This window comes from Carassius carassius, chromosome 6 (assembly GCF_963082965.1).
Source record: "Carassius carassius chromosome 6, fCarCar2.1, whole genome shotgun sequence".
NCBI classification, from domain to species: Eukaryota; Metazoa; Chordata; class Actinopteri; order Cypriniformes; family Cyprinidae; genus Carassius; species Carassius carassius.
In genome coordinates, this window is record NC_081760.1 from 25,198,931 (window position 1) to 25,256,706 (window position 57,776).

Below are 57,776 nucleotides of genomic sequence, written 5' to 3' on the forward strand. Positions count from 1 at the left end.
GGTGCGGATCCGGATCCGGCTTGTTCCGGCACAAATTAAGCCTCGAGTTGCACACGAAGAAACCAGTGATGCCTCTTAAAGCAAACAGTGCATTCACCAAGTGAACATACGTGCTGAAAGTTTCAGGGCCTGAGATTCTGAACATAACATTCACATAGTAGTTGAGAATCATTATGATTGATAAGAAGTTTTTCAGTCGTCACAGTGGGCTCTGGTTGGGATCTATGAGACTGTGAGCAAGGAAATAAAATCATCTGTTCCAGAAGTGATTTCAATAAGATTCCAGCGATAAGATTGATTAGAGGCTATAAACTGGAGTTTGTGATGATTTTGAGATCTGTCTTGAACATGAGCCGCACACTGGCTATTAAACTGTAACAGTACATATTAAAATTATAAATCTTTTTGAATTAGAAGTCCAAATTCTACTATCAAATTAAAGTTAAGGTGCTGAATCAACACTTAAATTTTTTATGGATCACTAATATTATTTTGTAATATTTGAACATCACCAGTATATCAAATTATATGATAAAATATCAAAGGCATTTTAAAGGATGTTTGAATCCAAACTGTTTTGGTTACCATTGACTTCCATTCTGTTCCACATTTCACAAAATATCTTTTGAGGTCCAACAGGATTGGAACAACATGAGGGTGAGTAAATGATTACCAAATTGTCATTGTTTGGGTGAACTATCACTTCATTTACTTATTGTTTTAGTGGGCAGGATGTAAAATTATAAATGGGTTGCACTGGACAATAAAAAAATAACATTGAGGCATTGCTCACATTATTCTCATTCTTGACTTATGTTGACATAAAGGAATTCCCATTAATTTTCTTTTTCAGAGCTTTAGGGTTTGTTTGAGTTGTGGAAATTGTTTCTTTACGATGTCAACCATCGGATAAGAGACATTCAAACTTTTTGGCGTAGGTCCAAGTGATCTTTGAAACTTAACTTTCTGCTTTGATGATAGTTTTATCTTTTCTCCTTTGTAGTATTACTTTTCTTGGACCTTAGAGACATCAACAAATAGAAATTGGTCAAATAATTTATAGTGAGTGAACAGAAACCACTAAACATACGCCAATGTAAACAATAGAAATGTAGTCTAACTGCTTTGAGGGAGGCAGATTAATGATTAATCTACATATTTTATTCTGAACACACATTATTATAGTTTTGTCATTCTGTAGAAATTGAACACAGAAAAAAAAATGTCCGAGAGAAGTTGCATTAAAAATTATAAAGTTGATTTTATTAGGTTTCATTTCAATCAGTAGGCAAAAAACATTTTGTCAAGAGGACAACCAATTTAGAAATATAATTTGAGAATCTACAAAATAAGTTTAAGTAAAAAAAAAAAAAAAAAAAAAAGGCACACAGCCAAAATCCAGAGCAATTTGATAAAAATTTTTCCCCAAAAAAAGGAGGAAAAAAACCAAAAAGAATAGAGCAACAAAATAAATCTAAATAATATTTACACTAAAATGTCATAGTATTTACATTAAGGCATTTCAATTACACAAAACTTGTCAAATTCCACTTCACAAAGCCAATGCAATAAATACATCGATTTTACAAGAAAGAACCAGTTGATGCAATAACCCTCTCTTAAACGCAGCCGAATTAATGTGGTAATAGTGAAAAAACGGTAACCTGCTGAATTTTTTTGTTTTTTGTCTATCTTTTTATGAACAATAAGTTTAAGCATGTGCTGCTGATAAAAACAAATATGAAAAGGCACTTTAAGATGAGATGCGTTCAAAAGAACAGTCACTGTGGTCTCGTACATTCATATGAGCTTATGCATCAATGACAGTAGGAAAACAAATGTTCAGCCAGCGTGCTTCGGTGTGTATAAAGGGGACAGTATAAATCACACAGCTGTCTAAAGCCCTTTTCCAACTTCTCATTGCTTTTCTATACTATTGTTTAATAATTCAAGAAATAATCGCTGTTCAGTAGCAGCACATTATCATCCAAAGCTATAAATACTTCAGCAACTAAAAAGAGGGAATCGCAGTATAGGCTGTGTACCTGAAACCCCAGTAAGAGCAGGAACTATTCCAGTGATATATATTAAGATATTCATCTTTTCCAGTCTAATAATAAAAATGGGAGTTAGTTAGTCTTAGTGCTCTGCAGATGTACAAGAATGAATCCTGTGTATTTAACAGTTCATTTCATTATGTTTAAAAAACATTTCTTCTTCCAATTAGACGATGAGAGGTGAGTCTCATGTACAAAACAGCTTATAGAGAATGTCAAAATGAGATGAGGGTCCTAACGGAAATTTGATCTATACATTCTGAAGAAAGAGGAAAAGGGTACCGAACAACAAGAAACGGGATTTCGTGGTAATATCTAAAGTTTACAGTCTACAGCTTGATGCTCTCGACAGGTCAGAGAAAGATGATTACCCTAAACATTATAAGGTTCGTCGCGGTGTAGAGAAAGAAACAAGTCGTTCTGTCATCACTTCAAGTGCATAATAATAACAAGGATATGTGTCTTTGTGTCTAATTCTGATGTCTCTTCATGTGCAGGGCGAGATGATCAGAGCGAGAGAAGCTGCGGCTGCACACAGCGCACTGGAAGGGTTTGGCTCCCGTGTGCTTCCTGAAGTGACGCGTCAGCTCATCGGAACGAGCAAACCGCCAGTCGCAGCCCTCCCACGTGCACCTATACGGCTTCTCACCTGAACACAGACACAATGGACACCACATTTGGTTAGACACACGAACACAACACGGAAGAAACTATTGTTCACGGACAAAAAAACAGTTTCTGTTCACGAATACATTAGCATTGCCAAATGAGTAATCTGTTTGGGTAGGTTTCTCTGTCATCACTGTAGTAACCATAACAAACATATACATTAACTTCACTCAACTCAATCTCTAAGATTAAAGTATTTCAGTATTTTGGTATGTTTGTGGAGACCGACAAGACTAAACTTATAGTCGGCCATAAATAGCAGCACAGTGTTTGGTTTTCTAGAACTCGGATTTAGAGCATTTATTTTTTAAATGATATGTTATTTTTTCCTCCCAAAAGCAAGTTGGTGTGACTGCCATATCAACACATGCATTAAAATCACAATGTTCCCTGTAGGTAAAACTCAAAACTAGGAATTAAGAAGGATATTGAAAAAAAAAAAAACAGGCAAATCTTATATTTAGACTACTCTAGAATGGTAGAAAGACTTAGCATCATTTAATCATTTACTTACCAATCATTTTATCATTTACAAAAGAAGATATTTTGAAGAATGTGGGTAACCAAACAGTTGCCGGTAGCCATTAACTTCCATAGTATTGTTTTTTCTCCCTATAATATGGAACTCCAGCAATTGGCTACCAGCAGCTGTTTGGTTACCAACAATCAACTCATACAGGTTTGGAGCGACTTGAGGGTGAGTAAATGAGAATAAAATGTTTCATTTTTGGGTGAACTATCCCTTCAAGGGATGACAGAATGTTCATTTTTAGGGAAGTGTCATTTAACGCAAAAACGTTTTTTGGCATTGTAAACAATACGTGCTTTGATTAATTCAATTATTTGAAATATCAGTACAAACAAACCCGAAAACATTATCCCAATGTTATCATTTATCTTAGCAATAGGGCTATAGCTGAAAAACTATAAGGAGTAATACTGCAAGTTAAGCTGTTTCAACTGTAGTTTATGCAGTAGGTGTGGTGCTCAAAAACAATTAACTAGCTCAACGTCAGAACAGTTGCCTGTCTTGAGCTTTAACGTTCGTGAGGTGAGCCCTGAACGGGAGTCCTGTAATGACTTGTTTGGATAGCTCATCCCATGTGTTGTCTGCTCGAGGCCTCGCTCTTCTCCCCAAGGACTGGTTGGATTGGGTTTTATCTTCATAGGTTATCTGGACATGGTTTGGTTTCTCTTATTCAAATAAAATAGAGGTGACGTTTATTAATCATACCTGTTCAGGCTAACGTGATAGTGGTTGGAGATGGTTTATAATATTATATTGCAAAATAAGAGATTATACTATTCAAAAATGTATTTTATTGAATTTTTTTGAAAGGAATTAAAAATTGTATTCAGCAAGAACGCATTACATTAAAAAGGCCCAAACTTAAGTCTGTGGTCCAAAACTTTCAACATGTATAATAATTTATAATAGTCTTTACTCAAAATGTGGAGGAAACAGTTAACAGGTGTAAAAAAAAAAAAGAAAAGCATTACTTTTAAGCAATTTTGTGTATCTTGGGTACAAAAAAATGTTGGCATCATTAAACTGACCCACCCTATGCTCTAGGAGGAAAAAAATCCTTCTTATGAACTCTTTACAAACTAAATATCATTATGAATTTGAAACTAGCACCTGAGCAGTGTAAATCTCACCTAACAGGTAGTTTATTCAAAAACAGCAACACTGTCGAAAGACTAAATCATGCCGTGTCAAGTCTTCCAGAAAAGAGTGGGTGTTGTTCTCTTATCATAATAGTGCTGTACAACCAGTATGAGCCTGTAATTAGACTCAGGAATTGGTGACATGAAATATAAATCTATATCTTGAAAATGAAAATGGCCTGATAAGTACAGTACTTCATCGGTTGATTCAGTTCACAAACCAAAGGCCACATTCTGGAATGAATTAATATTCCCTCCTCTGGGTCAAATGAGGTCCGCTCTTCTGTTTACTTCCATCAAGATACTAAACTAAAATCTCCAAATATATTTTTATATGAGAGAGTTCAACACTGAACAATATTTTTCTACTGATAATTTAAAATGTTGCCAAGAGGTCATTTTAATACTGGATATTATAAATTGATATTGAAAAAAGGAAGTAGAAAAGGCTGTTCCTGCTGATGTATTTGGACCTGGTTTTGGTGCAATCTCACAGTAGGAAGCGATGTAGGCTAGGTTTCAGGCAGCATGCAAGAATGAACGCATGTGCATGCCAACAACGCACTTCTGCCCAGCAACATGACCATAAAGTGCCAAAAGAGGAGACCAGCTTTATCCAGCATAAATAAAACCATTTTTAATTGGAGAACTCTTACCAGTGTGTGTCCTCAAGTGAGCTTTCAGGTGGGACGACTTGGTGTAAACTTTCTTACAACCTAAAATAAGAGGACAGCTTTTGTTATTTACAACAGTAAGCATTTGTGTGTTCAGAAATTTTGAAAGCTGTTGAAAATGTATAGAATAATTACAAATTATTGAATATTTAAAGTAGAAATGTAAAGTACCAAAAATGCAAATATTATATTATATGCATAAACTATATGACAAGAGAGTATTTTAGTCCTTTTGGATATTGTTAAACAGGGCTATTGAAAATTTGTGTGTTTTAATTTTTTGAGAGGTAAACAATGTTGGGAGGCTATTGATAAAATATATAAATTATGAAAACAATTATAAAATATACATTGTAAGTAATATAAAAATCAACGCAGTTCCTATGTTTGATGCATAAACAACATGACAAGAGTGTTTAATCTTTTAAGAGAAAAAAAAAACTTTGGAGGCTACTGTTAAAATTTTTAAAGGCCACTGTTATTAAAAACAGTTATTAAATAAACAGCATGACAAAAGTGTTTTAATTTTTTTTAGAAGATAAAAATGTTTGGAGGGATCTGATTACTATATATATATATATATATATATATATATATATATATATATATATATATATATATATATATATATATATATATATATATATATTTAAATGATAAATTACAAGTATTAAAAACAATGCAATTGGTATGCTTGAAACATGACAGTATGAGTGTTTCATCATTTGAGAGATAAAAAATATGCCGAGAGGTTACGGATAAAAACATATTAAAATAATCAATTTGAAATAGTCATTTGAAAGATAAAGAAAAGCTGGAAGGTTTTTGATAAAAATATGAATTATTAAAATAAAAATAAAATTATTACATGTTTCAGTTATAAATATGAAAACAAAACAAAACAATGCCATTGTAATGTTTGATGCATTAACAGTAGGACAAGAGAGCGATTTATTCTTTTTAGTCACCAACACAAAATCGGTTGGTTCACTCGTTGCCACATTCACAAATAAGAGCATCCTGTTATTTGGTTTCAGCAAGCTTTCTTTTCCAATTAGGAATTTAAAGCCCATCTCATGTCGTTATCTATAAAACCTCACTCAGTGAAGTAAAGCAGTGATGGGTTCTTAATTGCAAAGCTCGTCGCTTCAGACATGGAGCTTCTTAGCGTAAATGCACTATTAATGGCACTGTGAGGCTTGTCTGTTTTATAATTTGCCCAGTCAATTTGATGCAACAGGATTCAATAACAATCAGCCTGACGTCAACTCTTTGGCATTCATCTTGAGCGCTGGTTAAAAGGCTTTGGCCGTCTCTGAATTATTTAACAGTGAATTAAAGCGTTTGAGGAGGAAAGTGCAGTCGAAAGCAACATAGTGCTTCAGAAAACAGCAGCATTGTGTAAATTTGGCTATAGATCTGTTTTTATATTTGATTACAGTTCAATTGTAAAAAAAAAAAAAAACAGTTTGTACCTGCAAAATCACAGTGGTGTATCCGTCTTTTCTCAAGGTCTGGGTTTGTTCGTCTGTTGTAACGAACAGGCATGGACCCAGTGGTCGCGAGGGCTCGTGTCGAGGTGGGTGTTGGGTGACTGGGAGCATGGACAGCCATTTTGGAGGCGATAGTGGCGGCGTAAGATGGTGGTGGTGTCAGATTGTGAAGCAGTTCCTTCTGTCTGTCAGGACTGCCAGGTTCTGAAGTGGGAGGCGAGGGGGGAAGATAGGGCATTTTGAGCTGCAACTGAGCCTGACCCTGAGGATGCACAAAGTGACCCGGGCCGAGAGGGTAGCCGGTGGCGGGCATGCCACAGTATGGCTTGGAAGCAGTCTGTTGGGTCGCTAAGTGCAGGTCATGGAAAGTAGGCATCTGTGAGGGCACAGAGTGAATGTGAGGGTGGGAGTGTGAATCGGCTAAATGGGGGATGTCCAGCTCTGAGTTGAGGAGCTGGAAGAGCGGCCCATCCTGTGGGATGTCAAAGCCTTGCATCTCCTGCTTGACAAAGACCCCAGCGTTATCGTCCATGGGATTGATTTCAGAACCCGAAGTGGAATTCGAGTTAAAGATGCTGGTGAAATCGGGCAGCGTGGATGGAGCAGGGCCAGTCGAGTTCACCGGACACTCGGGATGAGAGAAAGGCGCTGCTACAGGTTCAGTTTTGACCTGGCTGGGGACTGAAGGCCGAGCTGGCCGGCACATTCCCGTTCTTAGATAAGCAATGTCGGGGAGGAAGACATTCATGTTGATGCTGAAGGGGGACCCGTGTTCATCCCTGAAAAACTGGTCCATTACAGAGATGTTCTCTCGTCTGGATTTCTTTGGGTCAGGGAGAGCCACAGGTTGTGGAGACAGATATTTATCCATCTCCTGTTTAGCCTAGAGAGCAAAAGAGAGAAGCATAAAATTGTAAATGCAGTTGTAAAGCCCATTAAAGGCAAACGAGATAAACAGATTTCATAATAATAACTGCTAGAATATTGCACACGCTGCTTTTGTCATAAAAGCTCCCAGGATCTCCTGAGACTGCTTGTGTTGGCCAAGCACAAACACAGTATACATAACATTTTTGAAAAGCTTGCAAGAATGCAAATATTCACTTACTGCTACAACAATGGCCAACACGCCTGCTTACTCAGCTAAGTTAACTTGGCTCGGAATAAAAATATATGGACGACTGAACACAGCAGATGCTTAAATCATCTTACAGCATAAATATAAACATATAACACACACACACACACACATACATACACACACATATATATATATATAAACAAATTATTCATTATATGAATAAGCATGGTGGAGCAGATAAAATTAAATCTATCATATAAATCTAACAATAAACCGATTTATAAGCCAGGCTGAGTAATTAGGAGATATTTATTTGGTTTTCTCTTCAATTAAGGACACTTTGGACTATAATAATGGTAATAAAACTCAGTTAACCTTGAATATAAGAATAATAATAATAATAATAATAAAAAGACAGAAATTTAAAGTTTTTAGTAATATATGGACAGGCAAGGACAGGTGAGTAAATGGCTGATATTTGCCAATTGTGAATTTTCAGTAAATGTTGCATACCATTTATGTTCTCATTTGCTGTCACTGAATGTATTATGTTTGCAGCGTATCAGCACTACTGTCTGAATGAAATCTTTTTCTTTCTTTTTTTTTTTTAAATTTTTTACTAAACAAAAACAAAACATTGGGGTAGATATTTTCCCTGCAAAGCTATAAAACCTAAAAATCAGAACTTTACGTTTTAACACCTGACCTGCGATCTTGTCTATATCGAGAACATGAATCGGTTGTGTTGCTTTATGGAGCAGTCAGAGGTAAAGCATTTATCAAGTCTTCTTCGATATGTCTCTGCTACATTCCGCCTTCGACTGTAAAACAGCGCTCATACCACGAGCTCAAAACAGACTTGCTGACAGGTGGAAAGCGTGCTGAGAGATTGCTCAGCCTTTCCAAATTTCCACCCAATTATCATAAAACCGTAATCAGCAGAAAATAGTAAATCAAGACTCATTCATTACTTCCTGAGAGTAACATCTATAGAGTCACTACTGGAATAAACATCAATGGAAATGAAAACACTCTCACACATACAGTACATGCATACATAAACACTCGAAATGGCAGAGCTCTTTTAGTGCTCTTTACGCGGCTGCTACACGTAGCTATTTCTGGATTTAGATCTTCCAGCTGTTCGCCGGACATGTACTATCTCTTTCACAAGTTTTCAGTTTGAGGCTCGGCGTTGCTGGGAAGTTTCAGCTCGGAGCTCGCGAGCAGCGCGCGTGGGTGCGGAGGGGGAGACAGTTGTTGACGGTAGCCAAGAAACCAACTGCAAGCAACAGACACGAGTCTGTGCGCTCCCCGACCCAGCCCCAGCACCAGCACCAGCCGCAGGCCAGACTCTCCATTGCGTTGAGCCACGGGGAAATCCCCAAAACATCACCAAACACTTTTGAAATGGACGAGTGATTCTTTATTTGAGGACGCTGTGGTCTACTTAAAATTTACAACAGTGAAGATGATTCATTATATTATGCTACGTGTGACGGTGCCTATGTGGTAATGTCATTTGTTTGTTTGTTTATTTATTGTAGCTTGGAGAACGGGATAAGCACTGAACCAGTGAACACAAGTTGCATAGATTAACTTTGAAGTTCTAATTAAAAGAAACGTAAAAAAAAAATTCAAATAATAACCTTCTTTGGTAATACCACCTTTAAAAAATATCAGATTATGATATAAAATTATTTAAATTATCATCTTTTATTTCTTATTTATTTTTTTAAACACTGTCCGACCTGGTGTAAATGATTAAGCATTTTATAAATAAATAAATAAATAGGTAAATACGGTTATGGAAATGAGCGATTATTTGTAATAAAACAAGCGGATTTTGTTTGTTATTAACAACACAATTTGCACACAGGATTAACTAACACACTGGAAAACGTTCTAACGACAACGAGCAAAGTAGAACTGTCCTGAATTGAAGACTTTTGTCCGTTTATTTCAAATGGAAAGATGATAATTGTGGATGGTGTTACAACATTGTCTATTTCTAAGAATCTGAAAATGTAACATTTCAGGGAAAACGACTAACAGTAATTTAGAAACACAATACAAGTTTGTTTTAACTATTCTTTGAATTAGATTTTGCTTTATTTCTAAAATTAAAAGTTGCTTAAATCGCACATGGGTTGCTTAACGCATCTGATGGGGCATGATGCTGATGGGACTGCAGGCGTGCACGCTGCCGCATCATCCACGACGGCCCACCTTTCACGCGAAGGGATGCATTTGATCTTTAATTCATGCAGTGATACAGTCCTATCATGCGCAAAAGGAAAAAAAGCAAAGCACCATTCAAAGAACTGATTAAACAATTACCTGAGAATAGTCGTGTGTTAAGCTCCTTTCCGTGTCGGGATTCTTGGCTTCAAAGGAAAACAGAGAGGAGTCCTCCTGAAAGCCGTCGGATAGTGAGGGTTTGAGGAGCGAGAGAAAGTCATCTTGTCCCGGTGCGAGCGCAGCGCTCATCGTAAGAAGCGTAGCGGCCATAAAGCCGTGAATGTGACGGAGAGAGGGTCCGCAGGATGTGTTTTGATAGACGTTGAGGAACGGGAGGTGAGTGTATGGTGCATGGAATGACAACTGTGCGTGTATGTGCGCGTGCTTTCAGTAGTAATGTCCCATTTCGCTTCACTCCGTTCCTGGAGCTCCGGGATATATGTATAATCGCTGAAAGGGCGGGGCCTGACAGAGTCTGAGAAAGTGATACGGCTATATCTTTACTACTGCTGTTACTGGAACCCGTCAAAACAGAGAGTTAAATCTGCCCACCCCTTTACGTATATTTAATTTAGCATTTAAATAATTTTAATAATTACAGCAGTGCAGTATAAAAAAAGTCACTATAAATTACTAAAAAACTATACTAGAAATTATTTTCGAATTCTATTCATTATTTTTATCGGTTAATTCAATGGGCATTTTATGATAAAACATTGTTTATTTTATATTAAACAGCAAAAGTATGTTAGTACAAAAAAATAGCTACAGCAGAGAAGTAAATAGTCAATAACAAGTCGTAAAACCGGATCTTTTTCAGGGTAGTCGGATACCCGAACAAAAGGCTCTTATGAGTCGGTTCTTTTAAGTGAACCAACAACATTCAGAGTGGTCAGGGTTGTCCGATTCCCAACTCTTATGAGCAGGTGCTTTTAATGAATCGTAGCCAATCATGAATCTCTTACTGGATCGGTTACTCCCTTACAGAACGCAAATATGTTATGCTGCAGTCTAACTTCATTAGGCTACTCATTATGACATTTGCTATAATCAGAGTAAGTGTGTGCACATTTCACATTTAGGACTAAACTTGTTTGATTGCCAAATTCTATTAAAAACATTTATGTTTTGAGATTTTGTTAATCTGAAATCTCATCTGAGATCTCATCATGTGGCAACAGACTGCCAAGAGCAGTCAATGCAATCAGATTTTTTCCCCTTCAAATATTTATTCCTCAAAAGCACTAAAACAAAAGGCTCTGGAGCTGTTAAAGAACCGGAGTCCTTAAATCCCTTAGGATTCTCATCCCTAATAATGAGGTTCAGCCACTACCAAGTTTTTAAAGATGTGTCTGTCAGGACATCCTACGTTTACTGTTTCCAAAGCTGTAGCCTACAATAAGGCTTATTTACAAACGGTAAATGATCCATATATAAAATAAACGTTCACCATAATTTCACATTTAAAAATAACACAATAAGGCAAACAAAAATATCCATCTCAAGCAGACTGAATCAATGAAATTAATCAATAAAACGCAGCTCACTGCTACCGCTGTTCTTGTTGGCCATTCGAGCCTGTTGCGCGTAACATTAAGATGACACAAATAAGCATGCTTCTCTATTTTTATCAACAGCTTGTCTCACATCTTATGAATCATTATCATCAAATTATAGATACAGATATTGAGCTATTTTTACAGGGGCGAATATTAAACATGCTTATTTTCAGATACTGTATAGCTACGTGTTGCTTACAACATAACCTTATACCTTACTTTAGAACCTTACTTTAAAAACAAAATGTTTGAAAGGTTTATTACCATTCAAATTTAAATTCATATTTTGAGGTTCACATTTTTCATTGCTACACATCAAACCAGTGTAACTAGTTATGTAATAGGTCTTTTAAAAAAACTTTCATCTTTGGTTGCATGCAATAGCATCCCAAAAGTATTAAACAAGTTGAACAAGTCTATTTAGTTTTCCGTTCGACTTTTCTGTACCATTCTGGAACTTCTTTATTGGTCTGTTAAAAGAAAAAGAAAAGAAAAAAAAACATTGTTAAATATCTTTGACCATTTCTTCGGACTTTGGTACGAGTAAAAAATTCTATAAAAGTTAATGTGAGTCTAGCCACAAGCAGCCCTAAGAAAGCAAAAAACATATATATAAAAAAATGAGCAGTTCAAAAAAATCTTTAAAACGTTTCCCTGTTTTATATGGAAGATAAATGACTGTTTGAAAGGTTCTGTCCAAGCAAAACTTACAAACACTGTGGGTTTGGGACCATAGTTGCACTGCTCCTTGTCTGTGCTCTTTAAAGCTTTGTGTATGAACTGCTGTACTGGCACCGTCAGTCTCAAGCTCACGAAGGGATACAGGTACAGACAGAGGCCCACCGTGCTGCTGTGAGCGCGCCGCATGCTAATCAGGACTTGCTTCATCACAGACAGTTCCTGCAGCAGAGTAAGAAGAAAATCAGTGGTAGTCTGAAAGTTAAAGAGCTTCATTCTATTGTTCGTTGGTTTCCCTTCACAATGTGTAAAAAAGAGACTGCCGCTTCTGTGGTGCTTTGACTGCAGTCTTGTTTTGCCAGCAGTGCTCTGCCCTTAGGAAGGGTAATTAAGACTTAAACTGCATACACAAACATCTCATGTGTCCTGATGCAGGATGTCAACATTCCATAACATCCATACTACCATGCCATTTCAAACTCCGTTATTATATATATATATATATATATATATATATATATATATATTAGTGCTGTCAATCGATTAAAAACTTTAACTAGATTAATCACACATTTTTTCTGTGATTAATCGCAATTAATCGCAATAAAAAAAATGTTTTTGTACGTTTTTAATATATTTTTTAATGTAATAATTTCACAGTTAAATTTAAATGCCATCTTTTTATGAATGAAGGCCAGTATTACTGATATTAATACAGCTACTGATTTTTTTTTTTTTTTTTTTTTTACATTTATTATTAGGCTTCAAAAATATAACAGTTTTTAATTTAAGTAAACTTAAAACAATGCTAACATAAACCCATAATAAATGTCATGTTTACTCCTGCCCTTCATGTCTTAACAGTTAGGAAATATACAGAAATTTAATAAAGTTATCAAAGTTATATGCAGTGTGCACTGCATAAACTATAAATTAAATAGTTAATCCTTATTAAAGCTACAAAAGTTATTTAGTCAAGAGCAGCGAGTCATTTTCTCTGTTCCCTTTGTTCTTTAACTTTACTGACAGGAAGCTTTATTGGCTGCTGTCCCTTTAAGAGCAGACAGACACGCGGATCTCACCGTTTATATACTGTCTATGGATCTCGCCTCATTCTCTCACAACTCTTTTTGTTCATTTTAGACTTTATATAAATCATTTAAGATCGCTCCTATGAGGATAATCGACAAAACTGGCACTTTGGGATGTTTATTTTTAGTTCAAGCGTTTAAGAGAACTGAATTCTGGCGCCCTGTCTATGCATTGTGTGTGTGTGTGTGTGTGTGTGTGTACGTGTGTATGTATCACATAAGGGCATTCACAGACAGCACATTCTCTTTTGTCTTGCCGTGCTTGAAATGTTTAAAAGCATTTAAATGAATAAGAGCGTGATCATATAATATAAAGCTAGCCAACGGATGGCAGAAAATACGGATGCTGCGTTAATTGCGTTAAATATTTTGACACGTTAAACCAGACAAAAATTAATCGCATGCGTTAACGCGTTAACGTTGACAGCACTAATATATATATATATATATATATAATTATTATTATTTGTATATAATATAAAAGCAAATAACAGAGTTTGAAATGGCATGTGTTTGCATGGATGTTTGCCATGAAACACAGAAGGAGAATTTTCAATTTCCACACAACTTTTTTATTATGCAACTTAGTGACAATATCTGTTCAGAAAAAAACAGCATAACAGAAGCCCAAGCTACTTATGCTCTATATTCCAAAGCCATATAAAATCAAATTCTAAAGCCATATAACAGATTAAAAATGTATTATAAACAAATGTACATTTAAATTTGAGTCCCCATTGACTGAAAATCTCCCCCTTCTCTAAAGTACTGAAATTCAACCTTGATTAGATAAAAAAAAAAACACATTCTATCCACCAAATGCCATGTACAGGACATTAAACTATGGCATTAACTATGGAATTTTAATAAAATATTAATCAATATTTTTATTAAATATTAAAATATTAATAACAATCAGCAATATGTGGCTGGATTAAAAAAAACTTAATGTTTTAACTTGTATGGTGTGAATAAATTAAAAATGTTTATAAAAAAGGACAGTGTGATATCAGATCAGTTGCTGTTCATACTTGTGTTCCACCATGCTGATAAAGATCACAGATGCCAAAAAGGTTTTCAAAAAGAAAAGCACTGTTGACAGATATAGAAGATCCTTTAAGAGCTACAGAATACTGCACAAAAAAAAACTGTACATACTTAGCCTGAGTAAAACCATTTAGGTCTTAAAATAAAACTAAGAAGGGGACCGACATTCCATTTTATGCAACGGGAACGTTGCTACAAAAATATACAGAAACCTGCTGAAAGGAACTTTGTTTTGACTCTTTGGTGTCAAAACAAAAACCTCAAAAAAAGTTGAATAGCCTTTTTTGTGTGTGAACAGTTAATATTCACATGCACGACAGCAATGTAAAATATCCCCTGCTAGCACATGACCTCCCAGATCAGCGGCGAATGTAGATCACCCCGATGCGTAAGAGTCATTCAATATTTCTATTTATCACTGCGCGACCATATGCGCTGGCATGCTAAAAAGCGCCAGTGAGGAGCAGCTGTCTGTGAGGATTGCATGCTTTCTGCCAACATGCCACTGGAAGTTGTGAAGTCGGCACAGTGTGTGCCAGCAGTATTTGGTTGAAAATAGCTCCAGATTGCACCGGCGCTTAATCAGTTACACCCTGCCCTTAATATCCCAAGAGTTCAGAATGTCAGAGGAGGTATAGTGTACCTATTAGATACAGGAAAACTTCATACATTTGATAGAAATGCAATTCTATTTCTAAATAAGTATATGAAACCAAAATTCATACCGTGTACTAACTTTTTCCATGTTTCATACATTGTCCTTCCAAACACTAAATTCAGAACCTATGGGTCAAGTGGATTTTGGAGTTACACATTGGTTCCCCTCAATGAGGCAATGTATTAGCTGTCTGTGAACAACCACAAGCAGCAAAGTTATTATGAATCTGATGATTTGAGCTTGGGAAACAGCTGACCTGAGAGACTGGATATTCTAGTTACTGTATCTCAGAATCTTCAAGGAAAGCTGTTGTCGCACCTGAGCGGATCTGAGAGCATCCTAAACATACACCGCTGGAGCACCCCTGGATCAATTACTAGTGCTGCAGATGACTAATTTGAGTTTTTTTCCCGATGAAGGTATGACTTGTTTAGAGAGTAAACTGCAGGTATGCAGTGTAATTTGCAAAGGCAGGCGGGGTGACTGAGTGACAATAAAAGAGGACACACCTAAACAAAACTCTGTGTCTGTGGGAACTACTCTCTTACTGTCATGAGTAAATACCTTTTATGGACAATGCATAATAACATTCTTCAGAAAAGCAGTTCTTAAGCGAGTAACTAAAGTTGTATTATTTAACTCATTAATAAAAAAATCTAAATAAGCATGAAACTACTTTAAAACGCAAGTGAACCCACGTCCACTTTCAAAAATATTAAAGTGGAACAAAACGTTTATTATAAAATACATAACATTTTACAAATTAAAATAAATCAAATGTAGAATTAATAAAAAAAAAAAGAAAGAAAATTTATGTGAAACTTTATAAAAATGTCTCATGGAAAATAGTTAAGAAATTCCTCAGACTAAAGGTCATTCCTCAGACTGACTCTGAATGAACAATTATCAGAAACATGTTATACTGTATTTACAACATGTTACACTATCATGGTTTTGAATGGTAATTGCGTGTGGCCCCATTATGCGAGTTACAAGAGGTTGTTAATCAAAAAACGATTTTTTATTTTTAATCCTAATTTAATATGAAGTTAGACAGTGGTTTCTATGATCTTTAGTTTGGTTTAACAACAGTCAGTCAGTCAGACAAAAATGAAAAATAAAAAAATAAAAACCTTGACTTCCTCCTGTTCCTCCATTTTTATGTGATATGGAAAAGTAAATTAATCAATATAGTATAACAGAAGAGACTTAACATATTATTGATGAATTACATTTTGGATTTGTTTATTTTTATTTTTAAAAGGGTCATATGACGTTATGTTGTTGTGTTTGGTGTAATGGTGGAAATGTTACGTTCCTCACCATACTGTGATGCCGTCTCCCGGCAAGACAAGACAAAACCAATAAAACCCATTACAAACGAGGCATTTGTTGCATCCAGTGGGGACTTAATTACTGACTTATACTGTCTTTTTACACCGCACTGCATCACGCCCGTAAACATAAAACCATGTCTGCATTTGTGATCAGAGAAACAACAAACAACAAGCAATACTATACACGGCTCAAAACTCGTCAATCATCAGTGGCAAATTCTTTAAATATATATATATATATATATATATATATATATATATATATATATATATATATATATATATATATATATATATATATATATATATATAAACTTACTTACAGGCTGTGAGTCAGAATCGCCAGACTTTCCTTGCAAAGTTGGAACTGTCCCACTTTATAGAAACAGCCTTTGAGCACAGATGCATTGTAGGCTACTCTGCAAGTTCAGGAAACAGTCCTCCATAAAATGTGCTTCACACATCTGAATATTTGGGTTGAACCGTTTAACCACTGATTTCTAGTTGTGTCCTCTTTTGGAAGGCAAAACAAAGTGGTCTTTTTAGGCAGCGTAATTAGGCCTTTTAAAACACAATCACTGTGACAAATATAGGGCATAATAACATGTATAATATCAAATATGGGCCCAGATGAACATCTGGAAACCAGCTGCAGCATCACAGTAACATGTACTGGGGATTTGTGATGTAAATAAAAACCGTGCATTTACTTTGAATGCTGTTTAGTAACTTCTACAATTAAAACTAGTTAGTCTGATTCGAAATACTGCTAGCGTGATCAAACATTTTAATAAATATCTCATCTTACATTTATACATTTATATACAGCACACTTGCACCCAGTGTAGGGGGAATATACTTTTAAAAGTAATGCATTATTGTGTAAAAAAATTTAACTGATTACGTTTGCATTACTTTTTGTCATCTGCCTTTGCCTCATTTTTCTCTCTTCAGCAAAAAAAAATTTAATAAATGAAAACACAAATGTTATTTTTATGTTAAGTAATTTTTGCTTATTAGTATGGTTGATCACTGGAGTTCAGCAGCAAATAAAGTGGTTAATTAAATGGAATTAAATACATAAAGGACACTTGTGTTATTTAACATGTTTGCATCATGTCCTGAGTTTGCGTTTGACTGTTTTTTCATCAGTTTGAGAAATACTGAATCTGTTTTTGTGCGAGTGAGATGAGTAAATACATGCTGACATGTAGTCTAGAACTACAGTAACATCAGGCTCCTGATTTCTCTCAACATGAGGACAGGAGAGCTAATACATGAGAAACAAAGTAACTGGCGTTACTTATTTGAAAAAGTAAATTTGATATTATCTTGTAAATTAAAAAGTAATACATTACTATACTTGTAACTTGAAAAAAGTCATCTGATTACGTAACACTCACCCACCACTGCCTGCACCACATTTAAAAAAAGAACCCACATATATATTTTTTCTCCCCATACCATGGTGAGTTTGTAATATTATTAATTTATGTTTGAAAAAAATGTATAGTGCTTTACACATGGTTAGATCCTCATAGCTGCTCATATACATAATTGTATTGACTGGAAAACTGGGAAACACTGTTGGCTGTTGTGTGACGGCAGTTTAACTTATTACACAAACTTGCATGTTTATCATGAGGTTGAATCCAGTTATTTATTAGGCAGTTCATTTATTGATGCTTTTCTTTCCATCTTGAATAACATGGCACTTCCAAAACATGCTTGTATCCAGTATAGCATTGTTCCCATAGCCGTGATTTAAAGCAATGTTTCTCTGGCATTTTCAAAGGCATGTAAAATATAACACAGTGGCTTGGCTTAGTTCACAGTCCAATCCATTTAAATTATATTAAGACTTAAAGTTCTGCATAATTAAGGGCCTGGCCACTAGAGTGACAGGTGGATTGCCGCTGCTGACACTGCCGTCGCACTAGGTGGGCGTGGCTTCAGCAAGTAGCTCCCGCCTTTTTGCCCATTTTTGATTGTCTGGGAGAGTCGCGCGGTGACGTGCTGCCAAGATGGCGACAGCCCGCTCTGCACACTTTAGGCTTCAAAAACACTTCAGGAGTCTACGGGGTGACGTCACGGACACTACGTCCATGTTTTTATACAGTCTATGGTTAAAACCAGTGGCATACATGTAAGCAACTTTAGGATAATGTATCTATGCTGCAAAAAAAAAAAATATTTAGACTACTAGAGTATGTTGTACAAGAAAACACTATTTCAGTCAGAGAAAATCCCAAATTTTCTTCAAGATACATGGGTTTAAAAGTCAGCTGCTCCTCGTGTGAAACCCAGCACTAAAGGTCACACATGACAAAAACTGCATTTCAACAGAGCAACTCTTTGTCAAACGTATGGCATGAGTAATGAGTGGTGACAAACATAGTGAGCTGAAGGTATTTCTCTTTTTGTGTACTAACATTTCTACAGAATTAACACTAAGCTGTGAACAAACTCACAGTCCGGAAGGCTTGACAGAGTTAAATAAATAAAACTTCAAATAAAACGAATGTGAAATCAACAAGCAATAAATTAATTGCATATGCTTCACTGACTGCACGGCACCTGTTTGCAATGAACAGGCAACATTCACTGAGACTAACCTCTTCATCACTTCAATATAAATTTAAAGTTCACTAATTATCCTTACTCAAGAAAAATCGTCCCATCCACAAGTAGCCTTCTAATAAAACCTGATAGATGCTGATATTTAGGAGAGATAGTTGTATTTTTCATATTAGTCCCAAGATGACCTCTAAAGAGACCAATACAGGAGAAAACCTGCTTGTACAGTTTGCATATACAGGTAAGGGATTACAACTGTCATTGACATGTGACAGAGCCAAGAACAAAACATCCAGCCATACATGCATGCACGCACATGCACTGCTAATATGAAGCTGTCAGGTGGGCCTAGAGCCTGACCTTTATTGGCAGGTGCATTACCTTTGCTCCTCAATGAGTTGGAATGTATTTACATTTTTTCAGATATTTCCTACTACCTTCACTTAGCCAGTACAAATGCATACCTTGGAACATGCATATTAGTAGTCAGAAACCGTTGCGACTATTGTTACAAAACAATGGCAATGATTCTATGACAACTCCACCTATATCCTTTCAAAATAAAAGCTTTGTAAAGATTTCAAACGGTGCTGTTGTATCAAAAACAGGATGCATCTATAAATCTGTGATAATCATTTACTTCCCCTTTACCTTACTTCCTCTTCTAATCGCGTGAGACGGTCTCTCAGCGTTTGGATCTGAGTGTCTCTTTGTCGTACGGTCTCAATCAGGTAGCTCTGCGGCTGCTGTGCCTGCTGAAGAAGCTGTTTGGCTGCCTCCAACTGAAAAAAAGAATAATAATTATTATAATAATAATAATCCACATAATTTCTTAACAGTATCTTAACGGTTATTGATTGATATTACATATAAATTGTAGGTCAATACTTGATATTTAATGTAATTGTAAAATGTTCCAGAGAGCTGCACGGGTCCGATTTTGTAAATCCGCACCCGCCCGTACCCGCAGTGCTTAAAACCGCATCCGAAACCCGTTTTTCGACAGCAGCACTAAATAAAATCCGCACCTGACCCTACCCGCTTAAAATAGAACCGACACCCGACCCGCACCCGAAATCAAATCAGTTAAGCCAATCACATTAAACACACTTTTTTCGCATTTTATTGCCAGGTCATACAGAAGTTATTTATGGAAAACTCTTTTTAAAAGATATTCGTTTTTTATACATTTTATCTTAATTTTGATCAATGTTTTATCAATCAATTGCCCGTATTTAATTAATAAGAAGCAAACAAGCAGACAATGTAATAACCTTAGTGTAATTTACAGAATTACTAAAAAATATTTTGCTACCTAAAAGTTAAATATTTTTTGTCACGCATGCATGCATGTCTATTTCCCTCTTATTAAATATAAAACGCATGTACCCGTCGGGTACCCGAACCCGTGCATGACTCTAAAATGTTCATTTACCAAAGTTTTATGTTTTAATGTAATACTTATCAAATCTAAAAATAGAAATATTATTTCATGCTTAAAAAAAACAATCCATGTTTTTAAATAGTTTTGTATAGTTTTATTTAGTTTACATAGTGTTTTTATTTACTTTTGAAATAATATGTTCATACTCATACAGTACATAAATACCATTCAGAAGTCAGTAAGACTGTTTTTAATATTTTTTTATAATTGGTTTCAAATGCTCTTTTGAACTTCATCACTAATAATAAAGCAAATAAATAAATAAAAACGTACTCGGTTACTAACGTAACCTCGGTTCTCTCTAGAAGAGGGAACGAGTACTGCGTCTTAGCTAAGACGCTACGGGAAAAGTCTCTTTTCACGAAATACTGAAGCAAAAAATTATCCTTAATTTTGAATTATTGTAAAGCGCATTTGCAGCAGCACACAGCCATAGGCGAGACGGCTCGCTCGCTCATTGGCTGCTCTGCGGCAACTGCACAAGCCTATCGAGCGCAGGCTGATGTAACAATGAGCACCCGAAACGGGTGTGGCCTAGCCCTATAAAGGGAGCTCGAAAAGGCTGACTCACCTGATTTATTTCATCGCCGAAGCGAACCAGAGTGAATCGTATGCAAGGCAGAGAACGCAGTACTCGTTCCCTCTTCTAGAGAGAACCGAGGTTACGTTAGTAACCGAGTACGTTCTCTTACGAGAGTTCTCTCGTACTGCGTCTTAGCTAAGACGCTACGGGAACCCCATGTAAAGCGCCGTGCGCGCAGGGATCACACACCAATAAACCTGGAAGCAACGCCCAGGATTTACAGTACACAGTCACCAGAGGGACTCACAGAGAGTCCAGGACAGGAGAGGGGGGGGGGCCCTCCGTGTCTAGCAGCGTCCGTAGACATGGCAATATGACATCACACAGTCACGGCAAGGCCTGACCAATGTGGTAATGCGGGTCTTACGCAATACTGCCCACATAACAGTCGGCAGCGCATAGCGCTTGCGATCTCAGAGTTCCAATCAGGACCCTGATTCAACTATACCGACAGCAGCTTTGCCTGCAGGGCGGGAACCTCCAGGTTATAGAACCTGATAAATGCAGACGGCGAGGCCCATCCTGCCGCCATACATATATCCTGTAAGGAGATCCCACTAGACCACGCCCACGACGAGGCGACGCCTCTTGTGGAGTGTGCTCTGACGCCCAGTGGGCACTGAAGGCCCCTGGAAGCGTAAGCTAACGCTGTGGCGTCAATTATCCATCTGGATAGGCTCTGTCTCGAAACAGCCATTCCCTTGGAACGTCCACTGAACGAGACAAACAACTGCTCAGTCTGTCTAAAGACAGCGGAGCGAGACACATAAGCTCTTAAAGCCCTTAACGGGGCAAAGAAGACTCGAGTCTCCATCCTCTCCTGACACCGACAGGGCAGACAGGGAAATAACCTGAGCCCGAAACGGCGTGTTGAGGGATTTCGGCACATAACCGTGCCTAGGTTTGAGTATGACCCTTGATTCATTAGGCCCAAACTCCAAGCACGTCGGGCTCACCGAGAGCGCGTGCAGGTCACCCACACACTTCACTGAAGCGAGAGCCAACAAGAACACTGTCTTGAATGACAGATGTTTGAGGCTAATCGTTCGGATAGGCTCGAAAGGGGAACCTTTCATGGCCTCCAAAAACCACCGAGAGGTCCCATACAGGGACTGACGGAGGTCTGGGAGGATTCAGCCTCCTAGCTCCTCTAAGGAAGCGGATGACCAAATCGTTCCTTCCTATTGACTGACCGAGCGTTGTCTCAGAAAACGCTGCGATAGCTAACTTTGAGCGTGGAGGGGGCTCTGCCCTTATCCAACAGCTCCTGTAGGAAGGAGAGAACCTCCGTCACCTCACAACTAAGGGGTGAACGTCCCCGAGCTGTGCACCAGCTGGAGAATACTGACCACTTTGAGGCATATAGCCGTCGAGTCGACAGAGCTCTAGCCTGAGTGATAGTATTTAGCACTCCCACTGAGAGATCAGCGGGTAACCGATGAGCGCCCAAACATGGAGGGACCACAACTCCGGTTGAGGGTGCCAAATCGAGCTAACTACATCAAATCTGGAAACCATGGTTGGTTCTTCCAAAGTGGTGCTACAAGCAGTACTGAGCATCTTGTTTCCCTCACCCGTTCCATCACCTGCGGAAGGAGGGAGACGGGGGGAAAAGCATAGAGCGGGCAGCGTGGCCACCCTTGTGACTGCGCGCTTTCGCTCTTGGAAAAGAACGCGGGGCAGTGAGCGTTTTCGTGGGACGCGAAGAGGTCCACTTCCGCTCTGCCAAATCTCAACTGGACTGTCTGTGGGTGTAGAGACCATTCGCCCGTGGGAATGTTGTTTCTGGACAGTCTGTCTGGACCCAGATTCTGTAGCTCAGGCACATGAACTGCTCTCAGCGAGCGCAAGTTGCGCTGAGCCCAAACCAGGAGGCGTTCCGCCAACCTGTACAGGTTTCGGGACCTGAGACCGCCCTGGCGATTTATGTAGGACACCACAGACATGTTGTCCGAACGGACTAAGACGTGGTGGCCCTAGATTCGGGGACAAAAGCGCGTCAGCGCGTTCTCTACTGCCAGTATTTCCAGACAGTTGATATGTTGGAGCTTTTCCCGTTCTGCCCACAGGCCAAAGAACGGTCGGCCCTCGAGCAGCGCTCCCCATCCCGAAGAGGAGGCGTCCGTCAACACCATTTTCACTTTCGAGGAAGTCCCCAGGCTTACACCTGATCGGTACCAGTCGTTCGCTGTCCAGGGTTTCAAGGCTGTAACACAGCTCTGATTGACCATGAGACGCAACTGACCGGATATCCATGCTCTGCGCGGTACTTGCGCTTTCAGCCAGAACTGCAAGGGGCGCATGCGGAGCAGGCCCAACTGAAGAACTGGTGATGCTGAGGCCATGAGACCTAGCATCTTCTGAAATTCTCTGAGCGAGAATGTCGCGCCGCAGCGGAGAGAGCTCGCTGTGCGCTGAATGCCCAACGCGCGCTGTGGCGACAGCTGTGCCGTCTTGGAGCGTGAGTCCAGAGCTATATCCAAAACCAGTATCGTCTGACTGGGGTTCAGCGAACCCTTTGTCCAGTTGACACTGAGACCAAGTTTCTCGAGGTGATCGAGTAAAACGGCCCTATGCTCCACGAGCTCTGATCGTGACTGAGCCAGAATCAGCCAGTCGTCCAAATAGTTCAGCACTCGCATGCCTCTGAGTCTGAGAGGAGCGAGCGCTGCGTCCATGCACTTCGTAAACGTACGAGGAGCCATGGACGAGCCGAACGGCAGGACTGTATACTGGTATGTCTGGCCCTCGAAGGCGAATCTCAAGTATCGCCTGAGACGTGACGCTATCTGTATTTGAAAATACGCGTCCTTCAGATCTATCAACATGAACCAGTCTTCCCTGCGAATATGCGCGAGGAGTCTCCTGGTTGTAAGCATTTTGAAACTGCATTTCGCCAATGCTTTGTTCAGCCATCTTAGATCCAGTATGGGTCTGAGACCCCCGTCTTTCTTGGGCACTAGAAAGTATTTGCTGTACAGCCCCCCTTCGCTTTGAGCTTGAGATACAGGCTCCACAGCCCCTCTGCTCAACAGTTTTGATATTTCGGCTCGAAGTAGGTGTGCTACTTCTGTTTTGACCCGCTAAAAAGCACGGAGGGAACCCCTGGAAGCGCTGACCATGCGTCTGCATGAATGGCTAGGGGTTGGATGCGAAGCGCGCTCTGTTGGCTGGGCAACGGCAGCGCTTCGATGTGCTCTAACATGGGCGTTAAGCCTGTGACATTTGAGGCGGGGAGCGCGCTGATCACAGCAGGCAGATCGCTCGTCCTCGACCCCTCCACGGTGCTTAACCGAGTGAGGGAGGGCTGAGCGGGTCCCGTGGGACTCGTGCTGTCTGTGAGTAATTGTGGGCTGTAAGCGTGCACATTTACTGCTTTAGACTCGCTGTCTGCCTGGGCAGAATGAACGTGCACGGGTTTCGTTTTTACAGAAACCACATGACGTGTGTGACAGTGTTTGTGGGCACTGAGGAGTGGGCACGTTTACTATGTAGTGCGCGCGATCGACTTGAGTCGCTTTTATGGGCGCGAGCCCTGTGTGAAGGGCTGTGCTTATATGTGGAGATGGGCACTGAGCAGTGGGCATCGTCACTACATTTATAGCACCATCGGCCATGGCTAGGATGGCTTCGGGGCTTCCGGCCTCACCGTAATCCTCTGCCGTGGTCCCCGCGATGGAGCGTTCTAAGCCTTTGCCACCTCTTCGTGAAGCTCAGGAAGAAATGAGGCGGGCTTTGAGTTCGGAGAAGTACGCTCATCCGAAAGGAAACTACCATCCAGCCGGGAACGAGAGGAGGGGCGCTGGTACAGACCACACTGCCCGAAGCTAGCAGAGAGCACGTGTCCTCTTCCCCCGACACGGCCCTGAGATCAACTTCCTTGGAAGACGCGGCTGCAGAGAACGGGCGCTGACCATCGGGAAGCGATGCAGGGGAGATGCCGGTGAACCAGGGCGAACCGGCGAGCTCGGTTGAGCTGGAGGCGGTTCCGGAATCTGCTGGAAACGGCGCTTTTACGGCGCCGCAGCGCAGCGGAGAATGCAGGCTCAGAGAAAAAAGCCAAGAGAGTCCTCAGAGTCACCATTGGCAACAGCTCGCAGTGAGGGCATCTGCCGTCAGCGAGCGCGATCGCTGCATGATCTTCACCCAGGCAGGAGACACAGATGACGTAACGGTCTCCCTCGCTGAGTGGGGCTCTACACGAGCCGCAAGAAGGCATCTTAAAAAAGACGCAAGCTCTTTTACGAGTGTGTGTCGCAAGGCGAACACACACACACGCATAAAGAACAGTTGGATATAATAGAATTGAAAGGATATGGGCGCCGGAACGCGCAGCAGGAACGGCAGTGGAAGGCGGCGTTGGCCAGCGGCTTCAGGAATAGCTCGTCCCGCTGAGATGCTATCTGACGGCGCTTGCTTCTTCTCGTGATCCAACGATACGTGAGCTTCGCTGAAGAGATGAAAAATCAGGTGAGTCAGCCTTTTCGAGCTCCCTTTGTAGGGCTAGGCCACACCCGTTTCGGCGGGAAGTGGCATGGAGGGCGCGAAGGCTTGGCTTGTGCAGTTGCCGCAGAGCAGCCAATGAGCGAGCGAGCCGTCTCGCCTATGGCTGTGTGCTGCTGCAAATGCGCTTTACAATAATTCAAAATTAAGGATAATTTTTTGCTTCAGTATTTCGTGAAAAGAGACTTTTCCCGTAGTGTCTTAGCTAAGACGCAGTACGAGAGAACTCTCGTAAGAGAACAGTTGTCACTACCTTTTTCAACTGTGATAATATTAACAAATGTTTTTGAGCAGCAAACCAGCATATAAGAATAATTTCTATATTATCATAAATTCAGCTTTGCCATCACAGGAATAAATTACATTTTAACATATTTCAATAGAAAACTGTTTGAGTTTAATAATATTTTGAAATGCTTATTTATTTATTTAAAAAATAGAGGATTGATTTCTTTGTAGTAAATAACTTTGCAAGCAGGATAAAACGAAATATCTTCTTTGTTTTTGTTTCAGAAATATACAACCTGGTTATACTTATATCAGAAAGACACATCTAAGCACAGTCCTTCAACTGATCAATTATTATCCCCTCTGCTATTCTTCTTATGTCAAGCCATCAGTCAGTGTTTGTCAAGTGTGAGAAGATATAGAGCATGAAATAGATGACTTGTGGACCAGATTACAGGTAAGATCTTGCTATCTTTGGGCTGCTGTAGCAGGGTGGGACTCCTAAAGACTGCATGCAATGAGAGGCTTCCACTGTGTGGGTGGCTAAGTGAGCAATCTAAAGGAATTTTGTAAAGAAAACTTGGTCTTCATCCTCAGTGATTTACAAAAGACATACTAAGTGCCAATTAGTCATGTATGACATGGCAAAAGTCTGTTTGCTAACAGCGGACACCAGGTTCACGGTAACCTCATTAACATTGCTCAATGGCTCTTCCAATTGGCTGAGGATAAGCTGGAGTGTGCATCTGATAGGGCAAAGGAAAAGGGCGATCCCTTCATTCCTACAAGAGATGAAACACGCGACTGAGAAACGTGATGCATATAAACACGGCAAAAGCACAAGGGCCAAATACAGTATCTACACACTGATGTTTCGGGTGCTTTGTGAGAACATCAAGCATGACAGTTACGGTCTGCTATGATCTTGTTATGATAGCTTTAAACGTCAATGAAATGAAAGGCTCTGATGTTATGTCTGTGAAGCAAGTCATATATATCAAGTGATTTTTTTTATGGGTAGTTTCAAACAATGCAATTATGTTTCCCTCCGTCTGGCCATTTTGTGTTTCAGACTATAATGATCTTTTAACAAAACCGTTTGGCAAATTTGTCTCAGCACCCTTCTAATAAGGCAATGATAATTACCTTGGTTACTATGTATTATTGCCCTTTTAAAAAGAATGGATCTGTTCATTTATTAATGAATCATATTACTTTAGGCTGAGAACAGAGTGTACTAGGGTTAAACTGTGGTGTAGGAGGGCAGAGAGGAACAAGCATAGACTTGCTTGTTAAGACTCTTTATTAAAAGCTGATCCCAATTGTTTCGGCCAACTGTCTTTCTCATTTACAGGATTTACTGTATAGATTATATACATACCATATGTATTTATGAAGTTCTTCCTCTTGATAGAGTATAATCAAATAATCAAAATATATCCCTTTGTGTTCAGTTTTTACCAATTAAAGTATCAATGTTTTTAGCATAGTAAAAAGTCTTGACAATTGTGCTTTGGACTAATCAGAAGGACTAAGACTTCTCAATTTAAATATGCATAATTGGACAGCCCAGTCTAGATATATGGCCCAGATGTACACCACTGATAAAAAGCTTGTGGTTGGTAATGTTAAAAAAAAAAAAAAACTTAATAAAAAATATTAATTTTTTTATGCTCACCAAAGCAGCATTTTATTGATCAACAATACAGTAAAAGCAGTAATATTGTGGAATATTATTACAACTTTAAATAAAGGTTTTCTATTTTAATACGATTTAAAATGCAATTTATTCCTGTGATTTTTCAAAAGCCATTACTCCAGTCTACTGAGCAAAACGATCAGAAATCATTCTAATATGCTGCTCAATAAATATTTCTTACTATTATCAATGTTGAAAATATTGCTGCTTAATATTATTGTTTTTTTCTTTTGTGAAAACTGCTATTTTTTTGGAATTCTTTGATGAACAGAAAGTTCAAAATAACAGCATTAATTTGAAATAGAACATAAACAGATTTACTATCGTTTTTGAAAAAAAAGGAAGTGTACAAAGCATTGTATAAAAGAGGCGAAAATGAATAATAATGAATAAGCACTTGATTGTTCAGATGTGGGGCAGAATGCAGTTAATGTTTGTTCAGGAGTTTCTTTCAACACCGTTATGGGGAAAAAAACAGATTGCAAATAAGAATTTCAAAATATGGGTTGATCAGGAATTAGTTGTTCTGAACACTGTGATACGGATTGGGGTTTGATGTCATTGGGGCTGAGATTAAAATTGAATGCAAAAAGGATTTTTTTTTTTTGGCAAATACATCCAACCAGACCTTCTTAAATGTCAAAACTATAAACCTAGTGGATATTATCCTTTATGCCATTTAATAGCTCCCAATCTCTGAACCCCTCCCAACCTCTCCATGTATTGCACATTCCTTATCAAGCACAAGATATCTGTGTGTGTCTGTGTGTCTGTGTGTGTGTGTGTGTGTGTGTGTGTGTGTGTGTGTGTTTGTGTGGATCATTAACTACTGTACCCGCTGTCCTAGAAACTGGCAATAAGTCATGATACTAATTGATCAGAAACATTGCATACCTCAATTTCGAGACATTTACCTGAAAGTACTGACTTACAGATCTGTAAGTGAGTCAGGTGTGGATTCAGTAACTGCTCTAAATAATTTGATGGATTTGGTCATCAGACCGATATACATATATACATATACATATATATATATATATACATACATATATATATATATATATATATATACATATACATATATATATATATATACATACATATATATATATATATATATATATATATATATATATATATACATATACATATAAAGATATATATATATATTTATTATTATTTTTTTTTTTTTTTAATGGTTCATTGAAAGTCATTTGCTCATTCATCAGACTACACTGTACATTTTTGCACAACTCAAAAGCCATGTTTTCTTTACATTATTCTGTGGTACACATCCCTTTTTTAAAATCCCCATCACATTAAATTTAGAATGCAACCCCACATTCATAGTTTTCACATGGCTTCTTATGACATGACTCTATAGAGTCTGCAGCAGCAGTGTAATGCTCGGTGAAGTAAGGGTGTGTCATATTATTGTGACAATGTCGAATAATTAAATGAATTCATTTAATGCACCAGCCTAATTTCACACCATTCAGACTGCACAAATTTACCACCAGCATTTCTTCCCTCTGCTTTAAAAATGCCAAACTGGGGAAACCTTTACATTTTACTTAACTCTGCCTTCAAGTACATATATTTTTGCAAGAGTTATGCAACATCTACAATTCAAACAGTCTTTCCAAGAATGAGAGACCTGTCTTCTGCGTTACTTTAACCACAGACAGTGCGTCACATCATAAAACTTTTATTACTAAATGCCAAAAAATGTATTGTAATAAAATGGGAATAAGAAGCTGTCATACTATTTGAAATGTGAATTTCAAAATTTAACAGCTGTATACCTCCGAAAGAAAAAAAAAAGTCATTTTGGGGGCAGTTTGGGGGGTTCTCCGTTGCACCCTTTTTGTTTTGTATTTTCAGTTCTTGTTATCTGATTTCTTTTATTCTGTAGTTGTATAAATTTTAACAGAGTAAAGTGTTAAATATAGATAAATAAAGAAATAAAGCCAATTATGGATCACTGTATCTAATAGTAATGATCTAATAATCAGAGAAGATAAAGTAAAGATGAAGTGGTTCTATGCTATGTTTTGATTGTACAGTCGTGGCCAAAAGTTTTGAGAATTACATAAATATTGGAAATTGGAAAAAGTTGCTAAGTTTTTATAATAGGAATTTGCATATACTCCAGAATGTTATGAAGAGTGATCAGATGAATTGCATAGTCCTTCTTTGCCATGAAAATTAACTTAATCCCAAAAAAAACTTTCCACTGCATTTCATTGCTGTCATTAAAGGACCTGCTGAGATCATTTCAGTAATCGTCTTTTTAACTCAGGTGAGAATGTTGACGAGCACAAGGCTGGAGATCATTATGTCAGGCTGATTGGGTTAGAATGGCAGACTTGACATGTTAAAAGGAGGGTGATGCTTGAAATCATTGTTCTTCCATTGTTAACCATGGTGACCTGCAAAGAAACGTGTGCAGCCATCATTGCGTTGCATAAAAATGGCTTCACAGGAAAGGATATTGTGGCTACTAAGATTGCACCTAAATCAACAATTTATAGGTGTAATGATATAAACCTTCATAATCTTCGGCAAGGAGGAGGCGGGAACCGGCAGACAATCAAATGAAACTTTAATAATAAAAATAAACACAAAACAGCGCATCAGCCCCTCACGGACAACTGAGGCGCACAAATAAAAAGCAAACACAAAATAAATCCCAGGCCTGGTCCTCTCTCGTCCGTCACTGTTGTCGCTCCGGTTTTATATCCCTCCATCTCCTCCGTGGGACTCGAGACCGGCGAGTGTCGCAGGTGTCACTCATCTCTAATCACTCCACCGGCCACGCTCTTGTTCCCACTTCCATCGGCCTCGCCCCACTCGTCACAATAGGATCATCAAGAACTTCAAGGAAAGAGGTTCAATTCTTGTAAAGAAGGCTTCAGGGCGTCCAAGAAAGTCCAGCAAGCGCCAGGATCGTCTCCTAAAGAGGATTCAGCTGCGGGATCGGAGTGCCACCAGTGCAGAGCTTGCTCAGGCAGGTGTGAGCGCATCTGCACGCACAGTGAGGTGAAGACTTTTGGAAGATGGCCTGGTGTCAAGAAGGGCAGCAAAGAAGCCACTTCTCTCCAAAAAAAAGCATCAGGGACAGATTGATCTTCTGCAGAAAGTATAGTGAATGGACTGCTGAGGACTGGGGCAAAGTCAAATTCTCAGATGAAGCCCCTTTCCGATTGTTTGGGGCATCTGGAAAAAGGCTTGTCCGGAGAAGAAAAGGTGAGTGCTACCATCAGTCCTGTGTCATGCCAACAGTAAAGCATCCAGACACCATTCATGTGTGGGTTTGCTTCTCATCCAAGGGAGTGGGCTCACTCACAATTCTGCCCAAAAACACAGCCATGAATAAAGAATGGTACCAAAACACCCTCCAACAGCAACTTCTTCCAACAATCCAACAACAGTTTGGTGAAGAACAATGCATTTTCCAGCACGATGGAGCACCGTGCTATAAGGCAAAAGTGATAACAGTGGCTCGGGGACCAGAATGTTGAAATTTTGGGTCCATGGCCTGGAAACTCCCCAGATCTTAATCCCATTGAGAACTTGTGGTCAATCCTCAAGAGGCGGGTGGACAAACAAAAACCCACTCATTCTGACAAACTCCAAGAAGTGATTAGGAAAGAATGGGTTGCTATCAGTCAGGATTTGGCCCAGAAGTTGATTGAGAGCATGCCCAGTCGAATTGCAGAGGTCCTGAAAAAGAAGGGCCAACACTGCAAATACTGACTCTTTGCATAAATGTCATGTAATTGTCGATAAAAGCCTTTGAAACATATGAAGTGCTTGTAATTATATTTCAGTACATCACAGAAACAACTGAAACAAAGATCTAAAAGCAGTTTAGCAGCAAACTTTTTGAAAACTAATATTTCAAAAAATTCTCAAAACTTTTGGCCACGACTGTAGACTTGGACTGAACAACAGTTAGGAAGGAGAGTCCTTGTTGACAATACAATCTTATCCGTAGGCTTGGGTTAGTCGGAAATCAAATCAAGCCGAGACAAATGATTCTGCTATCACAGAGAGCCTGTTGTTAACTTATGTTCCAGTGAATACTATGCATGTTATCACAAGTAATATACATTGATGACTACTCACTAATCACTTCCTTTATCAAGAGCTACAGTCTATCTAAGTAATAAGCAGCTGATGTGCTTTGAATCACCTACTGAAACCCATTACATGTTCCGACTGATCACAAACAGCTCAAAAGTGCCAGGATTGGACTTTTTAGGAGCGTCTATACATTTTAAAAATGCATTCATAAAGTGTTATTTAGTATACAGTGTCTATTTCAAAATTAATATGGTTTATTTTTTGAGATTTTGAGGTTTCATTGTTTTATAATATTAAACCACAAAATATTTTTTATCACAAAAAGATGAGTGAAAACAAATTGATTATGTACAGTAATGTACAGTAAAAGATTGAATTGTTTGTGTAATCATTTAAGTCGGTATTTAGCATTTGCAGCAGTAATTCACAGCATTTCCTGCTGTTTTCTTTATTACCCTTTGTTGCTTGGAGTGTTCTTTTTGTTTCAACGTTCAAGTTTTGACACAATACTGACTCACCAGTGATTATTTGCATCCCATTTTAAAGGGAATGACTACTTATGAATCTCTTTACATTATACTTTATAGTCATAATAACTTTATATCACTTTATAGAGATCTGATTGGCCATTTAAGGCATATTGAAGAGGGACAAAATAGGTGACAACATCTAAAATGTAACTGTCAATCAACATTAAATGCATTTAAAATGTATTAAATGCATTAAATTTTTTTTTGGTCTTGCAAACTGCCTACAGCTCTAATCTTTATCACAGTTAGATTAGAATTAATTCATGCAAGCATGAATCTGGACTTTACAAAGCACAATTTTAGATGAAAGCTGATCCTTGAATGTTTTTGTTGCGGTCTGTAGTACTTTCTGCTATTATTCTGCTATATTGAAACCACACAACTGTCCTTCTGAACTAACAAAAAATGCTGCTGAAGTTACTGAATATCTGTAAAAGCAAACATAACATGATGGTTTAAAGAGGACACAAAACATAAATGTATTACATAAATTAAATGTAAACCAAGTTAAATGTAAATGAAGTTGTCTGTCTTATTTCTAACTGTTTTACTATTTCAAAATGCTTTCCAAATTTGAGGGAGATTTTTCTCTCCCCTATTTAAGCTTTGACCCTGAGCTTGCCATATATGCATATGCATATGCAAACAGAACAGATTTTGAATGAAACAGACAACTGAAAGGCAGTTAGGTTTAGAACACACTTTGTTTACAACAGTTTACAATGCTTTAGGCAGTTTAAAAACATCCATTTCAGCAGGAATTACTAGCTTCAGAATTTTCTGAAAATGAAATGAAAATTATGTTATGATTTACACTCATTTCGTTTCAAATGCGTGTTTTTTTCTTTTCCCCATGCAATGCAAAGAATTTCAAGCATTTCAAGAACTGTACACAATATTGTATCATATTTTTGTGTGAGAAACAGAACAGAAAATCAAGATAATCTTCCCTTCCAGTGAGCTATTATGAATTTTCATATTCATGAACAAATCAGTTTTGTGAACTAAATGAACATAACGGCTTAAAACATCCTGTTTAAAATAAACAACTGATTCCCAAATCACTAAATCTTCGCTCTACCTCTTCTACAGACCGCTTTTCTCATGAACACGCCAAAGAAAACTAGGCATAAGGATACTGGAACATTTCTGATACTTTTATTGGGTTTTTCATTCTTTTTTAAAAGCCTAAAAGCTTTAGTTCAATCTTGCATAAAATGACCAACCCAGTATACAATTTTTTATATTTATTTTTTCCTTCTCTTTCTGTGTTCATCAGAAAAAAAAAAGTGTAATGAGTTTGGAACGACATGAGCATGGGGGATGCATGTATGGATGGATGAATTGCAAAATATATATGACTGACTGCTGCTTCTGCATCTTTTGTAGCACTTGCTTTTGGAGGCCATGTGAAAGAAAGAAAGAAAGAAAGAAAGAAAGAAAGAAAGAAAGAAAGAAAGAATGAAAGAAAGAAAGAAAGAAAGAAAGAAAGAAAGAATGAAAGAAAGAAAGAAAGATTTTGCTGCCAACTTTTACTATATGTATTATATGTGTGTGTGTTTCTGCATTCCTGTCAAAAGAGTGAAAACACAGCACCTCTTTAGAGATCTGACTGCTGTGCGCCGTCTGTCTTTCCAGCTCTCTCCTAAGCAGTGTGTTCTGTTTCTCCAGCTGCAGAACCCTGCGTGCCAAGTGAACACTTCACACACACACACATTCAGAAACCTATGATTAGAGTCACGCACACATGCAAACAGTCAGTAAACACAAAGATGAGCTTCTGGTTTTCAAAGACAAGTGACCTCCTCAGACTTCACCTTTGTTTCAGTCTTCTCTTGGCAGTTGTTGGAATGTTGGCACCATAACCATAAGAAAACAGCACCCTCTCTGCCTCATCTTCATTTTCCACTTCAAAAAAAGGAGAACAAGTATGTTTAAGAGCAAGCATTTCTAGACCACCCTGCTACAATCATGGCCAGAAGACACTGAATATCTAATATAGGACCATAAACAGTTTTCTATCTTCTTACAATACATACTGTGTAGAAAAGTTTTTGAGTGAAGAATGTTGAAGTGGTGTTTATACAGATAAAAGAAAGAATGAGGCCTATAGGCAAGTTTGTACAACCAACTGGACAAGATCATAATGACCAATAACAAATAAGAATGTCCAAAATAAAGAAAAGGAAGTTCTTGAATTATATTTTAGTGTAATTTTCAAGGGATTGCATCCAGTATCAACCTGCATTCTTTGCACTAGGCGTTCTTTCTCATGTTTGATCTATGCAGATTTGATGAAGTTAAAAACCTGTTATTAACTTGATGAGGTTAAAAACCAGTTGTTAACCCGAGGGATTTTAAAACCTGGCTAGGCCAGCCTTTTGCATCACCTCAGCTCAGTGTCAGCATATTCACTGACGTTTAGAAGAAGGTTGTATAAGAACAACAAGCCCTGTGGCCGTTTTGTCAATCAGTCTTCAGGTCTGATTGAGTATGGCATTCTGAACATGCAAACCTGTGGCAAAACAGACATGCAGCGTATTTAACATGCTTTAAATGTTGACCTGATGATGAGACTGATTATAGTAGTAAACTGTTTTTGCAGTGCTCACATGTGCTTTTTGCAGCAGAACGGTTTCATGAGTTGTCATAAAACAGACTGCTCATAATCACAGATTTTACCACAACATTCACATCCTTAAATCGACAGAATCATACATGCAGAGATAAGACCTTTGGGTAAGAATTTAAGGAAGATTTGGCCTAACAGACTTTTAAATTCAAGCGTGCAACCTGCTGGTCTTATCTTATCTTTAGTCCTTAATTGAAATGACTGAAGCAGTCTCTGGTCTTACTCTCTGCTGCCTGCATGGTAACATCATCCATCTCCTTTTCCAACCGCTCGTATGTCTCCAGTCGTGCTTGCTGTTCAGAACTCTGGGTTCCAATTCAGTGATGCGTTTCTCAGATGATGTGTTTAGCCCATAAAACTCTTTTGTTAGAACCTGCATTAGCAAATCAAGAGAGGGACAAAGATATAAAAACAGAAATTGAGTAACAAAGGTGGTGTCATAACATAACGTTCGAATAGGTTTCATGATGATGTCAAATATGTACAATCCTTGTTTTATGAGGCTGGCATGGGTTTGAACCTTTGTCTGATGTCTAAATGAGTTGAGATTGAGTGTGACACTCATTACAAGAAATATATATTTAAATGTAAACCTGACATTTGAAGAATTAAATCATAAGTTAATGATTAACGAACTGATCACCCAAAAATAACAATAACAAGACTTTCTTTACTCAGAGGGGCACAGGTGGAGAAATGTTGAAGAATGTTGGCTTAACTTAATTTTGTGTTTCTTCCTCATGCAAATCATATTTATAGATGCAACATGAAAAGCTGATAATAATAATGTAATGTATCAAAAATCTTGAAAAAGAAGCTTGTCCTTTTTACTTCATTATATGATAAAGAGCGGACTGTAAATTCAATATTTCTGTTTTTGTGTTCCTAGGAAAAATCGAAGTCATGCAGCTTGGAAATGGCATGAAGTTGTTGTAAATGATGACAGAATGGTGAAGTAATCCTTTCGGGTATTAACAGCTTGAACTACTAAGCAATTAACAGGTTTCAACTTGCAATGAGGCTAAATGAAATCACTTTGTACAGGTTTCATGTGCATGGCATCTTTGCCATTCGGATTTTATTTTAAAGTGCCTTGCCTCCAGTTTTTTCTGGTGTTTCTCACACTCAATTTGACAAAGGCTGAGGTTGCTGGCCGTCTCCTCCTGGACCATCTGGGAACGCTCCAACTCAAACTCTTTCAGCTTCATCAGGTTAAGCAGTTCTGCCATCCTGCTGTCTGAACTCAGCTGCAACTGCCTAAACCTGGACAAAAACACAAATACAGGTGCATCTGCATTCGCTCATTCTGCACACTATCCATCGGTGGAAACAGAAAGAACAACAACTCTGCAAAATGGATCCCATGCAAAGTTATTCTAAAAAAATCAAAATGAAAAACAACATCTGTGATAACAAAGCTTAATTTCCAGCAGCCATTACTCCAGTCTTTAGTGTCGCTATGATCCTTCAGAAATCATTCGAAAATTGTATAAATCACAGTTACGCTGCTTAATCATTTTATAAAGGTCATTTATCAACATTATAATTATTATTATCGATGCTGAAAAGATGATTTGCTGCTTAAAATTTTTGTGGAAGCTTTTTTTTCAGGATTCTTACATAAATAGACAGTTCAAAAGAACAGAAATCATTTGAAATAGTATTATAGTATTATACAAAAACATGTAATGTGTATAATCTGGGCTGCGATTGCTAAATTAGAGTGATTGCCAAGCTTAGACGCGTCATCCTTTGACGTGCTTAGTGTATTTCCTAGGGCAGAAAGTCACGGTTTTCTTGAAACCCCAAATCTCAACATGCCCAAACAGATTGAGTATCGGTTTGTGTCTTCCTACATTTATAGCCAGGTCTCTGAAGGATTAAACAACTCCTACTGAATGTCGGAGTGCTCCAGGGGTTTTGGTTGAAACCGTGACCACACCTACGGAGGAGGTAAACTGGCAGGTCAAGATTTTTCCTTTGTGCGTTTTCACTAACATCCAGTCAAATGCAGGCAGTTTTGTGAAGAAAACAAAGGACATGTCATCAAAGTGGAGACCAACACCTATAGAAATAATTGTGACAAATAGAACATAATTGGGCAACTCCCATCATACATTATGGATTAAGAATGGATATTATTAAGCTATTTATTGGCTTAAAGTATATTAGACTTTAAATAAATTCAGGGAAAATAGTAAGGGCGAGGAAGAAGCAGTATGTTGTTTATTATGTTAACTTTGCTATACAGGCATGTCATCTTGGAAGCACACCTGCAAGTACATTTGACACAACTGCAAAAAAATGTATTCAGCTTCATTCCACTTCTTGACATGACGCAATGCAATGCAACACTCATCTCTATTCTCCCTTCCCCCACTTAAATTTGTAAGCCCAGAATAAAATTACTGCACAACATGTACACGGACCGTAGACTCAGCATCTCAAGAACAGGGTAAAGGAGCATCTGTCGTTTTTGCCCTCGGTCAAGCTTCTCTGTGAATGCGAACAATCCGTTCCCCGGGGCTGAAAAACGTGGGGTATGCCCAACAACTGTGTGTTGAGTATCTGCTGGTATGAAAGGCATGTGGCTGGAGCTCAGTGACACCGTAAGCCTCTCACATGGGCAAATAAGGGCTGACCCCTCAGGAGAAAGAGGAGGCGCAACAACCTGCACTGCTAGACACCCCTATCAGCTGGCTCGTAAAAAAAAATTAAATAACAGACACATCTTAAAGTTTAGAGACAACAAAACAGAACGAGAGGAAAGAGAGAGCAGCAAAAAAAGAGAAAGTGGTAGGAAAAGTAATGGTCCCACTTTATATTAGGTGGCCTTAACTACTATGTACTTGCATAAAAAATAAGTACAATGTACTTATTGTGTTCATATTGTATTGTAAAACACTTTTGCTGCTATTGAGGTGGGATAGGGGTATGGTTAGGGAGAGGGTTGGAGGTATGGGTAAGTTTAAGGGTGGGTTAAGGTGTAAAGTATGGGTCAACAGTGTAATTATAAATGTAATTAGAGAAATTAAATACAGATGTAATTACATGTAGTTTTTTTTAAATATAAGTACAATGTAAAAACATGTATGTACACAATAAGTACATTGTACTAAATTATTAATTAAAATGTAAGTACATAGTAGTTAAGGCCACTTAATATAAAGTGGGTCCAAAGTAAGTTAATGAATCATAAGATTCATTGCCATTTTGCCCAACTGTGCCCAACTGTGCCCATTGGCCCGCTTTCAAATATTTTGTACATTTTAATTTGAGTAATGCAAGCTTGATTTAAACAAGTCATTTTATGTGCAGCATATTTCCAATCATTAAATAGCAATATAAATATTGTTTGTTTATCTGTGATTTAAGGCTATGCCATCTTTCATGGCCATTTTAATGGCAAAATCTATAATATAATAAATTATATTGAACTGCTTACCAAGAAAGGTTAACCACTTTTTAAGTAACCAGTTTTTAGAAATAAATATTAAATTCTACATCACAGAGTATGAGGATGTGTCATTCCACAATGCTTGTTTTTACAAATCAATTATTCTATTATTCTAATTTATATATTAATATTATAATTTATTATTAATAATTCAGTTCAGCTTAGATTTAGACTGCTGTTTAAACGTTTGGGGTCAGTAAGATTTTTTTTTGTCTTTGAAAGAAAGAAAGTGACAAAGACTTGTACATGTTTACCAAAATTTATATTTCAAGTAAATGCTGTTCTTTTGAACTTTCTATTTAAAGAAAAAGAAAAAAAAAAAGGATCACGGTTTCCACAATAATATTAAGCATGGCAACGATTTTCAACACTGATAATAATAAGAATATTACAGGGTTCCTCAAATAGCGGACTGCAGTGTGGTTCTGGAGCCCAGATTAATTTCAATCCGACCATGAGACGTAATGACAGCGGTAGCCTTTTGTTTTTTTCTATCTAGAGATATTCTTTTCTGCTTTTTTCAACCAATGACATAAAGCAACACATTAAGAGCTGCAGATGACACAGTTATTGTAACAATAGTAGCAGAAACATGGTGAGCAGCAATTTATGTTACTTTCACTCGAAAACTGCAGGAAATGAGAATGCAGAAAATAAAAATATTTTTTTCTGTCATACAAATGTGACTCTGACCAGTCAGATAAAACTGGTTTGTAAAAAATTTTTTCAACATAAGTCCCCCCGCCCCCCCCCAGCCCCCCATTGGGTTCAACTGATGAAATATAATATAACTTTATAATATAATTTTTTTTTCACAAAACAAAAACCACTGCCTTGTCTCTCAGGGCCCAAAGTTATCATCTTTAATGACTATTTTGATTCCATTGGGAAGTAAATATAGAGACTGGACCTCTTGGTATAATTTCTGAATCATGAGACTGAAGACTGGAGTAATGGCTGCTGAAAATTCAGCTTTTCAGCAAAGGAATTCACAATATTTCACATTATTACTGCATGACTGTATTTTTGATCAAATAAATTCAGTCTTGCTGAGCATAAGATACTTCTTTCAAAAGCATTAACAAACATTACAGACCCCAAACTTTTTAACAGTAGTGTATAATGCTGAGCTTACACTAGGTTTAAATTTCAAGTATGTAATTTTTCAAGCAAGTGCTTCAACATTCTGTGTTTTGGCTAAAGACATTCACCAGTAGAGCGTACCAAAATAGAAATACCAGTCTGTTTTCTTTTCTAGCCAGTTTAGCATGTTTTCTTGCTCCTGACATTTACCAAGGCTGTTTAAAACCAGAGCTCAAATACTAAATTAGCCTGTCTGTGAGTCTTCACTAAGCTTTGGCGACTCACTGATTATTTTCCTTAAAGGGGTCATAAACAGAGAAATCAAAACTCCTTCGACATAAGAGGTCATTGTACTATAAGAAACATACTGGACGTTTCAGCAGTCAAAACAGCTTATTTTGAAGCCAATCTGCCAAAACTACAGGTTGTGGAATGTGCCACTTTATGACATAATAGTGTGGCTAAACCCCGCCTCTGGCAGAAGAAGATCAACGCCTACTTGGACATCACTGCCTGTTTAGCCCCACCCACCGATTCGCACGTGTAGTGTAAATAACGAGAAAGGCAAATGCAGGTCTGTGCAGAAACCAAACGATAAAGATGACTCCGAAGACAAGAAGATGCAGTGCCAAGATGTGAAAAAACAGTCTTTGCATTGCCTTCATCCTGATCGTAACATTAGTAAAAAGTGGATAAACTTTATTTTTAATGAAGCTCCCGACCATGTCTGTAAAAACTTTATCGTGGATTTATTACTCAATTTATCGTGGATTTGTTTACAAATAAAGCACGCAAGATTTTCAGAAAGAATGCATCTAAAAGACGATGCTATGTGACTATACTGGATCTGAATGTAATGTCGCACCACACAAGTGAGATTAACTGTTTTTATTACGTGGTCACTATTGCTTTCTCTGTTATCACAGATATATACTGAGTATTTACATGTTTTTAACCTAAATCACAGCAGTGTCCATCTATGAACGATGTAGGCTGTCAAAGATACAAAACTCTTAGCCAATCATAGCAGTGGGTGTTTACTTCTGAGTCTACAATCTGCCACGCCTCTTCAAACAGAGCGTTCTGATAAGACGTCAAAACAGGACAGAACATAGCATATTGCTTCTAAATTATGACGTTTTTTGATGTAAACATCTTGATGAAATTATAAGTGGACCTCAACAGTACTAAATAATAAATAAGGCAGTTCACGACCCCTTTAATTCTGGTCATGTCTTAACTAGCCACATGTCCTTGTTTTAGCCTGTTGTATTTATTTGTTCTAATGCATCTACCACAGCTCAGTGTCCAGAACCAATACTGCTCTCCCTCAAGTGCAGGCCATCATCTTGACAGTGTAGACAAGGATTCATCAGTATTTCATCACAAAGGAATGATTAACAAAGGCATGTTTGGCATCTCTGTCACACAGGCTTTAAAACTGTGGGAACATATACTGTACAACAAATTCCTCCTCAAGAAGGCAGGCTCCAAAAATAATTAAAATCTTTTTCTTGAGGCAGTAACAGGTTAAAATATATACACAGACATCACACTAATAGAAAACATGACTACACCCACTTTTACTTACAGTGACAATACATGGACATGTCTATCATCAGTTCACTCAAAGATTGCTTGATCTGGCCTTAGAGGAATCTAGTCAAGCCTGAAATGTTGGACACTAAGAAAAAAAAACAGGCAAAGTGTAAAAAAAAGTCCTAAAGAAAGATTTTCACAGATTTAGAGGGCATGCAAAGGCTAGAACATGCCACTGCTCATCCCTTATGTGTGCTTATTAATGCATAAGTTAAGTCATTTTATTACAGATAACAAATATTTTTATAATTGGGAGGGAATAACAATGATCCAATTACACTACTGTTCAAAAGTTTGGGGTCTGTAAAGAGTTTTGGATGCTTTTGAAAGAAGTCACCTTTGGTTAACAAGGCTGCATTTATTTGATCAAAAACAGTAATAACTGAAATAGTGTGAAATATGACAATTTCAGTGTCACATGATTTTAATATGCTGATTTGCTGCTCAAGACAAATTTCTTCTTATTATAATCAATGTTGAAAACAGTTGTGCTGCTTAATATTTTTTGTGGAAAGTGACTAATTATTTCAGGATTCTTAAATAAATCGAACATTCCTGCACGTATTTTCTCAATACATTTTTATTGAATAAGTGTCAATCAGAAAATAAAGACAGCTACAGATGATCAAGCATATGTGAGAGGTTTGTATGAACTCACTGGTCTAAGAGTTGGTCATATTTGGCTTGGGCATCTCTTTCTGCATTCAGTGCCCTGTCTTCCTCAATGACACCATTGTCTCGGGATTCACGAAGGTTTCTGAAAGAATAATAAACACTTTTCCTAAAACAGTACTGTACATTATGCAGCAAAGGTTTAAATTAAGTGTGCTTTAAAGCCTTGACACAATATAAATAATGATCATTCATAATCTGTATTATTACATGTAATACAATACAAACAAGCAAACGCCAGCATTCCACTGCTTACTGTTTCTGTATAAAATTCCATAGTTTCACTGATGGAATTTCACTTTTGTGCTTTAAATAAAGAAATAAATAAATAGAAATATTTATATTTCCTACTGTAATTTCTATGATATTCTAAGATTTTTTTAATGAGACTTCCATGACTGGAAATCACAATTTTTAAACTCCTTTACATCCCCAGGTTTTTTGTAGGAAAGTCGTGTGTGAGTGTGTGTGTGTGTGTGTGTGTGTGTGTGTGTGTGTGTGTGTGTGTGTGTGTGTGTGTGTGTGTGTGTGTGTGTGTGTGTGTGTGTTTTTCCAAAGATTTTTTAAAGGATCTGTCCTTGTCCAGTCAGAGACATTAAGGCATGCTCTCACCTGTTCTCTCGCTCATACATCTCTTTAGATGATCTCTGCAGGCTCTTGATTTCATGACTGGTCTTCATTCATGCAGTTTGTTTTCATACTCTGTCTTATAGTGATCTCTAGTGAAGGCATGTAAACAGCACAACTGTCAAAGTGTAATGACTTTACAAAAAAGATTTGAGAGTCTCAATGGATCTTGAATCTCTGTTCCAAATCCAAATATAATAACACAATACTAGAGTCACCAGATTTGGCCCAGTTCATCATATCATATTCTCAACTTCTTAATATAGATCAGTGCTGTGTTCTTCATAAAACTGAATTCTCACAACTGAATAAAAATTAAGTTAAGAGCAGGAAGTGTAAATAGGAAGCAGTATCCTTATTATTTACCACACATACCTAGAAGCAACATATTTTTCTTCCCTTCTTCTTCCCTGGCCTTTTTTGTCTCTTCAAGCTGGGTCTGCAGTCTGTCCAGTCGGTCTTCTTGATGAGCACAGCGCACATTGAGCTCCATGTTCTGCCTGTTTAAATATTCTTTGTCCTTCTGCATCAATGTTACAGACTGCTGCAGAGTTGCTACCTGCGGATAAAAGGAAAAAGAGGTGATAAAGGGTTAAAGTAAGTAACAGGTGGAAATCTGTGACAGATTTATGTTGACATTTGGCTACCAACTGACTAGTGTGCCAGATATATAATTAACTGTCATCCTTGTCATTCGATAATACACTTCAAATATATAGAGGAATTGTACCTTGCTCTCTAAACTCAATTTAAAAAGAAAATAAACTGAAACATTATTTATCATTAACTGTCATCTAAGATGTTGATCATTTAAACAAGGCCCAATAAGTCAACTAAATAACTGGCCAAATTGATATACTGATCTGTTAGTAATCTTGAGAACATATTACCTCCTTATTTAGGTCATTCCTCTCTTTTGTCAGGGCTGTGTGTGTGAGGTCCAGCATTTCCAACTTATGCTATGTGGAGGTTTTTACTTAAAAAAAATCTTTAAGATAGAGTTTTCATTTGTACATGAATGAGCCAACCATGATGTAAAAAAAAAAAAATGACACCTCAACTGTCCACCACGGTTGCCTCTATCAGCCTGTAGGCTCAATTGTGTGTGGAGGAGTCGGGCCCGAATTGGTGTGAAAATTCACAAAATGTGACGCGTTCTCATCTACTTGGGCTTACAACCTAACGGCACGCCAGCCATTATAGTGAGCAGCGGCAATAGTGTTTTCAAATGGACTCTCAAATGGAAAGAAGCGACCAGCCTCCAGCACAATTCAGACACCCACGGACACTCCTCGTAAGTAAAAAAAGAAAAAAAAAAACAGTGTGCGCACTGAGAACGAGCATGAGACTGGCTGCAGTTCCTCTGATGGCCACTGGTGTCAGTAACGGTTAGAAATTTCAGAACCTACGCAATGCTCCTTTAACTCTCTCAACTCTGTTTCATACCCATCTCTCTTTCTGTGGACTCAATAAGACAGGTTATATTTGTATATATGAACACACTACCACAGCATTATGACGACTAAACTAATGATGGCTGTAAGATTTTTTTAATGATTTTGAAAGAAGTCTCTTAAGCTCACAAAGGCTGCATTTATTTTTTCGAACACAGTGAAATTGTTACGGAATACCAGGACAGGAGGCTGTGGGTAACAGAAACACAGTTTATTTAGGAACAAGTAGAGGAGCGGGGAGTGCTGGGTGCAGTGATGGTGCAGGAGGCAGTGAAGAATGGATCCGTAGATGAGGGGTTTTGACACTGGAGGAAGAGGGTGTACCACACACACGCACGATGAAGACTGGAAGCTTCATCATGGGATGATTGGAGTGGAAGATGTCTAGTAGGTTCGGATCCAGGATGTCGTTGTGTGGGACCCACGAGCGTTCCTCTGGACCATATCCTTCCCAGTCCACTAGGTACTCAAGTTGTCCACCACGCTACCGGGAGTCCAGGATGTCTCGAACTTCGTAGGCAGCACCGTCTTCAAGGAGGAGTGGAACCTCGAATATTTACATTTATTCATTTAGCTGACGCTTTTATCCAAAGCGACTTACAATTGCTATATATATGTCAGAGGTCGCACACCTCTGGAGCAACTAGGGGTTAAGTGTCTTGCTCAGGGACACATTGGTGTCTCACAGTGGGTTCGAACCCAGGTCGAACCCGGGTCTCTCACATTAAGTGCTTTTGTCTTATCCACTGCGCCATCACCACCCCATATCTACATCAAGGAGGGCGGAAACTGGAAGAGAGATGTCAGCGGCAGTAAGTGTCACAGTGGTGAGTGGTTCATTTGATACTTCGAAGGGAGAATGGCACTCACCATGGGATGAGGAGGATGGACGGGGCATACGGAGATGATATGCCCCGGGGATGCACAGTAGAGACACAGATTCTGGGCCAGTTTCTTCACCTGGCCCTGGTGCTCTTCGAGGCACGACTGCATACGGGTGGCGAAGCGGATGGAGAGTTGAATAAACCGTTCTAGCCCGATGGTGTCCTCGTATGCAGCGAGATGCAACCGCAATCGAGGTTCCAATCCCTGACAGTAGGTAGTCAGCAAGGCCTGCTCATTCCACTCGCTAGAGTCCTGAACTGAAAAGCATATTCATTGACAGACATTTTTCCCTGTTTCAAGATATAAAGCGGGTCTGCCAAAAACTTCTCGGAAATGGTCGATGAAGATAGAATAATACTGGATAACTGGGTTATTCTGTGTCCAAATTGAATCGGCCCACTGAAGTGCTTTACCTTGCAATTGAGATATCAGGAAGGCCACCTTAGATCTTTCGGTAGGGTATAAGTGCGGTTGCATCTCCAGGACCAGCGAACATTGGAGCAGAAATCTAAATCATTTTTCATTCTGTGTTGCCTGCTCTTGTGGTTTGAGAGGGTGCAATGCCTGTAGTAACAGCTGAGACTCACAAAGACAATGCAGGACATTCCACTCACCATTTGATTTTGTCATAGTTCTCTCGTTTGTAGTCTCCATCCTGAATAAGCTGCTTGGTGTCAGTTCCAGTGTACGGAAGTTCTAAGCGGCCATGCTTTATATATTTTTTCCTTTTTGTTTTCTCGTTATTATGACTTAATTTTATCGTTATCTCGACATAACGAAAGTCGTTTTCACGTTATAACGACTTAATTTTCTCGTCATCTCGACATAACGAAAGTCGTATTCTCGTTATAACGACTTAATTTTCTCTAATAAGTTACAAAACTGTGCCAGCACTGGCACTATAGACCTGAGTATAACTGATGGGGTGTTGTACACTGTCCACTTTACTGCACGCGGACCTTCCTTGTGATCGCTATAATCTGTGCAGTCTTGTTCATTACTGACATTTAATTAATTCATAAATGTTAAATGCTTTAATCAACATGATTATTTTGTGTATTAAGTTCTTGCTAGATGCAAGAGTTTCACCAACGCGTTCTGGGTCATAAAATAACTGCTTATCAAAAACAACGTTGATGTCACTGTATTCTGTTTGCACCTATATCTTTATTTGTGCTTCTTTTAGGCACATGATTAGGTAGTTAATAAGCGGAAATGTTCTGTGTATCTACAGTAGGACAGGATTTAACGATGTAGGCTATTTGTGATGTGCTTTTTTTACTTATTATTAATCTTTATTGTTAACCATATTGATGAGAAATGTAATATATATGTAAAATGCATAGGCTAATATAATTCAGTTTTGTTCTATAATGTTGTAATCGTTTTTTTTCTGCACACACACACACACACACACATACACTGCACATGAACGATCTTTTCAAACAGAAGCTTGTAACGCACATGATATCTGCCACAGCATATAATGACTAATAAAAATTACAAATTATATATAATTTTATTTCAAATAAATAGAAAATTAAAAGTGAGTTTAATCCAAGCAGCTCAAGATCTTAGAATAGTTCTGCATCCTTCTGAAGGCACTCCGTCTGTGTTCGCGGTGTTGCCATTTAAACATGTTAATTACAAAAACAAAACGTTTGGTGTACTGTCTCTGGACAAATCAACAGTGATTGATCAGCCTTTATTTATGTACAGTATTGTAGACGTTATTACCTAGGCGAAGCAAAATTTGCTGAAATATAGGCTACAGTAAAAGCGCCTGCATGGTTGCCCATCAGATGCCTGTCAAAATTGAGTTTGTTACTATAGCAACAGTAAAACTGTCATGTCGTTATAACGAGAAAACAAACTTTCGTTATGTCGAGATAACGAGAAAAATAAGTCGTTATAACGAGAAAACGACTTTCGTTATGTCGAGATAACGAGAAAATTAAGTCGTTATAACAAGAAAACAAAAAGGAAAAACAATTATAATGCATGGCCGCTTAGAACTTCCGTACCAGTGCGAATCTCTGACAGCAGATTTCTAGTTCTGTGCGTGCTCTCCTCTCTTCCTCATAGCTCTGGTTGGGATATGAGAGAACAACAATGTATTTAAATTAGGGCTGAAACGGTTCTTTGAGTTACTCGAGTAACTCGATTACAAAAAATGATCGAACCAAATTCCTCTGCCTCGAAGCCTCTTTTAATTTATTTTAAATCTCACGTCAGGATCTTTCGCAATGATTTTTTTTAATGTGACACAACGCGTTACGTCACCCACAAAGCGGAAAGAGACACAAGCGCTGCGTCCGAAATCGCATACTGCAAGGAGTCAGCAGTGTTTTGATTTGAGGGCACGGGAAACGTAAAGAGAACGTCGTGGCATGTGTCCATTGCAAGATACCACAACTACGGCCCTATGATATGGAAGCATATGAGTAGCAATATTCAATTTGGGATGTAATATGCAAAATGGCAATGCAATATGTAAAATGACTGCATTTCTGTATTTACATTTACATTTTCCAATACATTTGTGCAACGTTTGGTGCAAAATGAAAATGAAAATTAAATTACATAATTTTCATTTGCCATTTCATACACCAGTTTTAATATGTAAAATGAATGCTAATTTTAACGCTTTATGAGTTGCAAAATTAAAATGAAAATGTATTACAGAAATGATTAGATATGTCTAACATGTTCAAGCAAAAACTGTGGCAAAATTATCATTTAAATGCTATTTTTCTTAAATGCATTAACACTCACAGTCAAGACACTTACCATTGCATTTTCATTCAATGTCCCGCAATGAATGTAGCAAAATTCAATGTGCACATTGGAAATGCATTCCGAAAGAAGAGGATTCAAGTGAGAGAACATGGACAGTTGGCCCGTGTATGTTTTGATCATTTCGGTTTATGGCTTCAATATTTCATTCGCACTTGTGGGCGGAGCTGAAATGCTGCTTTCATCTGATTGGTCGAATCGCTCCACCTTATATATACAACCTAGAAATAATTTAACGGGGTCTCTTGCAAGTCGCAGCAGCACGAATTATGTGCCCAGCTACATCTGATTCAAATATTATGCTAATTAACAGTGAGCGGTGGTTTCAGACATTACAGTGCTTCACTCGCACTGACTCTTATTCTGCCTGAAAGAATGAAAAGAACGAGTTGAAGGTGGAGCGAATCGACCAATCAGATGAAAGCAGCGTTTCAGCTCCGCCCACAAGTGCGAATGAAATATTGAAGCCATAAACCGATATATATATACATATATATATATATATATATATATATATATATATATATATATATATATATAAACACTTCATTCTTCATTCAAAGACAGTAGTAAAAATAGAATCCAAAAAGAGAAGAAACATTTTTCACACCTCCATTAGTGATCTACTTTGGTTACGATGATTGTCCAGATCCTCGTTCAGGTTAGTCTTTTTCACTTGCAGCTCAGTCACAAGAGCTCTCAGAGGGTTCACAACCATAGACATCATATAAGTAGACGCCCTATTGGCCGCTGTGCGATGAGATTTGCGGCCGCCATCTTGAACCGGTCGTACTCCTAGTTTCGTTGCGTAGCAGCAGTTAAGATACCAGAGCACTGTGCAGCATTTTCCTGTTCTAATCGGCGGACCATCGCAAGTACGGCTCGGGATTACTTTTCACAAGTAAGATTTAACATTACTATTGTACTATTGGTTGTAGTTTGTCCTTAAATCCAGATAATTGAGAAGGAGCAAGGATCTTTGATAGTACTGTACTGAAATCGTAGCTAGCTAACGTTAGTTAGACTATGTAACGTTACCTCCCTCAACTCAAGTGTTTCCCACATAACTTACTATTACTATTCAGATCAGAAAGAAGTTCGAAAAAGCACTTGTTAGACGCACGAAACTTACTTTTAGCGTTAGGTAACGTTAAGTGCCTATTACCAACACAATCCAATCTGAAGTTAATACATACATTGTTCGACAGAACATAATAACTGTTATTTGTGTTTGCGCACGTGATATCTGGAAGTAATGTATATTAAGGTTGCTTTGTTCATATTTTCTCTGTTCTGTTAAGTGTATTTGAGTACTGTGTAAAGCGCTATATAAATATGTATTATTTGTATTCTTGTTATAAGGTGCTGAGAGCTGCAGAGAGGTTGATCCGCCAGGCTTCAGCAATACAAGCTCCAAGGTGTCAACAGTCACAGAAGAGAGTGTGTGTGTGTGTGTGTGTGTGTGTGTGTGTGTGTGTGTGTGTGTGTGTGTGTGTGTGAGATGGAGAGAGAGGGAGGGAGGGAGAAGTGAGTGTGTGTGTGTGTGTGTGTGTGTGTGTGTGTGTGAGAGAGAGAGAGAGAGAGAGAGAACCAGAGAGAGTGTATATGTCACAAATTATAATTAATTGTTTCTTCAACTTATTAAAATATCTTATTTTACTGCAACTATCTGTTTCTGCTTCTTTATCATATTTATAGTGTGTGATTTATAAATATTCTACCTCACATATTTAGATTTTGGGCGTCTGGTCACATATCTTATATCAGAATATAATATGTAACTGTAAGGCCTATTATGAATATTAAAATACGCTGAACCATGTGTCCTGTATCATAGCTGCATGAATGAACTTTGCAGCAAAAAAACCCGCGTCAAAATCAGTTAGGTATTCAATGATATATGATTAATTTAATGCGCTGACAGCTCATTGCACCTGGCAAACAAGTTACACTGAGTGGAGCTGTCGACCGGTCCAAGATGGCGGCTCCACGGCTCGTTTGTGTCAATAGGCAGTAGCGTTCGATGGGGCATCTACTTATATGATGTCTATGTTCACAACCTCATAAAATCGAATCTATATAAGGGGAAAAACACATATGTACACACACACACACACGTTTGTTTTTGTGAAAAGTGGGGACATCCCATAGGCGTAATGGTTTTTATACTGTACAAACTATATTCTATGGCCCTTCACCAACCCTACACCTAACCCTAACCCTCACAGGAAACTTTGTGCATTTTTACTTTCTCAAATTCAAATTTCTGTTTGGTTTATAAGCGTTTTGAAAAATGGGGACATGGGTTATGTCCTCAAATGTCACCCTCTCCTTGTAATACCTGTGTCATACCCATGTCATTATACAGAGTTGTGTCCTGATATGTCACAAAAACAAGAGCACACACACACTTGCATTTGTGGTTTCCGGGGACTCTCCATAGGTGTAATGGTTTTTATACTGTACAAACTGTATTTTCTATCCATCTACAGCAACCCTACACCTAAACCTACCCCTTACAGAAAACTACTGCCAATTTTTTTATTTGATAAACACCTTTTCATTTGTTTTTTAAGCGTTTTGTATTTATGGGGACACATCTGTGTCCTCATAAACCATGTTTAAGTTGCAGTACCCATGTCATTATACACATTTGTGTCCTCATAAACCACACACACATTATAGCTTTTAAATCTGCTCAGGGTTTGTCCACAAGTTTGTTAGTGGGAGTAACCAACAGCACCAATAAATAAACCTAACAATCTTCATTCCCAACTCCAGCTGATGATTCAGTGCTTACCGCCACATATTCAGAGATGGTGAGTTTGTCCTCAGACAGGTCCTTCAGCTCAGTGTACCTCTCCTCAGACAGCTCCAGGTCCCTCAGGCTCCTGCGGAGATCACCTGCTCGGTCACACAGCTGACAGTTTGTCTCTTCCAGCTGCTTCTGTCTGAGCATGATGGTGTCCATTTCCTGCTTCCTCAAGGACTGCTGCTTCCTGCATAAGCAGAAGCCACATTCAACCCTATAAATCATATTTTTATCATGTATCATATTTGATGGATGAATCTCTAAGGCCTCTATATAACCAAGATGATCAAAACTTTGCTGAAAGACCTGTTGTTCAAAATCTACTACATGCCTTGTGTGGTTCATACTTTTTAGCAAGTAAAAGGTCTTGCTGCCTTTTTGCTTTTTTACAAAGAAAGAATATATTTTATATTTCAAGATATTTCAAAATATCTTTCTGGTCTGCGGCAACCACTTGATTAAGCATTTTCAGAAAAATGATATTAAAATGGGAGTATCAAAAATTTTATATCAGGCTCTTGAGAAACGTTTATTTGTTCATATCTCAATCATAATTGTACTGCATTGTATCTATAAAAATAACAGAGCTTTGATCATGAAACTAAGCATTTAAATATCATCTTACTAAGACATATTTTGGGAGATTCAGAGTTATTATGAAAGCTATAATGTATATGCATCTTATAGAAGTAATCTGTTATTCTGTTATAAAGATCTCATTGATTTACATGACAAGCTATCAATCCCTAGTTGCTCCAGAGGCATGCGACCTCTGACATATAGCAATTGTAAGTCGAAAGCGTCAGCTAAATGAATAAATGTAAATGTATGCTTACTTTCATTTGCATGACTCGAAATGGATAACTTTTTATTAGCTTAACATTCCTGGCCTTTTTTTAACAGACCAATTAAAAAATAATACTAATAAATAAATAAAAATTAAACCACTTAAATGAAAAAAGGCACATTTATCAACCTATACCAAACTGACCACTGACAGATTGTAGGCTACATCCCTACTTCCAGAAGATCTTTTTCTCAGTAAAACTGTGTGTAAATGAACCTGTTTTCATCCTGCTGTAGTTTGAGCTGAGTGTCCAGAACCCGCTTCTGATGGAGAGCATCGTTCAGCCTTTCCTCCAGCTCTTCTGTCTACGAGTGAATGTGCAAAACACTTATGGGTGAACAAACACAGCTGAATTCATTACTTTAAAAACTGCTTTCAGTCTAATGTAACTTAGAGGGCAGTTTTGTATCAACCATTACCTTTGTAAGGTGGTTCACTTTGAGGTTGTCGATGAGCAGATTTTTCTGAGACAGCTCTATCTTCAGTTTTGGGAGGTTATGAAGCAGCTCTTTTCTTTCCAGAAGCTGTTTTGTCACCATCCCTGCTCCATCCTTCTCCTCCGAAGACGAGATGTCCTCGGTGGGGACTGTCGTCTCCAGACTGATGTCCTCAGACTCGATGGAGCTGGAGATGTTTGTGGCCGCGTCTCTTGGCTTCATCTTCTTCGGGGGCATCTCGACAGAGCTCCTGTCCAAAAGTCCTACCGACTTGTCATGTGAGGGAAGAAGACTGTTCTTCAAAGCTGGAAAGGCAGCAGATAGGAGCTCAGACGCTCGAGTGAAGAATTAACGGATAAGCGATGACAGCTGGACAAAGCAAGGAGACAAATTCGGTTATTTCAGCTTAACCACCTGACTTTCACAGCCTCGTGACAAAAAAAATTAATAATAAAAATAATAATAATAAGACAAAGTAATCATTTAAAGTTAGGCGTCACAGTTTACAAGGTCTTTGTTTATTTTTATGATTAAAACTGGAATGTATGTATCACACCTACGGTTGTTTTTAAGCGTCCCGCCTCCCATAGAAACAGCAACGGCTGACAACAGAAGAGAAGTGACGTTTGCATTATTAAAGAGCGGAGCGTGCGATTGAAAATAACGCGTCATCTGTAGATTCCGCCTGCACGGGACTCTTAATTTGACAGATTCCTACCATTCCAGACCGGAAATAAGCTGATGTGTTTATCGTAGCGTATTTCCTGGTTTTGTGAACGAATACATGTGTGTTTTATTATTATTTTTAACCACACAATACTATTTGTGATGTCTACTCAAAACATAACTGGACCCTCTTTGGCACCGACGATGGAAAAATGCAAAAATGATGATTCAGACGAAGAAGGCGCAGGTATGTTAACGCATAACGTTACACATTAGTAACTGTTAGCTGCTTTGTGAACTGCAATATAATTATCTTAGAATTTCGCAATTGCAAATGCATAACAAGGCTGATTACCTTTAGATGGTTTCCCCCCTTTTTCCAACAACAGTTAAGTAATTAATTCCTTTAGATTTAACTGAAGTATGAATGCATGCACAATAAATAATACACGCTGCCTCCAGTCATAGGTCCAGCTTTGCCTCCAAAATATAAAGCTTCAGAGTCCTCCAGCTCATGTGAAGACAGTGATCAAGAGGAGGTTGTGTTCAAGAGAGCCAAATACTCATCAACATCATCATCATCATCTAGGAACCGGCCTTCTTCAAAGTATGATACTTGATGGGTTTTTCCAGATACATGTGTTTCTCAGGGATTCATAGTTAATGAAGTGGTTAGTCATAAATAAACCACTTTTTATATATGCAAATTATTTTTATGTTGTGTTGGAAGATAGTCAGCCTTAAAAAGCATAATGTATCATATTTGATAAATACATTTAGAAGGCCCTTAAATGATTAATATGATCAAAAACACTGAAAACCCAGATTTACAATCTACTACATGCCTTCTGTCGTCTGATCCGTACTTACTTAAACTTAGGTTAACTTGAAAATACGATTCCGTCTGCCTTTTAAGAAACATTTATTTGTTCATTTCTCAATCAACATTGTACATTGTGCATTATATGTTTTGCCTCCACAATAAAAACTATAGAGCCTTGACCACAAATCTAAGCATTTAAATATCATCTTAAGATGGATATGGAGTGGTACCTGATATTTATGTGGAATTTGTTTCTGGTTACATTTTTTTTGTGGTTCTTTAACAGCAGCAGGGGCTACTTGAAAGATGAGATGGATAAAAAGCAAGTTCATATGGATGAGGAGGATGACGATGGTTTCTTTGGTCCAGCTCTTCCCCCAGGATATCAAAAGCGAGACAAATCACCAGAAAGGTAATAAACTCTTGATAATAGTATCCCACATAATCAGCATCCCAATCTAAGTCGTGGATGAACTACATTTTGCATGTCCAGGCCACCTTTACTAGGACCTGCACTCCCTCCAGGATTTAAAAAACAAGATGAGGATGAAGATGCAAAGGATGACACCAGAGGGTTTTTAGGACCAGCTTTACCACCAGGATATCAAAACCAAGACAGATCTCCTGAACGGTAACAGGAATTAACAATATTACTGCTCTACACATTTTGTTGTTGTGTAGAGTTGGTGGTATCACACACACAGTATCATATTTATTCAAATTCTACATACAGATGTAAATGTTAATCTAGGTTTTCCCCCCTCCTCTGTAAGACCACCTGTAGGACCTGCTCTACCTCCAGGCTTTAAAAGACAAGATGCAGATGAAGATGAAGAGGAGGGAAAAGAAGATGCAAGAGGGATTTTAGGACCAGCTCTACCGCCAGGTTACACACCAGCAGTGTCAAGCGGTGAAGAAGAAGATGAAGATGATTATGTCATTGGACCAATGCCATCAAAAGCACCATCCCAGGACTCTGTGGCATTGGACATTGAAAGAAGAGCTCAGAGAATGAAAGACAAACTTACAGGAGTGGACGTAAGTGCTTTTTAAAATCTATTAATTCAGCTAGTATATTGGATATATTTTTCTTATTATTATTATAATTAATTATTTACTATATTATTATTTGTTTTTGTATATTGTAGATTTCTTCTTACATTTGTAGATTTCTATCTTTGTACATATGCTTCTAATTTTGTGCCTTTTATACTTCCCATTTTTATTTCAGTTTACATCATACCTCAGGACAAGTAATTTTGCTGTTCTTGTACAATGACAATAAAAAACTTGAGTGGTTCGTTTTGTTCAAGATGAAGACTTTTTTTTTTCCAGTGTGTGGGCAGACTAAACAATCTCGGGCTCTTCTGCTTTTAGACTGGCCCTAAAGTGGTCAGAGAGAGCTGGATGATGGAGTTGCCTCCTGAGTTGCAGCATGTGGGCCTGGAAGCACGAACCTTTAAGAAAAGATCAGGCCCTGAGAACAAAGACCGCTCAATTTGGACTGACACTCCCGCCGACCGTGAACGAAAAGCTAGGGTGAGTTAGCGATAGATGTAACTGAATTCAGATGTGAAATGTGGGGATTGTTGTGGAGAATCATCGTAGATTTCCCAGTGATGTCATATGTGATTTTGCAGGTGATACAAGCTGTGTATTCTTTTGATTTTTATGTTTTTGGAAGTGGGTTTTGGAAAAAGAGGGACTTCAGGGTATGTTTGTAAATTCCCTTCTTTTTTGTCTTGCTTAGGAACGACTAGAGGCTAAGGAAAAAGGTGAATCTGCCAAGGATGATGGACCTCGTCTGCCTCAGAAAGAGATTGAGATGGCTGAAAAAGTTTCTAAATATAATGTAAGTTCAGTTAAATCCAGCTTTGAGATTTATTACAAAATGCATTTGAATGATTGAAGTCAACAAAATGGCACTAATATTTTATAAATATACATATTTTGTAGATTTTTTTTAGATTCAACTTTAATGTCATTATGCAGAGTACAAGTGCAGAGCTAATGAAATGCAGTTAGCATCTAACCAGAAGTGCAACAATATAGTGTTTTATATACATAAACTGCAGAGTAAGTGAAGCTATGATATACAGAATGTACAGTGTAGTTGCTATATACAGTATTGAGCAGAGTATATACAGAATATAAATAGGAATGCATTGTAGGGATTGTATGTATATTATGAACAGAGCAATGTAGGATTAGATACACATTATGAACAGCAGCAACGTGAGAACAGTGGTAATAAATACAGCTGGATGAGTTTGCAAAAGTATCGTTAAACGATGTATTCTATGCAAAATAAGTCATGCAATGATATTTTTATAGAAATAGTTTACTGTGCTATGTACAGTAACAACTTTAGACAGTTTACAGTAATAGCTAGAACAGTGTGCAGTCTGTGCAAAATATGAGTAGTGCAAATACATGTATGTAAAGTACTATGAGCAGTGCAGGTTAGATTGGTGGTGTGGAGTTCAGAAGTGTCACAGCCTCAGGGAAGAAGCTCTTCCTGAGCCTACTAGTGCAAGAGCGTAGGCTCCTGTAACGCCTGCCGGATGGAAGGAGGTTGAAAAGTCCATTGTTAGGGTGAGAGGCATCCTTGATGATGTTTCTTGCCCTGCCCAGACAGCGCTTACGATAAATGTTCTCGATGGAAGTTAACTGGGTGCCGGTGATCCATTGAGCAGTTTTCACCACCCGCCGGAGTGCTTTGCGGTCAGATGCGGAGCAATTGCTGTACCATACTGAGATGCAGTTTGTGAGTATGCTCTCAGTGGTACAGCAGTAGAATTCCAAAAGGATCCTAGGACTCAGGTGAACATTCTTAAGGCTCCGTAAGAAGTAAAGGCGCTGCTGTGCCTTTTTGACCAGGGTGGAGGTGTTTAGGGACCAGCTGAGGTCATCAGAGATGTGGATGCCAAGGAACTTGAAATGCAACCAGTTTCTCAAAGCACTTTGCAATGATGAGGGTGAGTGCAACAGGACTGAAGTCGTTAGGGACTGAGGCAGTGGAGTGCTTCGGTACTGGCTCGATGTTGGAGGTTTTGAAGCTAGTGGGGACAGTTGTTTGGGCCAGGGACAGATTGAAATGTCCATGAAGACCTCAGCCTGCTGCTCCGCACAGGCTTTAAGCACACGACCAGGTATTCCGTCAGGGTCAGCTGCTTTCCGTGCATTCACCTTACGCAGAGTATGGTAAACATCTGATGTGGAGAGTGTGAGAGGCAGTTCACTGGGTTGATGTTCAGCTTTGAGTGAGATATCCTTATTATTTTGATCAAAACGAAAAAGTGATTGAGCTCGTCTGGGAGGGAGGCAGAACTGGAGGGGGGCACGGAGTTAGGTGGTTTGTTATCTGTGATGGATTGTATGCCTTACCACATACGCAGGGGGTCTGAAGAATTGAAGTGTTCTTCAATCCTCTGTTTATGTTTGAGTTTGGCCTGGCAGATACTGAAGGCTGCATCTATTGCTTTGAGCAGGAGGCGAACCTCACTGTTCATCCAGGGCTTCTGATTGGGGAAAATGTTTATTTTTTTTGTGTGTGGTCACTCTGCTCACACATCTGTTGATATGCTCCAGGACAGAGTTGGTGTAAATGTCAATGTCGATCTAAGAGTTTGTGGTGGCCTGGGCAGCAAACTCACTCCAGTCTGTGTGCTGGAATTGATGTTGAAGAGTGGAGTCAGCACCTTCCAGCCAGATTTTAACAGTCTATTTATTTATTAACAGTTAAAAGTCTGGTAAAAAAAAAATCCATTTTTGAGCATTTATTTGATCGAAACTACAGTTATATTATATTATATTATATTATATTATATTATATTATATTATATTATATTATATTATATTATATTATATTATATTATATTATATTATATTATATTATATTATATTATATTATATTATATTATATTATATACTGCTTAAGTATAAAAATGTGAATTTCAGTCTCCGAATGCCCATCTCTTTGTAGGAATCCAAGCGTGGTGAATCTCTCATCAGTATACACACTAAGAAGATGAAAAGAAAGGCTGAGGAGGATGCTTCAAAGCCTGTGGAAAGAAGACCATTTGACAGAGATGCTGACCTTCAAGTCAATCGGTTTGATGAGGCTCAAAAAAAAGCTTTGCTCAAGAAGTCACAAGAGCTGAACACCCGATTTTCACACAGCAAAGACCGCATGTTCCTATGAGGGACATTCAGCAAATCTATCTCTTGTTGTCAAGGATTCTTATTAAAGGAATGTTGTACTGCACTGGAATCATTGCAGCATCATCGTCATTAAAACATTTATGTACTTTGTTGACAATTATATGTAAAATTTAGAGGACCTCCTGAGGTTCCTCCTGAATTCGTCTTTTATATACCAATGGTTAATTGTAAGAGATAATGCATTAAAATGTCGATAATTTTGTGACTTCTACAAGTTTTTAGTCCGCCTTTTTATTCCTAAGTAATGAATACATAAAATACATACATGTTTTTTGGTCATGTATTGAGTGCTCATAGAATATTCCAAGTTCAGATCACATGAACTTCACCTCAAAAATAAAAGAAAGAAAGAATTTATATTTTGCTTCATGACACTTAGACTGGCCTATATTAAGTCTATTAAAACTTTTTGTTGTGTCATAAACACTTCCGGCCAAATTCTAATTACCTTGATAAAAAAAAAAAAAAAAAACCTTACTAAGATGCTGACAAATTAAATTCTAAAGCATGTATGTGTTATACATGTCATATATATACTTTGATTTATGCATTCTTCAACATTTGCCTGTGCAGTACACTTTACTATGTTACAGTAATGAGAATCGACATTCATATTGATAATTATTAATAAATAATTATTTCTGAACTCTTGAGACTATAAAATCAATCAGACAACGGTATTAATATGCATCATTCATTTGTTCATTCATAATAAAATCATAGCCATATGTAACTTTAGAGCTACAATTGTATTTTTAAAATAATGTAGTTTAATTACAATTTATTTTTGTTTTATTAAAGTTCTGATTTAACCCCTTATAGTAGGTGTTTATTTTATCATTATTGTTGTTTTTTA

The 57,776-nt window shown here is 38.1% G+C and overlaps 1 protein-coding gene and 1 pseudogene across 2 annotated transcripts; one reads left to right on the forward strand and one right to left on the reverse strand.

The window, feature by feature from the left end:
* Positions 1-1,439: 1,439 nt before the first annotated feature.
* Positions 1,440-51,752, reverse strand: LOC132142532 (progesterone-induced-blocking factor 1-like; annotated as a pseudogene).
* Positions 51,753-51,896: 144 nt separating this feature from the next.
* On the forward strand, positions 51,897-57,121 carry LOC132142531 (GPALPP motifs-containing protein 1-like). Of its 2 annotated transcripts, none has more exons than XM_059552473.1 (8): positions 51,897-52,120; positions 52,336-52,480; positions 52,986-53,108; positions 53,190-53,327; positions 53,470-53,734; positions 54,074-54,235; positions 54,447-54,548; positions 56,682-57,121. In XM_059552473.1, exons 1-8 carry the CDS (start codon positions 52,036-52,038, stop codon positions 56,898-56,900), a joined length of 1,239 nt encoding a protein of 412 aa, XP_059408456.1. In that variant the 5' UTR covers positions 51,897-52,035; the 3' UTR covers positions 56,901-57,121. The 2 variants fall into 2 exon arrangements, with proteins under 2 accessions (XP_059408456.1, XP_059408455.1); XM_059552472.1 differs by having other exon boundaries at positions 51,898-52,120; positions 52,983-53,108.
* Positions 57,122-57,776: the final 655 nt, after the last annotated feature.

What these genes read in the sequence shown, in the direction of transcription:
- LOC132142531 (XM_059552472.1), top strand. Translation starts at nt 52,036, where the DNA reads ATGTCTACTCAAAACATAACTGGACCCTCTTTGGCACCGACGATGGAA. An exon ending in CAAGACAGATCTCCTGAACG is followed by an intron (nt 53,328 to 53,469) that starts GTAACAGGAATT and finishes CTCCTCTGTAAG; the next exon opens with ACCACCTGTAGGACCTGCTC. An exon ending in ACCGTGAACGAAAAGCTAGG is followed by an intron (nt 54,236 to 54,446) that starts GTGAGTTAGCGA and finishes TGTCTTGCTTAG; the next exon opens with GAACGACTAGAGGCTAAGGA.